General features: G+C 37.5%; 7 protein-coding genes and 3 long non-coding RNA genes across 13 annotated transcripts; 6 read left to right on the top strand and 4 right to left on the bottom strand.

Moving 5' to 3' along the window:
• Nucleotides 1–3043: 3043 nt before the first annotated feature.
• LOC145973284 (uncharacterized) lies at nt 3044–4105 on the bottom strand. Its single transcript, XM_083102545.1, has one exon. The coding sequence runs from the start codon at nt 4103–4105 to the stop codon at nt 3044–3046; it is 1062 nt and encodes a 353-aa protein (XP_082958671.1).
• A 3014-nt stretch (nt 4106–7119) lies between these two features.
• Nucleotides 7120–10490, top strand: LOC145973283 (uncharacterized). Its single transcript, XM_083102544.1, has 3 exons — nt 7120–7549; nt 7636–7862; nt 10413–10490. Exons 1-3 carry the CDS (start codon nt 7120–7122, stop codon nt 10488–10490), a joined length of 735 nt encoding a protein of 244 aa, XP_082958670.1.
• Nucleotides 10491–16132: 5642 nt separating this feature from the next.
• LOC145972883 (uncharacterized) lies at nt 16133–16858 on the top strand. Its single transcript, XR_014439306.1, has 2 exons — nt 16133–16283; nt 16394–16858. It is a non-coding gene; the product is annotated as an uncharacterized LOC145972883 (long non-coding RNA).
• A 2722-nt stretch (nt 16859–19580) lies between these two features.
• Nucleotides 19581–21161, bottom strand: LOC145973586 (uncharacterized). The gene is made up of 3 exons (XR_014439507.1): nt 21019–21161; nt 20816–20937; nt 19581–19735 (listed from the first exon to the last, which is right to left on the bottom strand). It is a non-coding gene; the product is annotated as an uncharacterized LOC145973586 (long non-coding RNA).
• A 2842-nt stretch (nt 21162–24003) lies between these two features.
• Ova (ovaries absent) lies at nt 24004–32420 on the top strand. Of its 4 annotated transcripts, none has more exons than XM_083101702.1 (8): nt 24004–24609; nt 24793–24907; nt 25339–25609; nt 25779–25919; nt 26038–26235; nt 26389–26565; nt 26666–27167; nt 30355–32420. In XM_083101702.1, the coding sequence occupies exons 3-8, from the start codon at nt 25364–25366 to the stop codon at nt 30972–30974; spliced, it is 1884 nt and encodes a 627-aa protein (XP_082957828.1). In that variant the 5' UTR covers nt 24004–24609; nt 24793–24907; nt 25339–25363; the 3' UTR covers nt 30975–32420. The 4 variants fall into 4 exon arrangements, with proteins under 4 accessions (XP_082957828.1, XP_082957827.1, XP_082957825.1 ...); XM_083101701.1 differs by having other exon boundaries at nt 25152–25609; XM_083101699.1 differs by having other exon boundaries at nt 24743–24907; nt 25152–25609.
• Pig-t (phosphatidylinositol glycan anchor biosynthesis class T) lies at nt 31621–40736 on the bottom strand. Its single transcript, XM_083101703.1, has 8 exons — nt 40405–40736; nt 40165–40342; nt 39639–39873; nt 39395–39562; nt 39026–39323; nt 32533–32685; nt 32067–32313; nt 31621–31952 (listed from the first exon to the last, which is right to left on the bottom strand). Exons 1-8 carry the CDS (start codon nt 40568–40570, stop codon nt 31697–31699), a joined length of 1701 nt encoding a protein of 566 aa, XP_082957829.1. The 5' UTR covers nt 40571–40736; the 3' UTR covers nt 31621–31696.
• Nucleotides 40737–41028: 292 nt separating this feature from the next.
• On the top strand, nt 41029–42727 carry LOC145972941 (uncharacterized). The gene is made up of 2 exons (XR_014439320.1): nt 41029–41801; nt 42295–42727. It is a non-coding gene; the product is annotated as an uncharacterized LOC145972941 (long non-coding RNA).
• Nucleotides 42728–48158: 5431 nt separating this feature from the next.
• LOC145973282 (uncharacterized) lies at nt 48159–49818 on the top strand. Its single transcript, XM_083102542.1, has 2 exons — nt 48159–48225; nt 48902–49818. The coding sequence occupies exons 1-2, from the start codon at nt 48159–48161 to the stop codon at nt 49816–49818; spliced, it is 984 nt and encodes a 327-aa protein (XP_082958668.1).
• Nucleotides 49819–52369: 2551 nt separating this feature from the next.
• On the top strand, nt 52370–52987 carry LOC145973281 (uncharacterized). Its single transcript, XM_083102541.1, has one exon. The coding sequence runs from the start codon at nt 52370–52372 to the stop codon at nt 52985–52987; it is 618 nt and encodes a 205-aa protein (XP_082958667.1).
• Nucleotides 52988–68323: 15336 nt separating this feature from the next.
• Nucleotides 68324–69117, bottom strand: LOC145973280 (uncharacterized). Its single transcript, XM_083102540.1, has 2 exons — nt 68884–69117; nt 68324–68701 (listed from the first exon to the last, which is right to left on the bottom strand). The coding sequence occupies exons 1-2, from the start codon at nt 69115–69117 to the stop codon at nt 68324–68326; spliced, it is 612 nt and encodes a 203-aa protein (XP_082958666.1).
• Between the last annotated feature and the right edge of the window lie 2678 nt (nt 69118–71795).

Below are 71795 nucleotides of genomic sequence, written 5' to 3'. Positions count from 1 at the left end.
ACGATGTTGCTTTTGCCCTCTATGTGTTGGATGTCAGTCGTGAATTGGCTAATGTATTGCAAGTTTCTGGCTTGTCGTGGTGAGCTGTGTAGTGGATCCTGCCTGAATGCATATATGAGTGGCTTGTGATCCGTATATACGGTAAATGTGCGTCCTTCCAACATATGTCTGTAATGTCGGATTGCCATGTAAACTGCCAGAAGTTCTCAATCGTAGGGGCTGTATTTCGTTTGTGCGTTATTTAATTTCTTGCTCAAGAAAGCTAACGGTTGCCAGCTTTCCTTTGTGTACTGTTGTATGACCGCTCCTATCGCTGTTGATGATGCGTCGGTGGTTACAGCTAACTTCGATGCTGGATCAGGATGTGCCAGAAGTGTTGCTCGTGCTAATCCTTCCTTGCTTTTTTCGAAGACTGTGTCCATTTCTGCAGTCCATTGGATGGGTGTTTTCCCTTTTGTCTTGGGACCTTTTAAGGCTCCGTTGAGAGCTGCTTGGTCCTTTGCTGTTTCCGGTATAAATCTTCTATAAAAATTGATTGTTCCCAGAAACTGCCTCAGCTGCTTAGCGTTCGTTGGCTTTGGGAAGTTTTTTATGGCTTCTATTTTTTCTGGAAGTGGTCGCGTTCCTTCCGCTGACACTAGGTAGCCTAGGAATTGTACTTCCTTTTGTCCTAGGACACACTTTGCTGGGTTGATTTTCACGCCATATTCGCTCAGTCTAGCGAATAGCTGCCGCAGATGTGTTCGGTGTTGCTCCTCTGAGGTTGATGCAACGAGTATGTCGTCTATGTAAGCGTAGCAGAAATCCAGCTCGTGGATTATTTCGTTTATGAAGCGCTGGAATGTTTGGGCTGCATTTCGTAGGCCGAATGGCATGTAGCAAAATTCGAAGAGTCCGAATGGTGTTGTAATCGCCGTCTTCGGAATATCTTCTTTCTTCACCGGTATCTGATTATATGCTCGCACCAGATCGATCGTAGAGAAGATGTTCTTCTGGTGGAGCGTCTGCGAGAAGTCCTCATGCGGGATCGGATAGCGGTCAGGTATTGTCCGTGCATTGAGTCTCCTGTAATCACCGCATGGTCGCCATGCTTTATCTCCTTTCGGGATGTGCAGAGGCGATAACCATAGGCTCTTTGATGGGCGGATGATGCCGTCCTGTAGAAGTAGATCAAATTCTGCACGTGCTGCTTTAAGCCTATCTGGTGCCAATCTGCGAGGCTTACTGGCCTCCGGTTGTCCAGGCGTTGTTTGAATATGATGCTGCGTTGTGTGTTTTGCCTCTTCTGCCGTTTTTCCAGGTTGAATTACATCTGGGAATTCCATGATTATTTTATAGAATCCCGTAGCTTCCAATATTGACTTGACTGAGGTTGCTTGACGATAGCATCTGCTACCGGTTGCTAAGAGTCCAGTTTGGACATCTCTCAGCTTTGCTCTTTTCATGTCAGGCATCAGATCATTACGCCGCGGTGGTCCAGTCGATAGCCCTCTATGGAGCTCCCGTGTGGGCCGAGGACGTTCTGGCTACCCGCCGCTTGAAAGACCTGCTTCGCAGACTCCAGCGGCGGGTGGCCATTAGGGTGGTCAGGGGCTACCGAACTGTGAGCCACGCGGCAGCGACGGTGCTTGCGGGGATGCCCCCCTTCGAGCTCGCGGCTCGCGCCAAATGTACCAATCTATGTACAGGAGGATCCGCGAGCTTTGTAATGGGGGGGTGGTTGTGACCGGCAAGCACCGTCGCATAGCGAAGGACCAGGCTCGACGGTCGATGGTCCTCAAGTGGCAGCGGTCACTTGAGGACACCAACGTTGCGGGTAAACGGACCGTCGAGGCCATAAGACCTACCCGAATGGATAGACAGGGTCAAGAAGGAAGGGATCACCTACCGGATGACACAGGTGCTCTCCGGACATGGTTGTTTCGGAGAGTTCCTGTGCAGGATAGGAAAGGAGCGTACCGCGGAGTGCCACCACTGCGACCATCCGCACGACTCGGCGCAGCACACGCTGGAGGTTTGTCCGGCGTGGACGGCCGAGCGTGCGGGCTTAGTGGCCGCAGTGGGGGCAGACCTCTCGCTCCCGGCCATCGCAAAGGCGATGGTCGGGAGCGCAGGGGCTTGGAAGGCTGTGTCCTCCTTCTGCGGCAGAGTTATGCTGCAGAAGGAGGACGCGGAGAGGGAGAGGGAGAGGCGAGGCGAAGGCCGTCGCCGCGCGACTCCCTTCCCGCCGGGAGACGGGGGCCAGATGCCTCCGCCCATCGGACCACCACCGAGAAGGCGGAGGTATCATAGCCTCCAACGTCCACCCCCTCGAGTCATTAGAGGGGAGGATGACCTCGACAGGGGGCGGGGACCCGGTAAGCCGGTTTCCCCTCCCCCGGCCGAGGAGAATGGGGGGGTGCTGCTTCGGGGAGCAAACGCTCCCCGCAGCAGCACTCCGAGGAAGGAGAAGGAGCCCTCCCGGGGCGTGGCCGGATCTCGATCCTACGGGGAAGAGTGGAGGCCCGCCCCTGGAGGGACATTGAAGAAAGAGCCCCGGGGTGCTACCCGAATCCCAACCCCTCTCGGGAAGGGAAGGAGGCCCACCCTGGGGCTCGGGGGGCCGGGGCTCGAGCGGGAGACTCGGGCCCCGACCCCGTCCCCCGGAAACCCCGAGGAGGGCGTGGCGTGGAGGCGGTGCCCCTCTGCGCCACAACTAGAGCAGGAGCCGTCGCGTAATAGCGGCGGCGCGGGCGGCCCCCGGCCCGGTATGTAAACATGCTGAACGGGGTCCGCCCGAGGTTAGGTCGGATGGGTGGGGGGAGGACGTCCGGAAGTATGCCAATGGCGATGCCCCCCCCAAACACCCGAGTAGGCACCCGGAGGGGTTTTAGTGGGTATGCCGTTAAATAGGCGAGTCCCACATAACCCTCACTCCCCCCGTGGGGAGTGAGGGTATCCATAAAGGATTTCCCCTCCGATATCAAAAAAAAAGGCATCAGATCGTAGTGCGCTAGGAAGTCCGCACCGATGATGGTTGTCCTACATTAGCCACCACGAATCGCTAGGGAAATGCTCGTCTTAGCCCTAGATCCGGTTGCAGCGTGACGAAGCCATACGTTGTAATTCTGGAGCCATTGGCTGCATACAACTCGTATGGTTCGGGTCTCTGCCTGCTCCGCATCATCGTGTGTGGAAAGACGCTGACGTCAGAGCCAGTATCCACTAGGTATTTGATCCTGGAGCGACGGTCGGTTACGTAAAGACGGCATGGTCCTGGGCTGTTATCACTGGCCGTCCTCAATGATCGCCCGTCTCGTTTCCCTTGAAAGCACATGGCTGTGTGCATTTTCGAGCTTCTGCACCGAATCGTCGGTGATAGAAGCATATGCCTTCTTTTGTAGGTGTTTTGCTCCTTGTTCTGCCTCTTGACCCCCCGACTCCTTACTCGCTCTCGACCTCGTTGGAATCCCTTGGCCATCTTTGACATCTGCTGTGTGAGGGTGGCCACTTGCTTGGTTAATGCCTCCATTTGCGCTGCCCAAGTGTTTTGTGGTCCTGCATCTGCTGCTGTTTGCTCCGTGGCCAACACCAGGGCTCGGCTATTCACCTCATGTATGCGATCAGCCTGTTTAGCCACATCTTGTAGCTTGTCATCCTTTCGCGTTGCCAGGATAGCCTGCATAGTTGGTGGTAGTCGTCCCAACCAGAGTGTCTTTAACAGCTCGGGTGTTACTGCTGTTCCGGCCAGAGTGCTTAGGTGCCGTAAAAACTGCGAAGGTTTTCTGTCTCCAAGCTCCTCTCTTTCGAATAGTTGTCGGATCCGCTGCTCTTGAGTGTCTGTCAGACGCTGGATGAGCGCGCTCTTTATAGTGGCATATTTGTTTGTGGAGGGGGGGCGTGTGATGGCGTCCTTTACTTCTCTTGCTTGCTTTGGCTCTAGCTTGGATATCACGTACCTGTATTTGGTGTCGTCATCGCTGATTCCTCCGAGAGTGAATTGCCCTTCTATCTGTGCGAACCATAGTTCTGGGTCTTCAGGCCAGAAGGCGGGAATTCGTACGGCGACTCTGCCGACACTCGTCTCCTCCTCGTCGAGCATAATCGTGCTATCCTTTTTCGGCATTGTCGGTTGGTCACCACTCTAGGTATTTCCGCTCTAGGGGAATTATGTCCTAGTTTTCGCTCTCGCTCGCTGTTTCCGCGTGTTCTCTGTTTTTCGCTCGCTGAGGATCAGGCTGAGTATAGGTTGTGATGCTGACTCTCTTGATATAATATAATGATAGTTTATTATTACTACTATGTACAAGTATTATACAAGTGGTCCTGAAAAGGACCGATTAGTGAGGTAGCCGTTCCCGGTATGTGATTGGCGGGAACGTCTTAGTTATTTTCAGTGACCCTAGGCAGTTGTTGTTCAGGTCCGCCGGTGGAGTCTCCGTTTGTGTCGCGATAGACGTGGAGTTAGTCTCCCAGTCGCTGTCAGACTGGACCGCATGCTCCTGGATAGCTGGCTGCGCCTGTATGCCTCGGTGGACCAGCGTGCATACTGTCTGCACGCCTATCTCTCTCTGCTGCCGAGGTGATGGAGGCAGAGGTGAGAGCAACGCTGGATAGCTCCCGGTGACTGTTGGCGATGTGTAGCGGCGTAATCGAATATCCCACTGGTGGAGTAGGCACCTTGGTGGCCTGGTGAGGTTTGGAGGGTCCAGCTCCAGTGGGATGAGCTTCCACGGTAGCAGCTGCCAGGTGACCCGCTTCTTCGGAGGCTCGTACTCCTCACACGGCTACTTCGCTGGCCCGGGTGATCGGGGCGAGATTAGCGGCCGTGGAATGTAGCTGCGCCTCGGCGGATTCCTTCCAGGAGCGTGGAGGCTCCTGCCAGAAAAAGCTTGCCGAAATACGGCTTCGCTTTGAGCGTTACTGAGCGCTGAGGCTCTACAAAAGGTAGAATCTACGACGTGTATAAAGCGTTCTCACTTAGTACTGAGTCGTGACTCGATTTTCCTTTGCGTCGCCCGGCCTTATATACCCAGTCTGCCGGGCTTCACTTATGCGAAAAGGTTCGCCTTCGTTGCCATCTGTCGGCCGGCCGGTGATCCAGCTCGGGGGAATCCCCTTAACGTTCGCGCTACCGTGCGCGTATCGTGCGCGCGGGCTGCCGTGCGGTAGGCGCCCAGTGCGTTCGGCCGTAACGCTTTTGTGGCGTATGGCAAAACGCCACATTAGTAATTCGCAATCAATTAATGATTCGCTGTTAAAGACATCACTATCGCGTATCGTTTTTACAGCATCGCATACAGTAGTAATATTGTTACGTTGTAATGCAGTTTCAAATTGTTTAAATTTTTCATTCACGAGATAGGTATTCTCGCATAACCAATTGTGCATATGATCGATACAATTTTCAAAATTAAATAAATGTAATAATGTTTGTGGTTTCATATACAAAGAATTTTCGCATAATGCGAGTTTTACCATTTTCGATTGATGCAATTTTCGATCGTTAAATCCCCAATCCTTAATGGGGGAGCAGTCGATTGTAGAAAACAGTCAATGTCTGCTTGCTTCTGCATCAACAAATTCCACGTTGAAAAAGGCAACACTATTTGATTGCCTCGATTATCGCCGAGAATCAGCTCCACGTACGATACAGCTCCAACGCTTATTCCAATGTCCAAATACTTATACGACGTCAGGGTTAGAGCGTATCTTCTACCAAGTATGCGAGCCGCACGACGCGGCTGAATGCTATATAAATATATATAAATTAGACCAATATTTAAGAAAATTTTAATAAATAACTGAATTTTTAAATCTTTCTTACGTGTCGCATTTTTGCTTCTTACACGGTGGAGTTTCACCGTTTCGAATCGGAACGTAAAAAATCATGTTGATTTCTTCAGCAGTGAACCTTTCACACGCGCGATTGATGCAATACTGATCGTATTAGAATTATTATTAATTCGAATAGTATCACAAATTGCGATGTAGAGGGGATTATTGCTGACGCAACATTTTAATTTTCTCTAAAATTTTGTCGCACCGATGTACGGCTGCGGTGACATCATCATCCTCAGAACAAAGATTTAGCTGAATATAACAAAAATTTTCAAGCGCCGATGTATGGCTGCTCCTGATGCAATCACGTTAGATTTTTCAAATGTACATGACAAAACGTGAAAAAAAAATAACCGCCAAGGTTAAAATGCGCATAACCACTAGACCAAGATTTAGCTGAATGCGCTAAAATCGAGCGCCGATGTACGGCTGCTCCTGATGCAATCACGTTAGATTTTTCAAATGTATGTGACAAAACGCGAAATTATCAAGGTTAAATTGCACACGCTATTCTGGGGAATTTTTTTAAGATGAAATCATTCTAGAATGTTCGATGATAAAACAATGCAAGAGAATATAAATCATGATAAAGATGCACACCCCGCCAATATTTTCGCTAAAGTACATCCGGAACTATCATTGGGAAGCGCATTTCGCAAGTCTGATACAATATGGAGGAACAAAGTTTGCGAGAGCAATCCACTTTGGTGAATTCGCTGGAAGATTACATTGTGTGGGAGCAACGATGCGACGAGTATATCGAGTCGCTGGAAGAGCAAAGTCGGATCAAACTACCGCGATTATCGATCGGGAATCGACAATCGCTGATTGCTCAGATCGCGCGTCTCGAAGATTTGAAAAATTCTTTACGCGGACGTTTCGTACACGCGGGTGCCGGATGTAGCGCGCGTCAAATTGGACTTGTGTGGCGCGAAATTGATACGGCGTTCGAGAGTCGCGTATTGACTGGTGCGATGATAAACTATAATCACATCGAACCTCGCCAATTTCTTGAGGACGCCAAAGACATTGTGTTAAAACATGTGAAGAACATTATGAAGAAACATTATAATGTGAAAGTGAACACTATATTCAACGGTGAATTCGTGACCGGTGATAAACGCGCAAATAAAAGTATCAATACGAGAAACTATGAATTCTTTCGCACATCCGATTTACGCGAGTAGGCGCGTTATCGAGCCCACCCTAGCGTCGCTGGAAGAGTTTCAGGAACGCGACAGCGGGTTGGCATTGTCGCGAATATTAAATTTAACTGTAAATATAAATAAGTATAATCCTATGCGCGCGGGATGTCACATTAAATTACCGCGGGAGATTATGATGAAAAGAGCGGTGATTAACGTGCAATCAAAAGACAATGCGTGTTTCACGTGGACAGTGGTCGCCGCTCTATATCCCGCTGAAAGAAAGGCGGAACGGGAATCCTCGTATCCGCATTACGCGACGGTGCTGAATCTCCGGGACATTGAGTTTCCAGTGACTGTGAATCAGATTAAGAAATTTGTTAACGACGTTTCGATCAATGTATACAGCATTGAAAACGAAGGTATTGTTCCGATACGTCTTACGGAGCAAAAGCGGGATAAGCATGTGAATCTGCTATACGTGGAAGACGGCAACAACGTCGGACATTTCGCGTGGATCAAGAATTTATCCCGGCTTGTGAGCTCGCAACTGAGCAAACACAAGAATCAAAAATATATCTGCGACCGTTAAGTTTAATTTATATAATTTAAATAATTATAAGTTATATAACAAATTGTTCAAATCTTAATTAAAAAATGTTTTTCTTTTACAGATGCCTGCATTATTTTAGTTCGGATGACAAGTTGCAGTCACATACGGTCGACTGCGGAAAGATGAATGACTGCGCTATCCGGTTACCGAGCGATAAGGACAAGTGGCTCGAGTTCAACAACTTTAATCGGAAGAAGCGGCTTCCATTCATCGTATACGCCGACTTGGAATGCGTTCTGGCCAAGACGGATGAAGAACAACAAAATTTGTGCCAGCATCACCAAGTATTTAGTATAGCCTATTATGTACATTGTTCGTTCGACGAATCATTATCATTCGCGTCGCAGTGCCGATTGTATAGCATGGTTCGTTGAAGATCTTAAAAATTTTAGCAATTCGCGTTAAGAATATTTTATCGACTATTGTCTCCATGGTAGATTTGACGTCCGAAGAATGGGAAAAATTCCATAGCGCCACTCAATGTCATATATGCGAAGAACTATTCGCGCAAGACGATACACGCGTACGCGATCATTGCCATCTGACCGGACAGTACAGAGGTCCCGCGCATTTAAATTATAAAGAATCTTTTTGCATTCCGATAGTGTTTCATAATTTATCCGGTTACGATTCACACTTTATTATCGAGGAAATAGCCACAGCGTTCGAAGGGAAAGTCGAGTTACTTCCGATAACAAAAGAGAAATATATTTCGTTTACCAAAAATGTTGATGTTAAGGAAGAAAAATTAAAAAATCATGTAAAATTATGTTTTATCGATTCATTCAAATTTCTCACATCGAGTCTCGACAAATTGGCATCATTTTTAGATAAAAATAAACTCAAAATTTTAAAATCGGAATTTCAAAATTTATCAACAGAAAATTTCAATTTATTAACACGGAAAGGCGTCTTTCCGTACGAATACATCGATTCCGTTGACAAGTTGCAAGATATGTATTTAGCACCGCGTGAATCATTTTACAGTTCCTTGACCGGTGAAACTGTATCCGAGACCGATTACGTGCACAACGAGAACATCTGGACGCGATTCTCCATTCGGACGCTAGGCGAATATAGCGACTTGTACCTCAAAATCGATGTCTTGTTATTAGCTGATATTTTTGAAAACTTTCGTGATAAATGTATCAAAAGTTACGGACTCGACCCCGCATATTACTATACTCTCCCCGGATACACATGGGACGCCATGTTGAAACATATCAAGATCATGTTCGAGTTGCTTACTGACATCGACATGGTTATGTTTATCGAAGATGGTATACGTGGTGGTCTGAGTCAATGTTCCAACAGATACGCTCATGCTAATAACAAGTACATGAAGTCGTACGATCCATCGAAATACCATCGTCATACTTGATGTATTTCGATGTCAGTAACTTGTACGGATGGGCAATGTGTCAGCCGTTGCCCTATGCCAATTTTCGATGGGTCGACGACGTGTCCAATTTTGACGTATCATCGATCGCGCTAGATTCGCCTACAGGCTATATCCTCGAAGTCGATCTCGAGTATCCGCAACATCTTCACGATGCGCACACTGACCTACCGTTTTGCCCGACAAGCGACAAACCATCTGGCAAGCGAGAGTTTAAGCTGCTCGCAACGTTATACGATAAGAAGCGTTACGTGATACACTACCGCAACCTGCAGCAGTGTACGCGTCACGGTCTTCGTATAACAAAAATACATCGAATTTTACAGTTTTCGCAATCTCTCTGGCTTCGAAATTACATAGAACTAAATACACATTTTAGAACATTGGCTAAAAATGATTTCGAAAAAAATTTATACAAATTAATGAACAATGCGGTATTTGGCAAAACGATGGAAGATGTGCGGAATCGTGTAGATGTTAGGCTCATAACGCACTGGGACGGGCGGTACGGCGCAGAGGCAATGATCACAAAGCCAAATTTCCACAGCAGAAACGTCTTTTCTGAAAATTTAATAGCTGTGGAATTGCGTAAACTCGAAGTGAAATTCTATAAACCAATTTACGTGGGTATGTGCATACTCGACATATCCAAGACGTGTTTGTACGAGTTTCATCACGAGTATATGGCGCCAATGTATCGCGACAAAGGTAAAGTCATGTACACCGACACCGACAGTCTCATATATCACGTTGAGTGCGAAGACGTATATGAGAATATGAAGCGCGACGTCAACAGATTCGACACGAGCGATTATGCGGTGGACAATGCGTACGATATACCGCTTGTAAATAAAAAGGAACCGGGTCTAATGAAGGACGAAAACAACGGTGCGATAATGACCGAATTTATCGGGCTCAGAGCAAAGATGTACGCGTTGCGAGTGAACGGGAAAAAGGATACGAAGAATGTTAAAGGCGTCAAGAGCAACGTTGTCGCGAGAACGATAACGTTTGACGATTATACGCGGTGTTTGCACGAAGAAATTGAAATGACGCGTCAGCAGTCGTGCATACGATCTAAACTACGCCAAGTATACACGATCCGCGAGACGAAAATTGCTCTGAGTCCGTACGATGATAAGTATATCGTACTCGAAACCACCGATACGTTACCGTGAGGACATTATAGGATACCATTGTAAATAAATGTATATTTTGTTTATTATTAATTGTATATATATATTTTGTACATAACCATGTATATATTTTTATATTTTTATATTTTACATATTTTATATTTTATATCTTATATATTTATAATTTATATTTTATACGTATTTTATATATTTTATATTTTAATAAATGTTTACAATACATTATTTTTATGTATCCAAGAATTGTATGATTTATCCATTCCAAACCATTTCACATACAGGGTGTCCCTGAATGTGAAATCTGTACAAACTTTGTGAATAAGTTCCAGGAACCTAAACAAGCAGAAAATGTCCCATAAACATGGGGTCGGAAACGCTTGCTTCTGGAGGAACGACGGTTCGAAGTTTTCCTGCAATAGCTGCAGAAATTATCACGTCAAATCGCATAAGTGTTACAAAACTGTGTTTAAAAACATGAATGAATCAAATTATTCATTTGATGAACTGGCGGATATCCATCTGGTATATGGCCGTGCCGATGGAAATGGACGGTTCGCCAGACAATGCGGCGACGTGCGCAGGCTTCCTTGGAATCTAACGGAGGCCATTTCGAGCATTTGCTATAGCAAGTGTACTGTCCTGTTATGTCCGTGGCAAATCCGAGGAAATAAATAAACACAGTTTTGTAACACCTATGCGATTTTACGTGATAATTTCTCCAGCTATTGCAGGAAAACTTCGAACCGTCGTACCTCCAGAAGCAAGCGTTTCCGACCCCATGTTTATGGGACATTTTCTGCTTGTTTAGGTCTCTGGAACTTATTCACAAAGTTTGTACAGACCATTCAGGGACACCCTGTATAGCATTCAGCCGTGTCGTGCGGCTTGCATACTTGGTTGAAAATACGCTCTAACCCTGACGTCGTATAAGTATTTGGACATTGGAATAAGCGTTGGAGCTGTATCGTAAGTAGAGCTGATTCTCGGCGATAATCGAGTCAATCAAATAGTGTTGCCTTTTTCAACGTGGAATTTGTTGATGCAGAAGCAAGCAGACATTGACTGTTTTCTACAATTGACTGCTCCCCCATTAAGGATTGCGGATTTAACGATCGAAATGCATCAATCGAAAATTGTAAAACTCGCATTATGCGAAAATTCTTTGTATATGAAACCACAAACATTATTACATTTATTTAATTTTGAAAATTGTATCGATCATATGCACAATTGGTTATGCGAGAATACCTATCTCGTGAATGAAAAATTTAAACAATTTGAAACTGCATTACAACGTAACAATATTACTACTGTATGTGATGCTGTAAAAACGATACGCGAGAGTGATGTCTTTAACAGCGAATCATTAATTGATTGCGAATTACTAACATGTGCTGTAAATGATATTCTTTACGATGTTCTTTACGCGTGTAATAAATAATTATTTTTATTTCATCTGTGATTTTAATTCTTTCCTTCCATACGAATAATATCATAGTTGATAATTTTCTCAACACGCTCCGCCAAAGATGTAAAAAAATGCTGAGGTAAATGAGACGTGATGCTCTAATTAGAATGAGACAAGAGATATTAAAAGATATATAATGAAGAGGAGTCTGCGACATTAGAATATTATTTCTTTCGTTCTTCTGTGTTTCGTTGGTCTTGTGTTTCGTTGGTCGTATATTGGCTGAAGAAGACGTTATTATCATCGATGATGATACGGATGATGATGATGATTATTGGATGGAGAGAGAGAGAGAGGAGCGAGAAATGGGGGAGGAATCATCCGATGAGAAACTTGATTTCCGTTTTCGGATTAGTCAAGATGAAGAATTACTTCGAATAGAGCGGGAACAACTTTCAAAGAAGAATCTGGAAACTTCAATCGTTCAGTTTATAAGACATCAAGAGCTCGGCTTGAAAAAATCCCGCACAAATTCGTTGAGGACATTTCTCCTAGCTCGAGAAATATGTGCGCGAGAATTTGTAAAATATCATGGATGTAAATGTTTCAATATAGAACCTAATCATTCTAAAGTAAAATGTATTGGAAACAAACTGCGTGAAAATCTCGAATTAATAAAAGATTTTTTTTTGAAAAACTGAGAGAAGATAAGCATGAGAATATACTACGGCGGAACTTGGAAACGTTGAAGGTAAAATATTTTTGTTGATGTGTAATAAATTTAAAACACTTAAAATTATTATGTTTGATTTTAGAGTTTACGAAAGGATAAACAGATATATGAATCCTGTATCAAAATATAAATTGAGCGTATTGTATAAAGATGAACCATGAAAAATATTGTAAGTAACTTTCAATTTATAATACATCAAAAGTCCTAAAATAAATTATTAAAAACTATTCAAATGTATGTCTTTTTCTGTTCCAGGAGCGGCCCCCCTCAGCCCGGCGCATCGCCCCCTTAGCCTTCCAGGAACGGCGCATCACCCCCCCCCATATATATATATATATATATATATATATATATAGATATTTTACAATAAATTTTATATTATTTTTGTAATATTATTATTGTTATTATTATTAGACACACACACACACACACACACACACACAAATGTATTATTACACAGCACATTTTAATAAATTTTATATATTTTAATTGAAAAAAAAAATTGCAATTATTTATACGCCTTTCCTTGCGCTCCCATCCTTTGGCATCTCTCTCTCGCGCGCTAGTTGTAAGTCTCGCGATATCTTCGTTGCGCTATCTCTCTCTCGCGCTAATTGTAAGTCTCGCGATATTATCGTTCTCTCTCGTACAGGTTGTTCTCGCGATATTATCGTTCTCTCTTTCGTACGCGTTGTTCTCGCGATATTATCATTCTCTCTCGCACGCGTTGTTCGCGATATTATCGTTCTCTCTCGCACACGCTATTATCATTCTCTCTCTCTCTCTTTCATATGCTCGTCGCTATCACTCACTCACTCACTCACTTACCTTTGCGTCGTCCTTCTTCCACCTATGCGTCATCTTACAATGCGTCGTCCTTGTTTCACGTTGACGCCATCCTTGTCGCACGTGGATGCCATCCTTGTCGCACTGTCCTCTTCACACACTTAGCGCTATCCTTTTCCCACACGTAGCGCTATCCTTCTCAGACTTTAGCACCGTCTTCGTTCCGCTGATCCCCCTTCTCCTCGCGGACCCCCTCGTCCATCGGTCGCGCCGTGGATCCCCCTTCCTCGCGCGTGACGTCACTCACTGCGCGCTGCAGTTCTCTCTTCCCCGCACGTGACGTCACTCCCCCCGCGCCGCGGTTCCCCTCGCGCCTCACCCCCCCTGAGAGGACCATAGTTAGAACCCGCCTTGTATACCTACTAAGAAATATTAAATATAGAAAGAGAGAAAGAGAAGGGAAAAGTTTCTTTCTCTTTTTATATTTAATATTTAATATTTTTCCTATTGTGCGCAAGGCCTAACTTATTTATATATAATAATATTGGGCGAATTTTTTAATTGATCGATTTATCAATCATATGATGTACAAATGCAGCAAATACAGTACTTTGTGTTTTTAGAATCAGATGCAAAACATAGATGGGAAACTTTACGAAATTTGTACGGAAGGGCTAGACGACAGTTTTTAAATATTGATAAAGAAAATTGTTTATCTGGTTCAGGCCAAACTAATATTGTGATAGAAAATATGCTAACTCCCCAAAGCAAAGCTATTCATAGATTTTTAGGAAAACTTTATGTTCCTCGAAAGTAAGTCATTACATCTTTGACGTATATCTATCTTAATCACTTTGTGTACTTTTAATACTATTTATTACTAAATACTATTTTGCATGATAAGGACTACGTCAAACTACAAAAGATCAAGATTGCCATTAACATCTGTATCAAATGCAGAATTCTCTATAACATTACATGGATTTAGTGCAATGCCATCTCCTTCATTTGCTTTTTCTGCTGCTTCTATGTCTACAGCAACTAATGCTAAAATGAAATGTAATGAATTGATCACACAAAGAGTTTCCACAGAAAATATGAAACAAAAAACACAGATTTCTAAAGTGATATCTGCGAATTCGTTACAGGAAATACCAGTTTTATTTTCTCAATCAACTGTCTCATCTTTATGCAATCAAAATTTTGATAACATCATAAATTAAAGTGAGTATCATTTTTAACATTTAGGGCCTATTCAAACAAACTTGCATAGGTGCATATGCATAGCATAAGTTTATTTGGATCAATGAGCAAGTCACATGCTCGATGCTCAATGGTTCAGATGGTCTTATGCTGTATATGCACCTATGCAAGTTTGTTTGAATAGGCCCTTATTTTCTATAACATGGTAGAAAAAATTCAATTATAAAATTTAATAACTGTTAACAAATTATTTCCTATTGGTAATTATATCACTATTTTCAAGGTACAACAAGTACAAGTGAAACTGATGATTTAACTGGTACTAAAGCTAAACGGCCTTTCACTGTCCCTAAAGCAGATATACGTAAAAGAAAAAGAATGTACGATGATACTGAAATAGCTTCACTTGAATCATCTAAAGCAATAAATACTATATGCTCAGAATTACCAAAGTTATTACAGAGCACTACCACAGAAGTTACACAGGATACAGAAGAAGATAAAGCCATGGTGACTGTGCTTTTACAATCCATAAAACGAGTACCTAAAAACCAAAAAAACCGTTGTATGATGAGAATATTTGAAGTCATACAATCATTTGAGGAAGATTATGCTTAATTTTATTTTCATTTTTAAAAATTTATTTTTATTAATAATTGGATAAGTAAATGTTCTTTTTGTTTTAGTTAATATTTCTGTTGTTTAATATTGGCTGTTCAGTAAAAAAAAATTGTTGTATAACTATTGTAAAAATCGTAAATCAGATTGGCATATGCTTTAATCAATCTTGACTAAATCTAACAATAAGAGCATATATTAATCAGATTCACGATTTTTACAACAACTTCTTGTGCTAAATGCAATTATTGTAAGATTTGTTTACAATTAGGTTTTTTTTAAGTGCAACACGCGTGAGAATTATTTTATGAGAAATGTAAGTGAGAATAATTTTTTTGCAATTATTTATGTTAAATAATTTTTTATTTCACTCAATGTTAATGTAAAAATATAAACAAGTACTTATTGTTAGTACACACATACACACACACATATTGTTTTCATAATTATTGTACAAGAGCAATAATATAAAAAGATTTTATTTAGTTATATATTTTATTAAAATTCTTATTAAAATTATATCATTATTAAAAATTAAAAATTTAACATTTTATTTATATTATTTTCCTACTATATCCTATAGCCTTAACAATCTTATTTATTGTGTTTAACAGAAAAGTATATTAATTTATATTATAATAAATTACAGCATATCTTTGGCACATCTTATATCTACTAATACACAAATTTATAATCAATAAAAAATTAGTTAAAAGGCTACAAGGACCAACGCAATGGTGGAAATATGCAAAAAATAATAAAACGGTTATTACAATAAAATAACCATATGAAAATGTTTATTTAATTTGAACATGACAAACGCCGCGTTTCAATCCAATTCGGATCCTTTTCAATGTCGACTAACAAAGAGAATAATAAACATTAAGATAAAATTAAAATTAACGGTCATAGGAGAAATGTAAATAAGTTTCGGAACAACGCAAAGTCAAAAAATCGGAAGCAAATATATGTACAATAACGGAAAATTTAAACCGTCAATCACAAAAAAGGAAAGAACGCATCGCATTAACGTATCGCCACAGAAAACCCGAAAGCTCGTACCGCATACCACCAGTATACCGTTAAAAACGAGATGATCCTCTCCAAAAAAACCGGAAGGAAAACCCACATACAGGTCCATGACCATTTCCAAAAGAAAAAACAGTCAAAGATGCATAAATCGATGACCAGTTGGAAACTTGATGGTCCAAATATGTGCGAGTAAAAGCTTAAAAATCTGACACTCTCCCCCCCCCCTCTTTTTGATGTTTCGCGTTCTGTGCTATATGTGATCCCCATGTGCCTCAGTTCGGCTCTGTTGATTGGAACGTTAAGTTGTGCTTAACTTGCTCTCCCTTTGTGTTCGATTTTTTGATTTGAGATCACTTTCAAATTTAGAGACCGGTATGTGATTTTATTATATTAACTTTACTCTTGCTTTATATGAAGGTTTCTCTTAAGTAGTTTCCGGATTGTTTGTTAAATTATTGCTCTGTCTTGTTTTTCTTTTTTAGAGTGTCAGATTTTTAAGCTTTTACTCGCACATATTTGGACCATCAAGTTTCCAACTGGTCATCGATTTATGCATCTTTGACTGTTTTTTCTTTTGGAAATGGTCATGGACCTGTATGTGGGTTTTCCTTCCGGTTTTTTTGGAGAGGATCATCTCGTTTTTAACGGTATACTGGTGGTATGCGGTACGAGCTTTCGGGTTTTCTGTGGCGATACGTTAATGCGATGCGTTCTTTCCTTTTTTGTGATTGACGGTTTAAATTTTCCGTTATTGTACATATATTTGCTTCCGATTTTTTGACTTTGCGTTGTTCCGAAACTTATTTACATTTCTCCTATGACCGTTAATTTTAATTTTATCTTAATGTTTATTATTCTCTTTGTTAGTCGACATTGAAAAGGATCCGAATTGGATTGAAACGCGGCGTTTGTCATGTTCAAATTAAATAAACATTTTCATATGGTTATTTTATTGTAATAACCGTTTTATTATTTTTTGCATATTTCCACCATTGCGTTGGTCCTTGTAGCCTTTTAACTAATTTTTTATTGATTTTATCTAACGGACCTTTATTTCATTATAATACAAATTTATAAATAACAAATCATTCTGAATAACACATTTCGGTAATTGACTTGAGGAAAATATTGATTTAATTTATAAATATGAAAAAAGAAAAGTCACTTGTAATTTATTTTTAGGAAGAAATAGAAATATAGAAACAGATTATAAAATTGTAATTACGAAATATGAAATAAACTTAATGATATTTGAAGTTTTTGTTTATATAATTATCTAGTGAACTTATGGATTATTGATATTATATCCTCTCAAAGCATATTCATTTTGCCACTGAATTGATCCTATATCACTCATAAAATAATCCCGAAGTGTGTTACGCTGAACATTAACTGTAAGAGCAGCGTGATTAGATCCAACTTGACGTAAATTTGATACTGCACCTTGAACGCGATCATAGCGCCATTCTCCTAGCTCAATAGTTCCATCATCTCTCTCATGATCAATGAAATTTTTAGGACAATATTTAGTAGAATTATTTGACATAACAAAATTGTGGAGTACAAGCAATGCAAGAATTATTTTATGCGCTGTCTCTTCTTTACATTGTATTGACTTACGTAAAATTCTCCAACGAGACACGAGAATTCCAAAAGAATTTTCTATGGTTCTTCTTGCTCTTGATGAGCGATAATTAAAAATCCTTTTTAAATCTGTTTTTAATGATTTACGTGCATAAGGTCTCATTAGATAATGTTTCAAGGGAAATGCTTCATCTGCTACTAAGGTGGTGCTACATGGTAGTGCATGAAGTGTTCCAGGGAGGGTTCTTGGAGGTGATAAATCAGTAGTTCCAGACTCCATACTTCTGCCAAGTTCACTATTTGCCCATACTCCACCATCACTGTTTGATCCTTCAAGTATGTGAATGCTTTTTTAAAATCCTTTATAATATATAAATCTTACTAGAATACTATAACTATATAATACTAACCGTAATCACCAACATCAACCCATATTAATTTGTAATTAGCATCACTAATGGCCATCAATATAAAACTATACATCTTTTTATAATTGTAATGCATGGAGTTACTATTTTGAATTGAGATATGCTTGCCATCTAGTGCCCCGATGCAGTTTGGGAAATTCCATTTATTCCAAAATTCATCTGTTATCTCTATCCATCTCTGTTTTGTTGGCTGTGGTAGATATTCTTCTTGAAGAGCTTTACAAATTGCATCACACGTTTCTCCTATTATTTTATGAGTTGTTGATCTGCCAATACGATATTCCCATGATTTTGATCTCACACTGTCACCATGAGCTAAAAACCTGCATATAAAAAAACATTATGGTAATTACATCAGGATAATTAATCACAAGTGATAATGGTATACTTACTGTAAGGTTAATGCCACTCATTCTTGCACAGATATTGGTGTTCGATAACTTCTTTTCGTAAGATATATGCTTACTCTGTTACATAATTCATCAAATTGTTCTGGAAGCATTCTTGTCATACTATAAAATTCCTCGTGATCTGTTACATATGCTTCACGAAATAATATATTAAAAAATCCCAATTCTGTTCTGGTCCGGTTTATGGGCCGCACCCACCATCTACGTTTTGCATGCTTGTTTTTTATATACAAATACACTAATTGCAGATGAATACGAAAAGTATTTAAACAAAATAATGAACAAATTAAAGCTGGGACATTCATAGTTGCAGTATATAATCAATATCTTTTAATCAATAATCTTCTAGGTTATGTCGCACAACAGGTAATGAAAATACACAGGTTATGTTTATTCCACGGACTTAGGATATAGGGACGGAGTCACGGTCTTACATACAGGTCTGGTAACTCCGGTGGTGGGGGAGGTCTCACTTAGTGTGTCCGTTTTTCGGGAGTTCACAGCTTGCCTGCTAGGTTCGCTGCGATCTAGAAGTTGCATTTAGACGTATGTTAGAGAGAGAACGACTACTGCCGTCTATCTCTGTCTCTCTCGCTCGTATTGCGACTTCTAGTCGAAAAACGGACACACTAAAGCCTACGGCACACGGTACAATTTTTCGTACTGGATTTGATAAGATTTAGTAAAATATTAGAAATGCTGCATTCTGATTGGTGCATTTTTAGTATTTTACTAAATCTTATCAAATCCAGTACGAAAAATCGTACCGTGTGCCGTTGGCTTAAGTGAGACCTCCCCCACCACTAAAAAAGGCCTGAGTTTCCAGACCTGTATGTAAGACCGTGGACGGAGTATAAGCTAGAGGGGATAGGCACATTCGCGGCGGGGGGGCCGCCATATTTGTTTCCAGTTTCGCACACATAGAACTCGTAGAACTTATATGTGTGAAAGGTTCAGGTCTGGCTAACGCACCGACGTCGCGTAACTTATTAAGTAACTTACAATTTTTTTTAAAGAAGATTTAGAATAAAAAAGTTTAAAATTGTAGATTTTTTACATGTATTTTTTTAGCGTTACAGCTTTTTTATGAATTATATATTATAATAATTTATATAACGTAACTTATAACGTAACAAAACGTAAAAAACATATGCAATACATTTTGCAACATAAATTTTAAACATATATTTTATACTAAACGTACAATAAACTAAAGTAGAATATTATACTTCATACACAAGGCACAGCATTTTCACGTAAATAAATTTTGCTTAATGTCCGGTTTATATCTTGTTCTTTAAAATGTAAAGAACAAATTGATGCATTTTTTTTTAGATTGATGTTTGCATTTAATCCAACATTGTTAAGCCACAATTTTCTTTTATTTACATCTTTTGGTAATCTGTTGGCAATAATAAGAAATATATATATATATATATATATATATATATATATATACAGGGTGACCCATTTTAACTTAGGCAGCCAAATAACTCGAAAAATAAGCAAGATAGAGAAAAATGTTTTAGACAAAAGTTGTATGGTTTCGAGGGGGCCATAAGATGGTATCATTGGTTTGACCTTGAAGAGTCATTTGAAGGTCACGTGAAGGTCACTTCAATTTTTTTAAATGGAACATTCTATATATTTTTATACATTCTTGTAGCTCATCTCGAGAGCTTTCCAAAACACTATAATTAAGTACATTTTCGTTAAGTACTTTTTGAGTTATGAGGCTTGAAATAATTTCTTAATTTTACATAAACCGTAAAATATCTTGTAAAATATTCATTTTTCGATTACCTTACCTTAATAGTTTTATGTACACATAATGAGAGGAATCAATTGGTGTAAAGAAAACACATAGTTGTTTCGAAGAAAAAATATGTAATTTGCAATTAACAATTCCATATTTTTTCTTAAAAACAACTATGTGTTTTCTTTACACCAATTGATTCCTCTCATTATTTTGTACATAAAAGTATTAAGGTAAGATAATCGAAAAATGAATATTTTACAAGATATTTTACGGTTTATGTAAAATTAAGAAATTATTTCAAGCATCATAACTCAAAAAGTACTTAACGGAAAGGTACTTAATTATAGTGTTTTGGAAAGCTCTCGAAATAAGCTACAAGAATGTACAAAAATATATAGGGTATTCCATTTAAAAAAATTGAAGTGACCTTCACGTGACCTTCAAATGACTCTTCAAGGTCAAACCAATGATACCATCTTATGGCCCCCTCGAAACCATACAACTTTTGTCTAAAACATTTTTCTCTATCTTGCTTATTTTTCGAGTTATTTGGCTGCCTAAGTTAAAATGGGTCACCCTGTATATATTTTACATACATACATATTATTTTAATCTAATTTTCCTTACTGTTTCGAATCAAGAAATATCGATGTAAAAACAGTATATTTCCATGTTAATAAAAATAAAATATTATATATTAATAAGATTAATATAACTTTTTACCTATGTAAACTTATTTTTATATTTTGTTCTAATGTTTTTTGTATTATATTTTTATGTTCCTCTGCTGCAGAATTAGTAATTGGACATCCTGGCACAATGCACTTCCCCATTTTCTTGATATACTAAAATAAATAAATAATTTTAATAAGATTTAGGAATAATCAAACGTGCATATTCACTCTAACCTATTTCACTGCACTCACATAGTAGTGTGTAAGATACACGGACAAGAATCCATGTATCTATGTGTAAGATAGTGGAAAAGAATATGGCGGACAGCGGTTCCCCCCGCACGCCTTAAATAATACCCCCCTTGTCTAAACTGGCACTTCAGGCTCCGTCCCTATATCCTAAGTCCGTGGTTTATTCTAAAGATTTTCAGTGTTGACAACATCGAAACATATCTTTTTAGAAAAGCTCTTGCTTTTTGATTGGTAATAAGTCAATCTCCTTATGACTTTGTAGACAGTATTTATATTGCGACTGCGCCTCCGTCTAAACGATTTTAAAACTGCGACCGTATCTACGACTTTACAATTACTATTGTAGACGAGCCTTTAACGGTCAAAAAAGCTAGAAGACCAAAGATGATCTCTTACAATAATATGGCCGGTATTCATAGTCCGTTCTTATATTTAAGATCGTCTTAAGAACCCATTCAACCAATCAATGACCGCATTGCAGCTATTTGATTGGTTGAATGAGTTCTTAAGACGATCTTAAATATAAGAACGGACTATGAATACCGGCCTATGTATAGTTATTGAAATAAAGTTTGTATTTTTATTAATCGTTGAATCAATTAACTCGCCTACACGCCTACGCCACACGCCTGCGAAAGCGACTGCAGCGCAGTTTGTCGTTCGTTTACGCAGGAATGTATCCTATCTGCGCAGCTATTTCGGAGGTCCTGTTCTGGATGCTCTGCTCGCAGTACTGCGTAAATGATCGTAAACTGCGCAAAAATCTGCTTAGTCTCCACGTTGAATCGTTGTGCTGGTGCCTGAAGAATTCAATATGAACTATTTTATTAAAGTTAGAAACGAAAAAGAACAAATCCTCCAAATCGATCTCTCCTGCAATCACTATCTCCCCATGAATCGGAATCTGATGAGCTACTATTTGCGAGATCCATAGCACTATGGATAACGTTTGGAAAAATTAAATCTATTGTGGTTTCTGAAAATTGAATTTTTTAAATAAAAAAAATGCTTAAAAATATAATTAAAAAACAATTAATACTTAATCTTTAAACAAACTATAAAGCGATTAAATATCTTCAAAATATGTATTGTTTCTATCAATAATGAATTCTTAAAATAATACTAATATATCAAAATATCTTTTTCCTATTTAAAAATTTTATTATATTGTTCGAATATTAATTCATGCTTATTTGAAATATTATATTTTCTTTACTTACACGAGAGAGAGAAAGATAAGCGTTAAGAAGTTTCATGATCTCGATTCAGTTTTCCCATTGGAAAATACAATCCGAGCAGCCATTCACGCAGGTGCCCGTTCGGCGAATTACGTCACGTGACTAGCAGATGAAAGACGCAGTGGATGCGCTAACCGCGAGTGACACCCAATTGCCCACGTCGCTAATTGACCAATTCAAAATAGGACTCTCTGATTAGTCAATCGTTGCTGGTTACCCTAGGCACAAGTCGATATAATTGGCTGTGGTCAATCGCAACGTGGTCAAACGAGGTACTCTCGCTAACCGCTGCATTCGTTAATGCAGCCATTGGTCCATATTCTGAATCCTCTTTTATCGATAAAAGAGGATTCAAAATATGGACCATTATGTAGCATAAAGAAGGAACTGCCAATCGACAAACTCTTATGGTTGAGTTTCCACTGAGCGCGTCACGCGTCGCGTCATCCAGCGCGAGCCAATCAAAACATCCCATTGTAATAACACGGAAAACATGTTATTACAATGGGATGTTTTGATTGGCTCACGCTGGTTGACGCGACGCGTGACGCGCTCAGTGGAAACTCAGCCTTATGGCTTCTACACACAGGACGCGGCAACGCGTTACACGTGGCGGAAGGCGACGCGATAGCCTATCAGCAGATACATAACATCATAGACATAGTAAGTATAGACCGAGCATCCATTGTATAAGCGTAATGCATACGAAAAGAAAGACAAAAGATGTAAGATGAGTTTCTTTCTCTTTTCAATGCCGGAGAAGTGGGAAGCACTTCTCATCTCCTCGCGCCGGTTCGTCGTTTCCTCTATTGAGATGAGGAGAAGTGCTCCCCACTTCTCCGGCATTGAAAAGAGAAAGAAACTCATCTTACATCTTTTGTCTTTCTTTTCGTATGCATCACGCTTATACAATGGATGCTCGGTCTATACTTACTATAGGTGCTTTCCATTTACATCAAAACTCAGATAAATCTCACTTCTGTCTTTCTTCAACATTCATGTTAAAGAAAGACAGAAGTGAGATTTATCTGAGTTTTGATGTAAATGGAAAGCATCTTATGTCTATGCCTAACATCCACCGCGCGTCAAAGTTGAACTCAATCCAACTTTTGTATTGGCTTACCGCGTCATCTTCCGCCGCGCGTAAAGCCCGTGTCACACTACGTATTACGGACGCAGATTGGATTGATATTGCGGATCGCGGATCAGAATTCAACCAATCAAGACGAAGTAGTCTCGTCTGATCATGGACCTAAGAAGATATGGATGGAGTCTAGAGCCGGGGCGGTGTGAAATTTGCGGTAAGGGGGGTGTATAGCTCTGTCTCTTTCCAAAAGCAACCTTCGGGTGTTTCCGTCGCATATCCGATAATGCCCGAAAGGTTATATATCCCATATTAGCTAACTTTCAAAAATACATGATTTTTATTCGAAGCACATGTCATTTTTACTCTGTATACTTTACATATGTATATTTTATACATGTACATATGTATAAAAAAGCTGGAACAATATATACCATATATATGTATGAGCGGATCGCATAGCGATCCGCTCAAATAATGAATTCAGCGGATCATCAGCGTATCAAAAACGGCAGATCGTCTGTCATTGGTCGGAGCTTGATACGCCCGATACGCACGTATCGCAATACACGCCATGATATAGGGAGTCAGGTTATTAAAGACATGTCTTTACGTTACGATTTCTTCTGTGCGTTAACTGAAGTTTAATTTTACGTACGGAGTTAAATTTACGATCTATACTTAACGTAACGTAATGCGATACGGAACACCTTGTGCGGAGGCCCTAACGCGTTGCCGCGTCCTGTGTGCAGGAGCCCTTACAACTACATTTGCTTGGACCTTGTGATTCACAAATTGTTAAATGAACCAATTTCGGGAATAATTCTACTCGTAATCGCGATCGGTTCTTATAAAACGCAGATCTCGTGTATAAGGAATCAGCGTTGGCCAATTAATTTAAAAGGTTTCGCGTACGTAGTACCTCAATTGTCATCGATCCCTATTATAGAGAAAAATTCTCGCGCGTTGCTTAGTTGGGTGGTAACCATTGTATTAGGCGTTGCGCCGATGCATTGTGTGTAACAGTGTGTAATATACATTGAAGTGTCACGAAAGGGTGATTATCACATTGAGTGAAAACTATCCATTTCGAAAATAGGATATGTGACGCGAAGCTTTCAAGGAGAATAATCTAGTGAAGAAAAGTTGTTTGTAATAGAGAAGACAACATATATAACTCTTAAGTTCATATTCTGATGGCAGAGATACACAAAAATAATTCTTATGTTCGTTCATGATAGATGACGATAGATATACAACAATTATCATGTAAAGTCCTTTTCGTACATATTTATAAAGTTGCGAATTTAATTTAATTATTATGTTTTGGAAGTTCTGATAGCTTTCTTGGAGTTTTTTGATTTAAAAAAGAAACGTAATGAAAAAATTTTAAAATAAATAGAAGGCTAAAAAGGAAGAAAGAAACAAATATTTTACACTTTATTATCACAGCTACATAAAAAATGTAAGTGAGGATGTCAAATGCTTAGGCTATGTATTACCACGTTCTTGAACAACATTGAGCTTCGTATAACTTGTGAATAAAGTCGTAAAACAAAGAAAAAAGGTATACAGATAAAGTATTGAGCTTATTTACAATTTTATTTTATCATGGATATTATTACACTTTATATTTATTACCATTATTACATATGCTATATGATATATCACATATATTTAGTATTAAATATATCCTTTCACATTAGTGAAATATAGATTATATGATAAAATATCACTTATGATATCACTTAAATGCTTATTTGTAAGATTGTCTAGAGAAGATAATTTAAATTATGTTATGTCTTTTATAGGAAGTGAGAGAGGCGAGTTTTTACAAAATATTTAACATTAATGAAATAGTTTATCACTTAAAAATATTATTTGTTATATATATTTTTATATGAGTGAGAAAATTATATAAAATATATCAAATTATTTATAAATTTAATAAATTCTTAACAGATAAAGAATAACCTGTGCAAATCATATACATCATAGGACTTTTTATGCAAATATATCTTAAATGGGAAATAAAATTGATGATTTTGGAAATATGAAGCTCTCAACTATGCAAGAGAGCGATAGAAATAGTGCAAGAAAACTGCCTCAAAACCGAATCTCTAATGATGAGATCACAATGAATGATACTATTAATGATAAATGTCTAGAAGATAACAGAACTTTAGCAAGGGAAGAGGGTCCTATGGTATCAAATCTTCCTCTTTTATTTGCCAATGGATATCCTACATCTTTGGAGAAAATTACAATGGTATATAAAATTTAATCTAATATTTCCTCTATATTATTTTGATATGCTCTACATTGAATTATTTTATATTTTGTAATTAAATAATTTAAAGTAAATAAAACTACACGATAACTTAAATTCTATTTATGAATATTCATAAACATGTATTAATGAATACTATATTCTGCAGGTACAATTGGAACGCTTTATATTGTTTATGGTTCATTGTTCGTTAGGCCATGATACTACTAAGGTTATTAACAGACCCAAGTGGTGGCCTCAAGATGTTAAATTTTCAAATCCACTAACAAGACCTAAAAAGATAAATGATGTAACCAATCTTTTATTATTTAATAACAATATCTTAAGCCTCTCTTATAGACTATGAAGTATTATAAAATCACATCAACTGTTTTTTCAAAAGCATTGATCCAAGAATGTTATTTTAGAATTGGATGGCAAACCTAAAAAAATTGGTTTTTCGATGTTACACATACCATAGAAGTGAATATTTGTTACGTTTTTGCTCTTATTTAGCAGAATACCCTCATGAAGAATTAGAATATGTTAATAATTGGGATTCAACAACTAGTTTATATCATAAAAGTACAGGAAAGCTATTAGTGACCTTTCGCAATGAAAACATGGTGTGTATAATATGTTTTGAATCCTAAAATATAAATAGAATTATATTATTCTGAAATATAGAATTATATTAGAATTTAAAAAAAATATATATATATAGAGTTTAATGTATCTCACTCTTTTGGATTTAATGAGGAAGTTTCTTATGTTTACAGTATTATGACAAAAAAAATGACAGTCCCCGAAGAACATTGTTATCTCATAATGCATCTTCATCAGGTTATGGAAGTAAGACTAAACAACAAGCCTCCATGATGGTTCAATCACCATGTGATGATATTTATTTGTGTGATAATTGTGATGCTGAATTCATAGGTCTTGCCAAAATGAAGGTATTTTATCATCAGATTTATCATATAACTCATTTCTTGTTATAAATTAAATTTATTATATGATAAAATGCTTAACATTATTTATTTATTTATTGTTTAGCAACACGAAAAAATGTGTTGCGGGCAAGACCATGGTAATGGCTCACGCTCGCCTACCCCAGATCTACCTATAGTCGAGCCTGAATTACAACAGGATCAATTTCTGGAATATTTCCAATTATCTTCAAATAAGACTGAAACTAAGTCCATTTGTGCGAATAACGCGAGTGTTCCTGATAACAGTATTGTTAGACGAACTTCTCGGCGTGTTAGGAGTTCTTTTAGTTTCGCGCGGTACGCCACTATTCCATTCTCATCGCCCGCCGGTATAATGCTTACCAAAAAATCGAAAGCGATGACCGAAGACACGCAACAAGAACGATTAGATAGAATCGAAAGGCATGTCATCGCGCCTGTATTGAACGATTCATACAGACCAAAATGGCTAGACACAGAAGTAGATTGTGATAGATGGATAGTGACATACAAACAAAACCGGGATAAACTGACAAATGATTATGTGCATCAATATAAATTTGTGAACTCTTTTAAAAGCAAACCAAGTATGTACCTTATTATATTAAATATTATACATTTTAATATCATTAGGCATTATATATTTTACTTTGCTATTATCAAAGTGATACAAATTAATTGAAATACAATCAATCTTTCGTATTATCTATTCTACTTTTGTAGTCTTTACTTTCTTTTCTGCACTGTTTTTCTGTTATTGTATATTTGCATGACTATATGGCTATACATAAAATCAAAAAGAAAGTGAAACAGATATATTATACATCTATATAACTTTATTTTCCAATATAGATAATTTCCTTTATCAGTTTTTTTATATATATAATGTACAAAATATTGTATACTAATCGATTGATCTTATGAAATAAATCATCTAAATATTTTTAATATTATAGTGATGATATACAAGATACATTGATTTTTACTTAATCAAATATCAATATTAAAATAAATATGAATATGAAAACTAAAATATTGAGTAAATAAGCTACATAATTGTAAAACAATTATAAATTATAAAATTTAAATATAGAGAGAAAGAAAAAAAAATCAAAATGACCATTAAATTGTTTCATTAATCTTTAAAAATCATATATTGATCATTTTGATCTTATTGATATTTTAACAATAGAATGTTCCAGACTTTAATTAATAAAAAAACGTTAAAAATTTGTTTTAATTTTTGTTGATGTGATTATTTTCTACAGATATCAAAAAATACATATAATTTTTTATAATTTTTTCAAGCATTTTAAGACAACTGAAATTGCTATTGTAATCCATATGTGACTCAGGAACAGAGTAGAAAAATCTAACTTGCAAGAGTTAAAGATGAATTGCATATGTATGTATGTGTGTGTGTGTGTGTGTGTGTGTGCGCGCGCGCGCGCGCACGTGTGCGTGCATATTGTTTATTTATTAAATTAATTGATATACTATATACACAAAATGAGAAAAGAAATAGTATAATCTTATATTTACGAATAAAATCATGAATATATATAGTCATATAGTTATGTAAATTAAATAATAGAAAAACAGCATAAAAAGAAAAATATGATTAAGAATGAAAGTAAAATATATATAAATATATATATATATATATATATACAGAGTGTCCCATTTTAACTTTCGGGTCAAAATATCTTAATTTCACGAGATTATAGAAAAAAATTTTCAAACAAAAGTTGTATGGTTTCAAGGCATAAAGATAGTGATAATTATTTGGCCTTGGACAGTCGTTTGAAGGTCGCATGAAGATCACCTTCAAATTCTTAAATGGAAATCCCCATTTTTCATTACATATTATTATAGTTTACTTCGAGAGCTTTTCAAAACACTATAATAAAGTATTTTTTTTATTTTTTCATTGAGTACTTTTCGAGTTATGAGACTTGAAATAATTTCTTAATTTTACAGAAACCATAAAATATATAGTAAAATGTTCATTTTTCGATTATCTTACCTTAATACTTTTATGTACAAAATAATGAAAGGAATCAATTGGTGTAAAGAAAACACATAATTGTTTAGAAAAAAAATGTAATTGCAAATTACATATTTTTTCTCTTCTTTAAAAATATTTTTACATACAAAGATACATTTTAGAATAGAATTTTTTTATTAGTCATTTATTATAATAAATGTTCAAAATGTTATCCATTGTTTTTTGAACAAAAATATAAACGATTCTCAAATTCTGAACGAACATTTTGAAAAGTTTCTACAGGAATAGCTGTGCATTCTTGTACAATTCTTCAATGCAAATCGTTTACATTTTCCACTAGTATTTCATAAACAACGGATTTTAAGTGCCCCCACAGAAAAGTCTTTCAAAAAATTTTCGAAGAAGTAGCTACGCTGATAGAGGATGAAAAAATTTCGTTGCATTTAATGTACTTAAATGTATTCCCCTCGAAAACAAAATTGACGTCTTTTGGCATTTTTCGCAAAAAATAGTCAATCGTGAAATAAATGGATGGAAAGTTTTAAAATGAACATTCTGCATATATATTTATTTATTTATCTGTGCTTTTATACAGGGTGATTCTGAACAAACGTTTGTCTTTAAAATATCAAATTCTTGAATGAATTCTAAGACGATTTTTCCTCTTGTAAAATTTTACTCTGAGCTTAGTTTTTAAACTATAAAGGAAAATAGTTAACTACTTACGGAACGAGTACAAGAGGTAGGCAGGGACGGCGCGATATAGGCGCGATTACGTGAAGCGCTCGCCGCGATCAGCTGATTGCTATACGCGATGACTGTAACAATCAGTGTGTGTGTGCGTACACATTCTCACACACACACTGATTGTTACAGTCATCGCGTATAGCAATCAGCTGATCGCGGCGAGTGCCCCACGTAATCGCTTATATCGCGCCGTCCTTGCCTACCTCTTGTACTCGTCCCGTAAGTAGTTAACTATTTTCCTTTATAGTTTAAAAACTAAGCTCCGGGCAAAATTTTGCAAGAGGAAAAATCGTTTTAGAATTCATTCAAGAATTTGATATTTTAAAGACAAACGTTTGTTCAGAATCACCCTGTATAAAGAGAAGTAGAGATAGTGTAGATAATATTATATCAAAAAATTATCATAATTGGTAAATATAAAATATATACAGGGTGATTCTGAACAAACGTTTGTCTTTAAAATATCAAATTCTTGAATGAATTCTAAGGTGACTTTTCCTCTTGCAAAATTTTGCCCGCAGCTTAATTTTTAAACTATAAAGGAAAATGGTTAACTAATTACGGAACGAGTATGAGAGGTAGGCAGGGACGGCGCGATATAGGCGATTACGTGGGGCGCTCGCCGCGATCAGCTGATTGCTATACGCGATGAGTGTAGCAATCTGTGTGTGTGTGTGTGTGCGCGCGCGCGCGCGCGCGCGCACACACACACACACACACACACAGATTGCTACACTCATCGCGTATAGCAATCAGCTGATCGCGGCGAGCGCCCCACGTAATCGCCTATATCGGACGGTGAATCGCGCCGTCCCTGCCTACCTCTCATATTCGTTCCGTAATTAGTTAACTATTTTCCTTTATAGTTTAAAAACTAAGCTCCGGGCAAAATTTTGCAAGAGGAAAAATCGTCTTAGAATTCATTCAAGAATTTGATATTTTAAAGACAAACGTTTGTTCAGAATCACTCTGTATATCAGAATTTTTTAAAAAGTACATACAATTTATGTTCTCTTTAGTGCTGAATATACGATCACAATTGCTATACGCCACATGTCGACCAATTTATGTTATTCTTACTCGCCTGAGTGAAAAACAAATTGATGAATTAAAGAAGGATTCCTCAAAATATCAATGTCCTCAGAAAAATATTAATGTACGGAAAGTTTTATTAATGAGAAGAGTGGGTCCGGCTTGCAAAACAAAACTGAAAAAGGCAACTTTTGAAAATGCGTCGTTTGTATCTTCGAAACGTAAAGCACCATCGGGAAATGAATTAGATCCGATTATTATTGAAGATGAAGATATTAGTACAACAGCTAAAGAAACTTTAATTACATTTACTGCTATAAAATCATCTGTGGATAATATGGAGACTGTAAAACCAATCAAAGAAAGAAAATGTCCATCGAGTACAATAATGTTAATTGATCTCTGTTCATCTGACGAAGAAGAAAATGATCAGAATAATCGAACAACTTGCGACGAGAATAGAGATCCTATGATTACCATGGATTCTCCAATTGCAAAATCTCTCCTGCGAAAATTGACGCCGAAACAAACTTTACGCGAAACTTTGCATTTACCACGTACACTTATTGACAGATTAGTTATCGAACAACATGTGGAACGAAGATAAGAACAAGAATAAATTTTATCCGTTAAACGGACATGTATGTTTTTTTTTCTGATCATGGTACTTTATATAAGTTATTATTGAGATAATAACTTATTCAGTTTTTATGTTATATTTCTTATCCTATTTACATATTTATTATCCTATTGATTGATTAATTGATAATAATTGAATAATTCATACTAAATTATCACGTGATTATTATAATTTCACGATATTTGAGGAATACAAATGAAGTTATGAATGGAATAGATCAATTGATCAAAAATTAGAATTATAGAATATGTAGAAATTTATTGTCACACATACAAAATATGATGAAATATGATTATAATATATATAAGCATATTATTATAATTTTCAATATAAAATAAATTTCAATTTTTAAAATAGATATGGATATCAAACTATGTACATATAAGGTTTTGAATAGAATATATGCACTTTTTAATATTTTTCACAGTAAATATTGAGAAATTTTATAATATTGCAAGCATTGTTTGAAAATTAAAAGCATTTTTCGGTTACTTATAGCGTACAAATATTTCTCGTTAAACAAGAAGTTGAAAAATCATTTTTAATTTTTGGAATTGCATAACAGAAATTCTTACACCTGTATTAATAAAATTTATTTAATATATAAAGAAAATATGTGAATATATGATTTATTTAAATGAGAACATACATTGTACATACATTTATAATACATATATTCATTTATAGTTTTATTCTTGTTTTCTCTTTATTCTAAAAGTTTTTTCTACGAAGAAGGAAAATAATTTACTTTTCCAATCCTTTTCAATACGCTTCAAGACTAATCTTTTCGTGGAAATATTGTGAAGAGGACCGAATGCTAATGCGACGGCCGTACATGCAAGGCATATGACATTGTAAGGCATACTGAAATCGGGAGTCGGAAGACTGATAAGTAAGGACTCTGTCCGTAATTGTACTAAATAGTCATCCCTCGAAGCGTTAAAACTGCAAGTTTAGTTATTGTCGATATGAGCTATTTATAGTTTATTTTGCTTATGACAAAAAAATTTTCCGTTTTTGTATTAGTTATTGATAAGGGGAATTGCCAAGTAAACGAACCTTGAAGTGATTGTACTTCCGTCAAACGGCAGAGCGGTATAATTTCTAGCTATAGGTAATAAAGCCGTAACTATGGCTGGTCCCATGTAAAAACCATGATTAGCGTCTGGTGGATACTCCTGCCATTTAAGAAATAAGTAATCTATATCGATAGTGATTTTCATTACTGAATATGGAGGTAGGCGCAGAATTAATTCTAAGTAATACGGGCTTTTTCTTTCCTTTCCAGGTAGATAACGCTGTATCACTGTAATATACACAATATTAAAAATAATATTACAAAATATATGTATCAATATTTAATGATGTACATTGTAAAGTTTTCATATAATAAAACTTCTTTTGTAAATTTTACCGGTTGCTTATATTATATATACGTTATAGATTGTGAATAGATAATAGTCAATCCTAGAGATCTTTAGATTTAATCCTTTAGATTATTGTTTTGCATTTTATGTTTACTTACATGGATGAATTTGTTGTCCATTCTGAGTTATTGTAATAGAATGTAAGTAAACCAATAAGTACCATGGAATATTTTCCAATAAGATCACGTCTAATGTCTGCCAATGATTGTTATATAATTTAGTTACTAAACTGCCTCTTTCTTGTCCATATCCTGAAAAATTATATATTAATATATATGTATGTGTGTAAATTTATTTTGAGCTTTTTAAAATGGAAAAATTTATTTATTATATTATAGATAATATCATTGTAAATTCAACAAATACTGTGAAAATATCACAATAGAACAAAGAATGATGCAACTTATATGTATCGATTATTTATCAAACACTGATTAATAATATTCAAAATTTTCAAAAAGAAAAATAGAGTTTGTGCAACTAGAGTTCTAAATAGTAGTTCTTCTTTTAATAAATTATTAATAGTTATTAAACTACTATAATAATTTATAATAATTTATTAAAGAAAGACTTTTTTGTATTCCATATAAAAGGAAACATACAAAATTTGAACACTGTTTATACAAATTGCATATTTTTGTTCTTATGAATGAAAATGATATTTCCAGTATAGTAGTCATTTCTTATTATTTTATATTTCTATTATTAAAAAGAAAAAACAGTTGAGATTTTTTAAGAAAAAATATTTTCGACTTTTTATTATAAATTACAGTTTGTATGGAACAGATAAATTTGTTTTTCTTCTTACAATTAGATTATTAGAAGATTAAACACAAAGAATTTAAAAATCCTGTGAATAAACATCCTATATAAATAATGCATAAACACATACACATAAATATTCAAGATGAATTATACAATTTACATAGAGTTTATATAATTATGATTCGTCAATTTATGATAAAGAAATAAGTAGCATAATAATAATTATTTTTTGTGATTTCTTTTTTTTTTTAATAGCAATGATGTACTCGAAAAGTGCAACTACATCCTTTTTTAATAAAATTAATCTTATTTTATATATAAATAGAAATTTCTATTATTTTATATATAAATCGATTGTTCAAAATACTCAACATAAGAAATTATAAGAGTAGAATAGCCAAAAATTGCATAATTTACAAAATATTTTACTTTAGTCGAACTTCAAATATGAATATTTTATACTATTTAACTTCAAATATGAATACATATTTTATAAAATATTCATTTTTTTCAACATTTTACAACACATTTCATAAAATATCTTATATACATTTAATTTTTAGCGACATTGTGTAACTTTTTTACGCTGAATATTCGAGGAATCAATTTATGTAAAAAAAATTTTAAAGTTTCATTATAAAAGAATTAATGATTCTTTTCTGATATATTGTTGCATAAAAAAATAAGATTATAGAAAGATAATAATACACCATTCAATTATTTCCTCTGTCACTCTTTTATTATATTCAATAAAAAATAACTTAAAAAGATTAATTACTTCTGCAGTTTTTTTGATGACTGAATGATTTCTAAATTATTCTATCACGTTATAATTTTTAAAAAATGTTATTAAAATATAAGAAATGGCTATATTAATGTATTTTGTTATATTGTAGTTAATATGTAACGTGTTTGAAAAGTTTTATTGCAAAATTAAAAGTAAATATTATATTAAGTTAAATATTATATATTTTAGAAAAAATTGGTTATATTGATTATTATTAATAAGATATTAATGGTTAAATATAAGATTTGTTGCGAATTAGATTATTGAAGATCTGTACCAAATAGTTTTCCATTATATTTATTAAACTTAAGAATTTTTAAGGTTGTTTAATATGTAGTGAAATGATATTGACATTAAAATTATACAAAAAATTTTTGCAAAAAATATTTTTTAACTTTATAACTATATTATATATATAAATATATACAGGGTGGGGGCATCTAAAACAGGCCACCTGAATAACTCGGCTGCTTTCGGTGATAGAAAAAAAAGCTTCAGACTACATTTGCTTGGTTTTACAAGAATTATAACCTGAGATCAATTTGCAATTAACAATTACATATTTTTTCTTAAAAATAACTATGTGTTTTCTTTACACCAATTGATTCCTCTCATTATTTTGTACATAAAAGTATTAAGGTAAGATAATCGAAAAGTGAATATTTTACAAGATATTTTACGGTTTATGTAAAATTAAGAAATGATTTCAAGCCTCATAACTCGGAAAGTACTTAATGAAAACTAACTTAATTATAGTGTTTTGGAAAGCTCTCGAGATGAGCTACAAGAATATGCAAAAGCATATAGGGTGTCCCATTTAAAAAGTTGGAGGTGACCTTCACGTGACTTTCAGGTGACTCTTCAAGGTCAAACTAATGGCACCATCTTATGTCCCCCGCGAAACCATACAACTTTTGTCTGAAACATTTTTGTCTTAAACTTATGGATTTTGAGATATTCAGTGCGTAGATTAAAATGGCCTACCCTGTATATATACAGGGTGGGGCATCTAAAACAGGCCACCTGAATAACTCGGCTGCTTTCGGTGATAGAAAAAAATGCTTCAGACCACATTTGCTTGGTTTTACGAGAACTATAACCTGAGATCAATGGTTTTTTTGTAGATGAAAGGGTAGAGGAGCTACGAAGGTCAACTTTGATTTTTTAAATGGAACCGCCTACTTTTTATTGCATATTCTTGCAGCTCATCTAACATGCGCTAAAGAAGTTAAATTACAATCAAATTAATTATATTATTACATATTTTATTACAATTATATTAACTATATAATCAAATTATCTATTTATAAAACTTACAGTTTTTTGGAAAAGGAATTTATTTGTGCATCAATTATGGCTAATAAAATATTTATAAAATATTTAATCTATCATTGAGAATCTATTAAATAGCTTTTATATATTTATATTTTTATTTAAATTTAAAGATATATATATACATATATATATACATATATATATATATATATATATATATATATATATATATATATATATATATATATACAGGGTGAGCCATTTTAATTAACGCACGCAATTATTTCGGAAACAAAGCATTTTAGAGAAAAATGTTTCAGACAAAAGTTTTATGGTTTCGAGGGGGCCATAAGATGGTATCATTGGTTTGACCTTGAAGAGTTATTTGAAGGTCACATGAAGGTCACCTTCAATTTCTTAAATGGAACCTACTATTTGTCATTGCATATTCTTGTAGCTTATCTCGAGAGCTTTCCAAAACACTATAATTAAGTACCTTTTCGTTAAGTACTTTTTGAGTTATGAGGCTTGAAATAATTTCTTAATTTTACATAAACCGTAAAATATCTTGTAAAATATTCATTTTTCGATTATCTTATCTTAATACTTTTATGTACAAAATAATGAGAGGAATCAATTGGTGTAAAGAAAACACATAGTTGTTTTTAAGAAAAAATATGGAATTGTTAATTGCAAATTATATATTTTTTCTTCAAAACAACTATGTGTTTTCTTTACACCAGTTGATTCCTCTCATTATTTTGTACGTAAAAGTATTAAGGTAAGATAATCGAAAAATGAATATTTTACAAGATATTTTACGGTATATGTAAAATTAAGAAATTATTTCAAGCCTCATAATTCAAAAAGTACTTAACGAAAAGGTACTTAATTATATTATTTATATTAATTATAGTGTTTTGGAAAGCTCTCGAGATAAGCTACAAGAATATGCAATGACAAATAGTAGGTTCCATTTAAGAACTTGAAGGTGACCTTCATGTGACCTTCAAATAACTCTTCAAGGTCAAACCAATGATACCATCTTATGGCCCCCTCGAAACCATAAAACTTTTGTCTGAAACATTTTTCTCTAAAATGCTTTGTTTCCGAAATAATTGCGTGCGTTAATTAAAATGGCTCACCCTGTATATATATATATATACAGGGTGTCCCATTTTAAAAGTTCCATCCTCATAACTTTTTAGGATCAACGTTTGAAGGAAAACGACTCCGATAAGAGTTGTAGGGAACAAAGGGGGCTATCTAATAGTGACTTTGGATTCGACATTAAAGGTCATTTTCAAGGTCATTTGAAGGTCAACTTCCGTTTTTTAAATGGGAACCCCTATTTTTTATTACTTATTCTTGTAGCTTATCTCGACAGCTTTCCAAAACACTATAATAAAGTATTTCTTCATTCATTACTTTTCGAGTTATGAGGCTTGAAATAATTTCTTAATTTTATATAAACCATAAAATATCTAGTAAAATATTCATTACCTTAATACTTTTATGTACAAAATAATGAGAGGAATCAATTGGTGTAAAGAAAAAACATAGTTGTTTTTAAGAAAAAATATGTAATTGTTAATTGCAAATTACATATTTTTTCTTAAAAACAACTATGTGTTTTCTTTACTCCAGTTGATTCCTCTCATTATTTTGTACGTAAAAGTATTAAGGTAAGATAATCGAAAAATGAATATTTTACTAGATATTTTATGGTTTATATAAAATTAAGAAATTATTTCAAGCCTCATAACTCGAAAACTGAATGAATATATATATATATATATATATATATATATATATATATATAAATAATTGCGCCATTTTAAATTTGTCAATTGTAATATTAATTGATTTCATATTCACTGATCTTAAAACAATCTTTAAATTTAAATAAAAATATAAATATATAAAAGCTATTTAATAGATTCTCAATGATAGATTAAATATTTTATAAATATTTTATTAGCCATAATTGATGCACAAATAAATTCCTTTTCCAAAAAACTGTAAGTTTTATAAATAGATAATTTATAAATAAATAGATGATTATATAGTTAATATAATTGTAATAAAATATGTAATAATATAATTAATTTGGTTGTAATTAAACTTCTTTAGCGCATGTTACATACTAAAGTTATAATATAACAAAGTATATTAAAATATTATCATTTATTAAAAATATTATCATTTCTTATATTTTAACTACAAATTTCTCAAAATCGTGATAGAAGAATTTGAAAACTGGAATTGTATTATTGCATCAGAAAAACTATGGAAAATGACATTTTATTTTTTATTGGATTGTATATTAACAATTATATAATTCACACCATGCACATACACACACAAATTGCATAACATATACAGGGTGAGTCAAAAGTATGTTTTAAAAATTTGTGAGCGTGTTCCTGGATAAAAAGGAAGAACAAATGTTCATATGAACATATGGTCGCAAATGCTTTGTTGTCGAGATAATGGACATAAATCAGCAGTATCAAATAATGCTTTATTTGAACGTTTACAATTTTGTTATTGATGTTACGTTCAAATAAAGCATTATTTGATACTGCTGATTTATGTCCATTATCTCGATAACAAAGCATTTGCGACCATATGTTCATATGAACATTTGTTCTTCCTTTTTATCCAGGAACACGCTCACAAATTTTTAAAACATACTTTTGACTCACCCTGTATAACTCATTTTATAATTTTTTTGTAAATGTGTGAAATAATAATGATAAAAAAATAAATTATGATCAAGATACAAATATAACAAAATTTATATAAAAATAATGGAAATAATCTTATTTAGGTCCAACTTAGGTTCAAATTCTGTTTTATATTTCAACAAATATTTTTCCATTTTTAAAGAATATTAAAAATGATCCTCAAAAAAATAATTATTTTCTCAATATAGTTTTGAACATCTTATAGATTATTTGATATAAGAAATCCAGATAAATATCGGATTTGTATTAACAATAATACAAATAGATAATAAATAAATGCATGAGAAATTCTAAACTACTGAAATTTTTATACTTTTGATTTGAATTTACTTACTTTAATTAAAATCGTTTATGCAATACCTATTGATTTAAGATATTTTGTTTTCATATTGAACAAAGAAATACCAGATTATATTTGAGTACCATATTTTTAAATATATCAAGATTGGTATATTCATAGTTCATTCTTACATTTAAGATTATTTTAAGTACAGTTTCAAGCCTCTTTTTAAGATTCCATTCAGCCAATGAAATGATATAACATTTTAAAACCTTAAGATGATCTTAAATATAAGAACAGACTATGAGCAGATCCAAACAATTTGTAATGAGATGTTCAAATTAGAAATGAAATGTTCCAAACTAATTATTTTAAGCAATTATTTTAACAGTAGACAACTTGTTGAAATATAAAACTATTATTAATTAAATTATTATTATTGAAGTATAAAATAAGATATAATTCTGAAATAAACTTATATATTTTATAAATACTTTCATTACTTTTGTTTCTTATATTTACCATTATAATATTTCATATAGTAAATAATCTGTTATTCAATATTCATGAATGGACTAAATACTAATCACTTACACAATAACATTAATAAATCTGATTTTCTAAAATTATAATTTTCCAAAATTATGCATAATAAATATAAATATAAAATATGTAGTTGCAAACAATATAGATTTAATTATAAAAATGTTTTTCAAAGCAAAATGCATACATACCAATAATATATCTATTTGCATAGAGGATTGAAGGATAGTTTATATTAGTATTAGCTGGCAAATTGTATGTAGCAGCAATATTAAATATTCCTCTACTAGAATGAGTTTTGATATCATATACTGCTATTTCATTCTGTTGTCCTCCACGTAAGCTAATAATTTTTGCACTTGGTGGTGGTGTTAATTCATATATATGATTCGTATTATTGCTTGATATATCGACATACACATTACTTAATGTTGCAAGCGGGCATGCACCTTGAAGTCCCATTCCAAAAAATTTTCGTATTGACCAATCCTATGCAAATTAAGAACATTAATAATTTAACAACAGCACGTAATTTATGATTTTATTACATCTGTTTTTACCTGATTCATGTCTATCATTATATCATATATTAAGGAGACAGTTTGTCGCAATTCTAAAGAAATTCTTGTGCAAGTTATATCGCGACATATTGATCGGAAATGTATTCCAATAGAGTGATAATTTGTATTATGAATATGTGCAGAATTTAGTAGTGTTGCTAGACCTCTCTAGAAAAAAAGTTGATTAAATGTTACAATGAATCAATGTAAATAGTAACATACATAGCTTACAATTTGTGAATACCTTGGAATCGCATGGCAATAATTTCTTAAATGGTGTTAGATTTTCAGTACAAACTATCTCCTTTGGTAATGATGAATAACGTAAGTGACTAGCATTTATTAGTCCATCCATAACTAGTCCAGTAGGACGAAAGGTAAACTCTGGTGACATACTATTAGACGTATCAATAAAATTCAGAGATGCACAAAGTAATCCAGCTAAAGCATTTGTCAGACCTTTCCATTCTTTATCTATGCTATAAAAATATTTATTATACTTTTAAAAAATCTTTCTATATAATTGAAATAAATTTCTATATAATTAAGCAATAAAAAATTTCTCTTAGTAAAATTATATTATTCTGTATACGTAATATATCAGAAATTAAAGTCACAATTGAAAAAATTTGTTTCTTGGTCTCATAAATTCAAATATCAATGAAGCATATAATATGAATGTTTTATTATATTATTTTTGATACTATATATAATTATTTCAGATTATTATTAATATGAAAATTTATTATAAAATAAATACTATTTCTTACTTTGTTACATTCTTATTAAACCAGGCAGTGATTTCAGCACCAGGTCCAGCATCGTGAAATGGATATCCCCATTTTTGATAATTCCATAAGCCTTCTGTTAAAGTAACATGTAACTCATCGATATTATGACGACCAATGATTTCACCCAATCCTCTTGGAAAGAGATGCAAATGTTGAACTAAAATTATATTTTTTTTTACACTTATGTGAATAATTACTACTTAAATATTATTTACTTACGCGCTTCTATATGTTTTGCCGTTTTCCATATTGTGGTAAATTGAAAATAAGCATAAATATGATTACTTGATAAAGGTTTTAACATTAATTCCTCGTCGAAGAAATCATTGTATGCATTATTACATGTTATCAAGCCAGAAAACAATAATATATACAAGGTTACCATATTATTTTAAGTTGCACTAATTAAATAATTTCGTTTTAAGTTAATCACTATAACTATTTTCGTGAGATAAATATTTTTTTACATTTAGTAATGCATTGAATAATATATGTGTATATCATATGATCGTGTTGCTATTGCTTAATTCCAATCACAGACTTCTATAATACACTAGACTGCTAACATCTGTATAAAAAGACTCGAAAAAGTGATGCAAATGGTGGTGGGGATGGCAGCCATATTTCGTGTGGGCAAATTATACTGGGTGTTCAGTTCGTATTGTCGATGTTGTCATAGGTTCATATTCTGAATCCTCTTTTATTGATAAAAGTGCCTTTAAAAGTGGCTTATAAGCCTTCTGATTGGCTGTAAGCCACTTTTAGAGGCACTTTTATCGATAAAAGAGGATTCAGAATATGGACCATAGTACAATCCTCTTACAATCATAAAATAACATTTTGGACACCCTATATAATATGCCCACACGAAATATGGCGTCACGTGCACACCTGTGCATCATGTCCGCCTGTATCTGTTAGCAGTCTAGTGTATTATAGGGTGCTTTCCATCTACATACGTTTGTGATAGCTTGTGTCAACTTATGGGCGTTTTCCAGCAACGAGACACAAATAGACACAGTGTCAGACACTGGAGAGTTGTGTAAAGCTGCTTGTTGGAATATTATTTAATTCTCAGTACAGCCGATAATTCGCGCTTTAATAATAGTGATGTTTCTTGTAAAATTTTATTCTTACATCTCTTTATAAATAACCTAACCTAACCTATCAATTTCTAAATATTATATAGAAATTAAAAATTGTGTATTAACGGCATAGTAAATGTAATTTATACAAATACATTTTGTGCTTAATATTAATTTTATAAGAAATTTCCCTATGTTTGTCAAATAATTGGCAGCCATGAATTGAACACAAATCTCTCAACTCACCTTTTTAACTGTGTATACTTGTGTCGAGTTGTGTCGTTGTAGGAAAACATTGTGTCGAACACTGTGTGACTTTGTGTCGCCTGTGGCCCTTGCTGGAAAACAACCTATGTTAGCTGGAGTTAATAACCTTAAATACAATAAATGGAAAGCATTTTATGCGCAAAAGTTGATGCGCACAATTATGTACATCGAGCATAAGAGAGTATAAGAGAAAAAATTAATTTCACGTACATATAAAATATTTTGTACATAAAAATTATAATTTTGTAATATAAATATATAAAGGTATGTAAATTTATAATCATATTTATATATTCTACATGTGTATATATATATATATATATATTATATATTAATTATCTTCATTCATCTGTTGAAAAATATTATTTATTATTAAATTATATTCAAATAGAGATTTTCATTTTACAAAAATAAATATTTTAATTACATATATATATATATATAAATATATATATATATATATATATGTAATTAAAATATTTATTTTTGTAAAATGAAAATCTCTATTTGAATATAATTTAATAATAAATAATATTTTTCAACAGATGAATGAAGATAATTGAGATAAATAATAATTGTATTACTTTACATTTGACAATTAATTTTTTCTACTTAACATAAACAAAATTGATATAAAAAACTTAAATAATGACAAAAATACATAATAATAATTAAATATTTTATACCTTTAGTTCCATCTTGCAACAATTTTTTTTTTCATACACATCAGGTTTAACCACATTTCTTCTTCTTCTAGTTTTGTTGGCACGGATTCAAACTTTCTCATGCGGCCATAGACTTTAACCACACTTGACTCACCTCTTAAGCAGAGTCAATGGAAGTTGACTTGTGTCATCGACTAAAAGCGACACAAATGTAATGGAAAGCAGAAATGGTACTTGAAGTCACCTCGTGTCGACTTGTGTTACTAAATGGAAAACACCCATAGAAGTCTGTGATTCCAACCTTGGTACCCCGGTGTGCATATACCTGGGCCCATTGAATAAAGAATACCAGGAGGAGCATGTGCCAATACGGATGAAGCCGGAATGATTTAGTTTTATGACGTATTCATGACGTATTTATGACGTCATCGGAAGCGAAAGGACAGCAGTAAATTTCAAATGTTTATATTTAATTTGCAAATGTCTTATTAACATAAATATATTTACATATGAGGCGTTTCGGTACGTCCTTCAGTTTTTGAATATCCATATAAATAACAATTTATAAATAACATCTTTCTATCAATTCACTCATTATAAATCATAAAATTGTTTTAATTTTTTTATCGACACACTCGATCATATCAACGAAATTGAGGTGTGTTACAAACTTAGCTTGTATCCCACCAGTAGCGGGATTCTGTAACTCTTTACCGACTACAATCGATATCGTTAGCAACCGACAATTGTCGCTTGCGCGACCGACGATCGTAATGGCAGAGAGAAGAATGACAGGTGTCACGGCCCGCTTTTAGGTGATCCCTAAGCGATACGCCCTCTGTGGACCTTGAAAACGTGCACCTAAACTACGAAGCCAAGGTGCACGAATGTTCTCAGAGGGTAACATATAAGGTGCACAATTTCTGGTTCTGTTCCGTGCTATGTGCACAAAATGTCGGTAGCACCAGTGCTGTATAGCAAGGTGCTCACGTATATCAAATAAATTTAAATATAAATGAGAAATGACGAATTTGCGATCCTCTCTCTCTCTCTCTCTCTCTCTCTCTCTATATATATATATATATATATATATATATATATATATAGAGAGAGAGAGAGAGAGAGAGGATCGCAAATTCGTCATTTCTCATTTATATTTAAATTTATTTGATATACGTGAGCACCTTGCTATACAGCACTGGTGCTACCGACATTTTGTGCACATAGCATGGAACAGAACCAGAAATTGTGCACCTTATATGTTACCCTCTGAGAACATTCGTGCACCTTGTATATATATATATGTATGTATATGTATGTATATGTATGTATATGTATATGTATATGTATGTATATATATATATATATTTTTTTTTTCTTTTTTCATTATATGAATGCAATGAGCAGCGACATATTGTTTAAGAACAATCATGTTTTCTTTACATTAACAGATTCCTCTTATTATTCTGTGCATAAAATTATTAAAGTAAAATAATTGAAAAATGAACATTTTATCAGATATTTTATAATTTATATAAAATTATGTCACTTAAAGAATCAAATATCTCGTTAACTATTCAATGTGTGTGTGTGTGTGTGTGTGTGTGTGTGTGTGTGTGTGTGTAGCGTACACGGGAGTTATGCGAGCAAGCGAGAAGGTAATAAGAGAGAGCAAAATGGCAATAAGAGTGAGCGAGATAGCAATAGCACGAGCAACGAAGACTCGGAAATCGAGTGTTTCTTGCAGCCTGGCATACTATTTCTCTCTCGCTCGCTTCTATTACTATCTCGCTCGCTTCTGTTATTGTTTCACTCGCTCTTACGTACTCATGTATTGTCATGCTCATCTCGTTATCAAATCTGCCGCTGGCAAGCGGCCGATGACAAATTATGACAAATAAATAAGTTAATTATTTTAAGATATATTTATAAGGGTAAGGGAGTAATTTTAATGGAATAATGAAAATTTTGCGATTAAAATAACATCAAACACGGTATCAATCGGATAAACGTAGTTAAATATATAATCAAAATTTTTATTATCAGACCAATTAAAAATTATCCGATTTACGTCGTGTTTGATATCATTTTAATCGCAAAAATCTCAATAATTCATTAAAATTACTTTCAAATGAATAAAATAAAAAATAGGAGTTTCAGTTTTTATTTTATAAGATGTTTACATTCGCGAGGAAGCCGAGTCCGCTTATCTTTACGACCTGTCAAGTGCGAGAGCGACAGCGAAACCGCGAGTCGAGAGCGAGCGAGATGACCTATCATCAAAGAATTCCGAAGTCTCTTACAATCGGCTTCTTCACTTCCTCTATCCATTCGCAATTTACGAGATTATAAAGTAAAAACTGAAACTTTTATTTTTTATTTTATCGATATGAAAGTATCAATCACTAAATTATTAACTGAAAGTTTTTCTTCTTTCATGAACTGTATTCTTTTATAAACTTTAACGTAATCACATTTATTTACTCACTCGATGAGACGAGAAATTTACTAATGACTCTATCACTAATCACTATTAATCACTGTCGAATAATAACTGTTGGCGATTAAAAGTCACTCGATGAAAGAAACACGCGCGGACACGTTACTACACGACACGACGACGCGACAATGCGACGATAATTACTCGGCGACTGCAAGCAGTTTTTTGTCATGGTAGGTTGCGGTAGGTTAAGGTACTACTGGCGCTATCGAACGCGATTATGTGTTCGATTGAAGAATGCGGTAAACATAATAAACATTTAACATATTAATTTTATTATTATCATGAATGTGTGTGATATCCATACATCGTATGATATCTATTTAAAAATTAATTAGATTAAATAAGTGTTTTTAAAATATTTATTACTTTTACTATTATCTTAAATAAATATTTAATATTAATATTTTATATGATAATAGTAAAAGTAGTAAATATTTTAAAAACACTTATTTAATCTAATTAATTTTTAAATAGATATCATACGATGTATGAATATCACACACATTGATGATAATAATAATATGTTAAATGTTTATTATGTTTACCGCATTCTTCAATCGAACACATGATCGCGTTCGATAGCGCCAGTAGTACCTTAACCTACCGCAACCTACCATGACAAAAAACTGCTTGCAGTCGCCGAATAATTATCGTCGCATTGTCGCGTCGTCGCGTCGTGTAGTAACGTGTCCGCGCGTGTTTCTTTCATCGAGTGATTTTTAATCGCCAACAGTTATTTTTCGACAGTGATTAATAATGATTAGTGATAGAGTCATTAGTAAATTTCTCGTCTCATCGAGTGAGTAAATAAATGTGATTACGTTAAAGTTTATAAAAGAATACAGTTCATGAAAGAAGAAAAACTTTCAGTTAATAATTTAGTGTGGATTTCTTGTCTTTTGCAACGTGATATCTACGTTAAATTTGAGAACGTACGATCTATCGGAAAATTCATTTCTCCTTCAAGCAATTACAGCAATACATCAAAAGTCATCGAACAAGGTAATAATAACTATTTTTTGACGTTATGTGAAAACAGATCTCGGAAAGTCAGAGGGACAGTGTGTCAAAGGAAATTCATGAAAAGAGAGGGGTTTTTAGTGGGTAGGGAGTACCGAGTTGGTAATTCGACTTGGTACTCGAGTCCCACATAACTCACTGGATCGACCGGTAGGTATGCATAAAATGCATTTTCCCCTCTCTCGTAAAAAAAAAAAAAATTACAGGTGAGTGAGCGAATGAGAGAGAGAGAGAGAGAGAGAGAGAGAGAGAGAGAGAGAGAGAGAGAGAAGACATACAGACAGACAGACAGACAGAGAACTTCTCCGCGGTGTGCCACCTTGTCGTGGAGAAGCTCCCCTCTTCATTTGAGGAGGGGTCTAAGAGCACACCATTGCACTTCCTCGTCGCTCGTTGGCGCTGGCCGGCGGGAGTCGGGAAGGGGGGTTGCGCTCCCTCCGGGCACTCTGGCCTGATGCGCATAGGGGTTGGCGGCCCTGACTTCAATCGCCCGGTGGCAAGGCATCGTAGGGGGAGGATTGCTCCCTGCCCCTGACATACGGGTGATCCCGTGGGAGGAGGGTGCCGAGCGGTAGGTGCTCCTACCGTGAGGCGTCCCTCAAGGGAAAGTGGGTGCCGGCCCGGACCCCCGCCCGAAGGACTGGTTGGGTGACTTAGACACCCGACCGGGCCAGGGGCGGGATTATCTTGGCCTGTGACACCCATGGGGTGTGCGTGAGTGTGTGGATGAATGAGTGGGTGTGCGGATGAGGCACGGCCGGCCCCGGTGGATATTCTCGCCAGACTAACCAAGGGGGGAGTAGTAGCCCCCCGACCGCGGTGGAGAGGTGACGTCGGTACCTGACCTCTGCCCTGGAAGATGCGGGAACGTAAGTCATGGACTTGTCCAGGCAAAGTCCGCCTGAAGGGACAAGTTTAACGTGGAAAGACCGCTCCCTCTCGCCGTCGGAGTCTATGCCGGGGTTGAAGTCGGGTAACCGGGCGTGTGTATGGAGGAGTACATGGCCGGTATTTCCTCATACCCGATGCCGGGTAGGGTAAATCCCGGCACCGTCTAACCCGAGGTTTGGGTTACTCGTGGTTCGGATTCACGGGGCTCACTCGATAGGGGTGACGTAAAACCTTTAGCACCATACGGTGGACCCGGCCCTCTCCGGGATCCTTTTATTATAGAGCCAGTGTGGACGACTAGAGTTGGCCACCCGAAAGCCGCCTCTCGGTGGTTGTCCACTTTCACTAGGACTATTAATCCGGCAGGGAAGTAGCTCTACTGCGGTAGGGCTCCCATGATGGGCGAACTGTCGTTACCTTTTTGCAGATGTAATATGGACGACCTTTTTACAATTTTCGGCGTGGGAGGAGAGGAGCGGGTGCGCTCACCCCCGGTGAAGGGAGTTTCCGGACGTATCCGCGACTCGAGGGCATCCACGTACCTGGACACCCTAGGCATGAGGAAGGCCAAGGCCACTAAGGACATTCCTCAAGCGGTGGTCAACGAGGTCGTCGAGGTCGTCCGGGGGAAGGAGGAAGAGGCCATCTTCCGGAGGAGCAGCCTGACAGCGCGCTCCCCGACTAACATTGGAGTCAGGGCCACCACCCAAGAAGTAGCTATGCCCCTCGACACCACCAAAACGGGCAGCCCTCCGAATGGCGGGAGTCTGCTGCCCATGGTGCAGGTCGAGAGGCTCGACACGGCGACGGTGGACAGGAGTGTGGGTGGATGTGCGTCTACCCCCCCTGGAGGCCACTGGTTTAGAGGAGAACTTCGTCGTGGGGGTGGAGACGCACACCCCGATCGGCGAAGAGGGGCTGGAGGAGGCTTCATCGTCCGTCCTGGCCCCCTCCAAAGCGGTCAAGAGGGGGAGATGTCTACTGTCTCCCGGATCGGAGCGCTCGACCTCCTTGACGGAGGATGAAGGTTCCACCACAAGCGCAGGCTCCAAGCAGAGAAGGAAAAGAGGAAGACCACGTACGACGAATATCGTCGACGAGATCAGGGCAAGGGAGAGAGAGAGGGAGGAAGAGAAGAAGAGAGAGAGAGAAGAGTGGGAGGAAAGGAGGATGGCGGACCCGAACTTGGTCATCCCGCCGTCCGCCAAGCTGCCCAGCTTGGAAGTCGTGATGGGGGAGTTGGAAAATCAGCCGACCCCCGACGTCACGTCCGAGCTGATGCAGGTTGTGCGGACAATTGAGAAGGTCGCCACCACTGCAAAGAACTTAAGTGGGCAGTACGTGAGAAGGTTGAGATCTGCGGCCCTAATGGTCCATGCGGGTCTCAGCATTCTCGCATACAGGACGCAGGTGGAGCGAGGTGGAGATGGGGAAGAAATCGCCAGCCTTAGGAAAAAGGTCAGCGGACTACTGATGGAGAAGGTTAGGATGGAGAGGGAGATGGAGCAAGCTGCCTAACATAGAAAGGAGGCGGACAAGACAATGAGGGAGAACGAGGAGCTGAGGCGGAGGGTAGGAAGATTGGAGGAAGAGCTTAGGGAGATGAAAGGTAGGCTCGTCGACGAGATGGATGGGGGGGGGCCGGCGGGTCGGGGGAGGTGATAAGACACCCCCCCGGCGCGCCCGTCTCCTCCCCAGTTGCGGCTGTCTCCTCCCTCAGTGGATGGGGGGGGTGCGGGCGTCCCCCGGGAGAAGGGGGAGTCTGCCCGCGCCTCCCCTCCTCCCGGGGGGGGCGGCGGCGCTTGGTCCCAGCCTTACCCTCCTCCAGCAGATCGAGGGGATGCTGAGCAAGATGGCGGAGCAAATGGTGGAGAGGCTCAGCATCCGGGGGCCGTGGGGATCCTTGGTTGTTCTACAGGCCCCCGTCGCTGACCCCTCTTTGGTGGAGTTCGGCCACCTCCATGGGGATGGGGGGGGGCGCCGGCGGAGAAGAAAAAGAAGAAGAAGAAAAAGAAGAAGAAAGGATTCAGCGCTCTTGCCCTGGAATATTTCGGGCGACCGGAGGGCGGGCAGGAGCAGCACCAGGAGAGGGCGAGGGAAGCGGAGGAGGCGAGGCCCGAGGGACTGTCGTGGGCCACGGTGGTTGGGAGGAGAAGTGATCCGAGTGGGACCCGGACCCGCTCTCCCCGACCACCGGGAGGCCCGGCCGGGGAGCCTGTGACGGGATGTGGCGGTGGTGGGGTGGGGCCCTCCCCCCATCTAGGGGGGAAAAATCCCCTCCACAGCCGCGGTCACCATCACGGCCCCCGACGGCACGTACGCCGAGGTACTGCGCAAAGCGAGGTACGGAGTCGGCGCCGAGAAGCTGAAGAGCCTGGGAATTGAGGACATGCGGGCCCGTCGTGGAATGACGGGCTCGTATGTCCTCGAGATCCCGGGCCCCACGAAGGAGGACAGGGAGTCCAAGGCGGAGGCCCTGGCCGCGGAAATGCAGAGGGTCTTCGCCGAGGACTCCTCTGTCCGTATAGACAGGCCCACAGCGGCGGTGCGGATTCGAGGCCTGGACGAGGCGGTGACAGTGGAGGAGGTGGTTGCTACCATCGCGGACAGGGGGGTGGCCAAGCCCGAAGAAATAAGGGTCTCCATCAACAGGCCCACTTACGGGATGGGGGTGGCTTGGGTCCGCTGCCCTGTCAGAGCGGCGGACGACCTGGCCAAAGCCGCCCGCATAAGAATAGGGTGGACGACCGCCAGGGTGGAACTGGCAGCGGCGCGTCCCACCCACTGTTTTAGGTGCTGGGGAGAGGGACACGTGGCCTCCAGGTGCAGGGGCGCCGAGGACAGGTCTCGCACCTGTTACAGGTGCGGGACGGTGGGCCACACGGTTGCATCCTGCCAGGCGGCCCCTTACTGCCTGTCGTGCGCGGAGGCGGGGAGGAAGGCGGATCACCGTAGGGGAGGAGTGAGCTGTGGACCTCCATCGGGACGGGCCCCGCCGACCTCCGCTACGCCCTCACGTGGAGGGACAAGACGGGGGGGAGCGGGCGCTGAGGCGCCCCAACAACGGCAGCAGCAACAGCAGCAGCAGCCACAAGGAAAGCCGCGGCCCTTGAGGAGCGGGACAGGAGGGAAGGAGAAGGAAGGGGAGAAGGAGGTGGCGGAGGAGAGGATGGAGATAGAGAACACTGATGGCCAAAGGTAAGCCAGCGCCCCTATCTATCCTACAGGCCAACCTCAACCACGCCCGCCGTGCGCAGGATCTTTTCCTGCACACAATGGCGGAGCGCGGTTGTGGGTTGGGCGTAGCGTCGGAGCCGTACGCGGCCCCCCCCGACCACCCGTCCTGGTTTCCGGGAGGGTGCTTGGGGGGGCTGCCTCCCTGGTGGCCATCGTGCGGGGGGCGACGGAGGGTCGCCCCCCTGCAGGATGGGGACCAGGGGTCGACACTTCGCGATGGTGTGGTGGGGGACCACCTGCGTTGGAGGCGTATACCTCCCTCCCTCGCTGAGCCTGGCCCAGTATGAGGCCGAGCTCGGCGAGATAGAAGAGGCGGTGAGGAGCGGTCTCCCCGGGCCGGTCCTCGTGATGGGCGACTTCAACTCCAAATCTCGGAGCTGGGGCTGCCCGTCCGAGGATCGGCGCGGGGAGACGCTGCGGGATTGGGCGGGATCACTCGGGCTGACCCTGCTCAATGTCGGGTCCGTCGCCACTTGCGTGAGGCCGCAGGGGGAATCCATCGTCGATTTGAAGTGGGCCTCCCCTGCGGCTTTGAGTATGGTGGAGGGATGGAGGGTGGCCGCTGAGCTTGAGACCCTGTCGGATCACAGGTACATCGAGCTCAGCTTGATCGCCCGACATCCGCCCACCGGGCCGGATTCACAGGAGGTGCGTAGGTGGTCCCTCACCAGGCTGAACCCGGACTTCTTGATGGCCTCGATGCAGGCTTCGCTATGGGTCTGGGGGGAAGACCCTCTGGCGTGGGAGGTAAAGGGAGTGGAGGAGTTGGCATCGAGGCTTCGCAGTGCTCTCTGGGGAGCCTGCGACGCCTCGATGCCAAGGGTAAGGAGAGAATGCGGGAGGAGGTCGGCATACTGGTGGACCGAGGAGATCGCGAATCTCCGCGATGCCTCGGTCCGAGCCAGACGCCGACTTCAAAGATGTATGCGAAGGAGGGACCGTAGCGAGACCTGTATTGAGCGGGCGCGGGGGGAGTGTCGGGATGCCCGACACTCCCTCGGCGTCGCCATCGGGAGGTCCAAGACCAGGGCCTGGGAGGAGCTGCTCGCCTCCCTGTACGAGGACCCGTGGGGGCGCCCGTACAGAATGGTCCTCAAGAAATTGAGGCTGCGGGCGCCTCCGATTACGGAGTCTCTGGCCCCCGGTTTCCTTGGGAAGGTGGTGGAGACTCTCTTCCCCGGGGGAGCGGGGGGCGTAGTGCCCTTCCCCCTCTCGAACCGTATGCCCGAGTGGAGGGAAGGCTGGGAGGTGACAGCGGAGGAGATGCGGGATGCTGTCCGGAGGATGAAGCCGAATAAGGCTCCCGGTCCGGACGGCATTCCGGGTAAGATTTGGGCCCTGGTCATGGGGGAAGCTGGCGGGTCCCTGAGGTACCTCTTTACGAGGTGCCTCAGGGAGGGGGTCTTCCCCTCTCTTTGGAAGGAGGCGAGATTAGTCCTCCTTCCGAAGGGAGGGAAGGACTCCGACGATCCGTCGGCTTACCGACCTCTCTGTCTTTTGGATGAGGTCGGTAAGCTAATGGAGAGGATATTGGGGCGGCTCAATGAGCACCTGCAACAGGTTGCGGGGCTCAACGAGTCCCAGTTCGGGTTCCGACGCGATCGATGGTCTGCGGGCCCGCTCGGAACAGATAGTCCAGCACGGGGGAGTGGCGTTGGCTGTGTCCCTGGACATAGCCAACGCGTTTAATACTCTCCCGTGGGACATGATAGGGGCGGGACTACGAGCGCACGGAGTCCCGGATTACCTGCCCAGGGTAATCCAAGACTATTTCATGGGAAGGAGTATCTCCTGTCGCGATGCCGAGGGGGTGCGTAGGCGGTGGCCCGTCGTGCGCGGTGTTCCGCAGGGGTCCGTTCTGGGCCCGTTGCTGTGGAACATGGCGTACGATGAGGTATTGGGGAAGGTCCTTCCCCCCGGCTGCCATGTCATCTGTTACGCGGATGACACGCTGGTGGTAGCTGGGGGGAAGGACTGGAGGGATGCGACCGCGTTGGGGAACATCGCGGTGGCCGGGGTGGTCCGCGGTATAAAGGCGTTGGGCCTGAGAGTGGCCTCCCGGAAGACGGAGGCCGTCTTTTTCCATGACGGCTCCCGGGGGGCCCCCCCAGGCTCACATTTAAGGTGGACGGACACGACGTCCAGGTGGGAACTCGGAAGAAGTATCTGGGTCTCCACCTGGACGGAAGGTGGACCTTCCAGGAGCACTTTGCCCAGCTGGCCCCCAGGGTGGGGGGGTAGCGGCCTCGCTGGCGGGGCTGCTGCCCAACCTGGGGGGGCCGGACGGCCATGTCCGTAAGCTTTATGTGGACGCGGTCGGATCGGTGGCCCTCTACGGGGCACCGATCTGGGCAGGTGCTGCCTCGGGGTCCAACAAGATCAGGGGAGTACTACGGGGGGCGCACCGCCCCATAATTTTAAGGGCCGCGCGTGCATACCGCACGGTCGCATATGCGGCGGTGGCGGTGCTGGCGGAGTCGCCTCCCCTGGAGCTCCTGACCCAGGCCCGGGCCGAGATGTACTGGGGGATTAGGGGGCTCCGAGGGAGGGGAATTGTGGTGGGGCCGGGGGCCAAGAGGGCCATCAGGCTGAAGGCGGCAGACTCGGTCCTCGTGGATTGGCAGCGGCAATTGGCCGGGCCAGCCCGCGAGAACCAAAGAGTTGTGAGAGCCGTCCTCCCGGTCTTCGGGAGGTGGATGAGGAGGGCCTGGGGACGGATCACCTTCCGGGTGGCGCAGGTGGCGACCGGGCACGGGTGTTTCGGTCACTACCTGTGCCGCATCGGGAGGGAACCAACCCCCAGGTGCCACCACTGTGAGGAGGACCGGGACACGGCGCAGCACACTCTCGAAGCCTGCTCAGCTTGGGAGGTGCAGCGCCGTGCCCTGGTCGCAGTGGTAGGAGCTGACCTCTCCCTCAACGCCGTCATTAAGGCGATGCTGAGGGGGGAGGAGGAGTGGCGGGCAGTGACCTCCTTTTGCGAGGAGGTCATGCGGAACAAGGAGGAGGCGGAGAGGGATCGGCGGATGATGCCCGCCCCAATGGCAGCACGAGGAAGAGCAGCGGCCAGGAGGACCCGGCGGGGGAGGAGAAGGCTGATTGGGCCTCCGGCCCCACCGCTGGACAGGGACTGAATGGGGGAAGGGACCTTGTTGAGACCCACTCCCCCCTTCACTGCAGGCTTGGCGGATAGGTGGGAGTGAGAGGGCCTCCTTATGGCCCTCCTCGGTGGCCCCCTCCCTTCCCCCTACCACGGCATAAGCCCCGTGAAGAGGCCCCGTTCAGGGGCCGCGGCGAAGGGGACCCCGGTGTGGAGCGGGGAGATCTCCCACCGGGACAGAACCCCATTGGACGGAGCCGGGAGGCGGACGGGTGTCCTCCCTACCGGCTACAACGAGGGATTGCGGTGGGGGAGTCGCGGAAGAATGCCTGTGGCGTACCCGTGGCTCCCCCGTGACACCGCGGTGGAGGACACCCGCAGGGGTTTTAGCCGGTAGGAGTCCGGCATAACCCTCTCTCTCTCCCCGGGGAGGGGGGGTATCCATGAGGATTTCCCCTGCGTATAAAAAAAAAAGACAGAGAGAATGTATGTGTTCGCATGTGTGTCTGTATGTGTATAGCGACCAGCTGATCGCAGCAGGCGCCTTGCGTAAGCACCCGCGTCTGACGGTGAATCGCGCCACCCTTGCCTGCCTCTTGTATTCGATCCGTCATACGTTAACTACTTTCTTTAATAATTCAAAAACTAAGCTTCGGACGAAATTTTGGTAAAGGAAAAATTGTCTTAGAATGGTGTCAGGAATACGTCATTTTACAGACAGAAGGTTTTTCGGGATCGCCCTGTATACATTCAACATCATCATTTATTTTATATACAGGATGGCCCATTTTAATCCATCCAGTCGAATATCTCGAAAACCAAGCCCGGGAGAGAAAAATGTTTCACACAAAAGTTGTTTGGTTTCGAGAGGACCATAAGATGGTACCATTCGTTTGACCTTGAAGAGTCATTTGAAGGTCACGTGAAGGTCACTTCAATTTTTTTTAATGGAACACCCTATATATTTTTGCACATTCTTGTAGCTCATCTCGAGAGCTTTCCAAAACACTATACTTAAGTTAGTTTTCATTGAGTACTTTCCGAGTTATGAGGCTTGAAATAATTTCTTAATTTTACATAAACCGTAAAATATCTTGTAAAATATTCATTTTTCGATTATCTTACCTTAATACTGTTATGTACAAAATAATGAGAGGAATCAATTGGTGTAAAGAAAACACATAATTGTTTCGAAAGAAAAAATGTAATTTGCAATTAACAATTACATTTTTTTTTTCGAAACAATTATGTGTTTTCTTTACACCAATTGATTCCTTTCATTATTTTGTACATAAAAGTATTAAGGTAAGATAATCGAAAAATGAATATTTTACAAGATATTTTACGGTTTATGTAAAATTAAGAAATTATTTCAAGCCTCATAACTCGGAAAGTACTCAATGAAAACTAACTTAAGTATAGTGTTTTGGAAAGCTCTCGAGATGAGCTACAAGAATGTGCAAAAATATATAGGGTGTTCCATTAAAAAAAATTGAAGTGACCTTCACGTGACCTTCAAATGACTCTTCAAGGTCAAACGAATGGTACCATCTTATGGTCCTCTCGAAACCAAACAACTTTTGTGTGAAACATTTTTCTCTCCCGGGCTTGGTTTTCGAGATATTCGACTGGATGGATTAAAATGGGCCACCCTGTATATGCACTTCTTGTGTATCAATGACAATTATGTTGACAATTCATTTCTATAAGAAGTAAATCCTTCTCCAAAATAAATATACATTTCGTTTAAATATTACTGATTATTGATAATTATAATATTTATTTATAAAGGTATATAACGAACAATTATGAAAACACACAGACCACAGAAACTATCAAGAACATAGGATGTATTAATTGTTGTCCTTGCATAGGTATATATATATAAAGAGTATAATGAAATTATTACACACACACACACACTTCATATATTAAAATATTTTAGTAATATAAATATTCGCACGCATTTTTAAAGAAGATAGTAGGATGAGTTTTAGCAATTTTTTTAGGTAAGATGAATAGAAAATTGGATATGATCTTACACGTCTTGCAATTAAAAAATATAAATGAAAAAAATAATGCAAGACAAAAAAATATTGAATTTCTACAATTACAAACAAAAGAAGAATCAAGAGACACAGTAGTGTCTCGCGCCAAGTTCATGCGAAGCATTAGCGCGGCACTCCGTGTATCTAGACGCGAGTCGGACAGTTGAGAGTAACTCAGATTACCGGATTTCAATAACGGCTGAACGGATCGAATTCTTACTAGACTCAATCGATAGAGCGAGTTTGAATTAAAGAAAGTATCTTTATTTTTGTGCTGCATGATCTATAAACGGAAATATAACGCAAAATCGAAATATGAAAATTTTCAATTAAGAAACATCTTTATCATCACCGTCATCAACACACATGCACACAACACATAGAAAGAGAAAACGTACGTTTCCTATTCTCGACAGAAGATTACGCTAGCAATGCTTTGCGATATTAATGACATGTGTCATTAAGGGGATCCCTCATTGAACTCTTACACGATTACAGCGCCCTCATCTAATCCTCATTCCGTATCTCTCTCTATCACGTTATATATAAAGAAGATGCACTGCTTTTTCTCTACTTTACCAACATTTTAGGTACATACGGATCGAAATTTTTGGGCATGTGCCATTTATTAATTAGATTACTAAACTCAATTTTTAAAGGTTACTAAACTCAATTTCCTCAAGTTCTTAATGTGCAGTCCGCTATTGGGTATGCTATTGTTTTATGCATAAAAGTTACAAAACATTTATATAAGGCTAATGTCTTTATGAGGTGATAGCTTTAGACGCCATGTTGATCTAAGAAGTCGATAAATAAATATATAATTTTATACATTTTTTTCTTTCTCAGTATATAATCGGCTTCTCCGTGTCCGTTTGGGCTGAACTTCCGAAAACGACCCACGCTCGATTGCAATGAATTTTTGTAGAAACATTGTAAATGATGTCAAATGAATGTCCTTAAACGGATTTTTACCGATTTTTGCTAAAAACATTTAAATAAGGGGGGCGGAATCCATTGTGTCCATGCATACACTTTTCCACGCGAAGTGAGGTTCCACATGGGTTTGCAACTTTCCACGCGAAGCAAAGTGCAATCCGAACCTATGTGTCTAGTTTTGCGATAGTGGACCCCCCCGCAGGGGGGCGGAACTCACTGTGACCACGTATATACTTTTCCACACGAAGCGAGTCTCACATATGTTATCAAGATCATCATTCTGAGTAATGTTGTGAAGGTTTTAGTCGGCGGTCATTGTTTATTAAAAAGATATAAACAAAAGAAGTTTCATAAGTTCATTAATACATTTATCGAAAGAAAAGTCAATTGTTGCATAATTTCACATAGATTTGTAACTTTCTATGCAAAGTGAAGTGTATCCCGCATCACAAATACGGGTTGGGTTAGGTTATATCTTCTGAAAGTGGGGCCCCCCGCAGGGGGGCGGAACATACTGTACCTACGCATGTACTTCCTAAGATGAAGCAAAATTTACTCTTAATGGAGGTCAAGATTAAGTGAACTTTGCTTCATCTTGGAAAGTACATGCGTGGACAGTGTGTTCCGCCAGTGTTGTTAGACGGGCCGGGTTTTTTCGCGCATGCGCGGCGAACGTAGTATCAATGAAATATCTCTATACATAAAAAGGTGTACCATAGTACCACGTTGGTCATCCGTATATAATTTTGCAAAAGTTTTTATAATTTAAGGGAAAATATTATTTTTTAAATTATTTTATGGATATATTAGGATATATATATATATATATATATATATATATCCTAATATATCCATAAAATAATTTAAAAAATAATATTTTCCCTTAAATTATAAAAACTTTTGCAAAATTATATACGGATGACCAACGTGGTACTATGGTATATATGGTATATATATATATATATATATATATATATATATATATATATATATATAATTATGTGTATATATGTCTGTATATATTTTATACTACGTAAATGTCAATTTATTTTTTCTGAAATTACAAAAAGTGTGTGTGTGTGTGCGTGCGTGCGTGTGTGTATGTATGTGTTATAAAAGATGAAAGGATGTTAAAATAACTTTAAACAAAATATATAACAAAATAAAAAATTTTATTTGGCAGAAAAATGGAATACCAACATTTGTTGCAAGGGTAAGGAAAACTGCCAAAAACCTTACCAGTATTCATAAAACAAAAGTACATTTAATACAAAATTAAATTAAATTTTATAAATATTAAAATCTTTATATTAATATTAAAATTAAAAAAAATAAATATTACACACGTAGATAATAGATAATAAAATAAAATATATTTTTAATCATTTTAAAACTAAAAATTTAATAAAATTAATAAATACCAACGTTTATTTAAAATTAAAAATGCCAACGTTTCATTATATTATTTAATTATTTTATAATTAAAACATCTTAAGTTTATTAAATAATAAAACTCCTTAATTTTAAAAATAAAAATATTGCACATCTTTCGAAAGAAATAAATAAAATCTAGAAAATAAATAAAATTAATACACATATAATATCACATTTATATCACATTTATATAGCATACATTAGTAAATATTGGCTAGAGATGTGTGAAAATGTGATTAAAAGTTATGCAAAAAAATATAAATAAAAAAGCAAAATTATAAATAAAAAAGCAAAAATATTAAGCACCATCAGATTTGTCTTTTTGTCCATATAAATTTTGTGCATTATGCAGTTCTAGATGGTTTGAATCAACTTCAAAATTTATACAATTAATATTTTTTGCTTGAAAACTGGACCGAACTACACATTGAAGAGACTAAATCATTAGCTAATAGATTTCTTTTTTTATTTTTGACATCTGTTACAATAGAAAATATTCGTTCGGCCTCGGCATTTGAATGGGGAAAAGAAAGAACTACGTTAACTATTGATTCCAAATTTGGAAACATCTTTTCCCCATCGAAATTTGTAGATCTTAAAATATTTTGCCACATTTCATCTATTTCTAAACAAGCTAATTCTTTTTTCCGTTCTTCATTAAAAGTCGATGGCAAAATTCTCCATTCAAAAGCTAAATCAGTTATGTCAATATGTTTCAATACTCGTTTCGCGATAAAAGTTAAATCTTTAATTTTTAATCTACCTTCATCATACAAAGCAATTTTGGGATCCAAAAAAGTTAATTGTTGAAAAAGTGTATCTCTAAAAGGCAAACGTTTAAGCATTTCTCGAACTGCAGTAATGTAAAAATCCAAACATTTCAATCTAATCTGTCGTGAACATTCTAAAGACAATGTATCCAAAACACTCTCACATTCTGGTCCTACATATACATTTTCTTGTATATTATTTTTATTATCAATATCTAAATTACTAATATCTTTTAAAATATCAATTTTTACAAAATTTTGAGCTATTTTTAAAATCAATTCCCGACTACTGTCGTATAATTTGTGTATTAATATATCACGCGATTGAAATAATGCATTGAAATTATTGAAAAAATGTAATGAATATTTTAAAAATAGTAAATATGCTTTAACGGAATCATCGTTTAAATACTCTAAAATAATTTCGGCAGATTTTAATTTATCCTCTACTGTTGCTAAAATAAAATAACTTTTCAAAACTTCCCAATTATTGAGAAGTCTGACAACGCATTTGTGCAAACAAAGCCACCTCGTTTCCGATAATTTTAATATTTTACTTCTTTCAATTTCAAAAAAATCTTGAAACTCGTTCAAAACTGCACATCTCTTCGCACTACCCGAAATATAAGTGGCAATTCCTCCAATTAAACTTTCGCAAGAATTCGGTACTTTTCACAAGCTTTGCTGGCTATAATCGCAGATGAATGGCAAATGCAATTTAACGTTACTAATTCCGGTACTTCTATTTTAAGACGAGATATAAAAGAATTATTGCATCCAATCATAACGGATGCATTATCGCACGCCATTCCAACAATATTTTTAATCGGAATTTCTTTTTCTTCTAAAAAGTTTTTAAATATTTCAAAAATTTTACTCGCGGAACAATCAGTAGCGTCCAAAGATAACAATTCTAATAATTGAGTTGTAAGTTTTTTATTTAAAGGCGAAACATATTTTACAAGTAAACACATTACTTTAGTGTCCAATATATCCGTACTCTCATCGATTAAAATAGAGAATTTACATGTTTGTAAACATTGAATAATTGTGTCGACTTCACGTTTTGCAATAATATTTTGAACAATATTTGCACACTTATTTCGACCAAGTGAAAGATCTTGCACAACTTTAGGATCTATACAAATATTTTATAATATTTATTATAAATCTTGTATACATCCTAAGAATCTATACAAGAGATCATAAGAATCTATACAAATATTTTATAATAAATATTATAATTATTACAATATTAATAATATGGATAATTGTCCAATATAAGAAAAAGAAATCTAAACGACCGACTGTCACAATAATAGACGAAACTGACAAACCATACGGAATGCCTAGACCAATATTAAAAAGAAGTAAAAGCACACGATTTTAAAATAAATTTTTGTTAGATAAAAAACGATTGTAATAAATATTGTAAACGGGAAACGTATTGTATTTAAAATAGGGGTAGATATATGTATATTTAGGAGATAGAAAAACTCCGTTTAGAATCTCCATTTTTCTTTTCCAACGGGGGAGGGGTGTTATAGTCCGAAAGACTATAACTTTATTTTACCGTTAATATAAATTTTATAATTTGAACGCGATAGAATGTTCGCGAACCGCGTAAAACCGTCACCTCAGCGAACCACGCGCGAGTTCGCCGGAAACGCAAAAATGCCAACGAAAGGTTCCGACTTTGAACCTCCTTCGCTTGCACTTAGACTTGACTGCCACGAAAAATCTTCCATGACTGTATATGGTCATGTCGCTAGGCGATCCCCTCCAAAATACCCCCCCAAAAACGAGGTGTTAAAAACCGTCCACCGCGAGTCCGCGGCGGACAGTTGTTAATAAAAAATCAATGTATGAAGAGTGCGAATCCGGGGCTAACCGCTATTTTACGCATTAAACGCTAAAGAAGTTTATGAACATTCGAAATCTAACGGAATTAAGCACGAGGTGATTTAACGATATTAAGGAAAGAAGGCTTAAATGAAAGCAAGCAGATTAATATATGTGTTTATATTTAAAAAGGGCAATAATACTGATAAAAATTCTAAAACGAATCGGCGCTCTCGAGGCCTTGGTTTCTTTGGTTGGTTATTCCGGCAACATCCCACATCCCGTGCCGCTCCCGGTACAATACATTGAAGTAACAAATTATTAGTAATTATTAATTATCAATTTTGGAAAATATGTTACGTATATACGCACAAAATTGACAAAAATAGTATATATATAATCAAATATTTAAACTGTATAATATGAATGTTATAATTTTTATACGACTTACTCAGAATAAATTTTGAAATAAGTAAATCTTTAAATCGGATAGTATTTTTTTGTCCACTCCAAGAATATTGTATAGCTAAATTATCTGTCATTAACCTCTTCATAACTCGTCTTATATGGTCCACAGCATCTTTTCCGCCTTCGTGCTTTATAACGATTTTCTATATAATTAAAAAAATTATTCAGGCTTTTCCAAATAAATAATTAAATAAAAAAACATAAAATATACATTTTTTAATAACATACAATAATGTTAATTACTGATTAACAATTTAATTGGACATTACTGATGATATTATATACAGGATGGCCCATTTTAATACATCCAGTCGAATATCTCGAAAATCAAGCCCGGGAGAGAAAAATGTTTCAGACAAAAGTTGTTTGGTTTCGAGGGGGCCATAAGATGGTACCATTGGTTTGACCTTGAAGAGTTATTTGAAGGTCACATGAAGGTCACCTTCAATTTCTTAAATGGAACCTACTATTTGTCATTGCATATTCTTGTAGCTTATCTCGAGAGCTTTCCAAAACACTATAATTAAGTACCTTTTCGTTAAGTACTCTTTGAGTTATGAGGCTTGAAATAATTTCTTAATTTTACATAAACCGTAAAATATCTTGTAAAATATTCATTTTTCGATTATCCTACCTTAATACTTTTACGTACAAAATAATGAGAGGAATCAATTGGTGTAAAGAAAACATAGTTGTTTCGAAGAAAAATATGTAATTTGCAATTAACAATTACATATTTTTTCTTAAAAATAACTATGTATTTTCTTTACACCAATTGATTCCTCTCATTATTTTGTACATAAAAGTATTAAGGTAAGATAATCGAAAAATGAATATTTTACAAAATATTTTACGGTTTATGTAAAATTAAGAAATGATTTCAAGCCTCATAACTCGGAAAGTACTTAACAAAAACTAACTTAATTATAGTGTTTTGGAAAGCTCTCGAGATGAGCTACAAGAATATGTAAAAGCATATAGGGTGTCCCATTTAAAAAGTTGAAGGTGACCTTCACGTGACCTTCAAATAATTCTTCAAGGTCAAACCAATGATACCATATTATGTCCCCCTCGAAGCCATACAACTTTTGTCTGAAACACTTTCTAGTAAAACTTTTCCTTATCGAGATATTCGACCGTGTCCAGACTTTTTAAACACCCAGTATAAGCAAATTATATAAAAATATATAAAGAATAAGTATATATACATATATATGTATATATATATATATATATTATATGTATATTTTTATTATATTATGTATATTTATATTTAGTTTGTAAAATAAATATTTATTATTTACCTTGCGCTCCAATTATCTTACCCTACTGGTTCTTATTTGCCAATTTTTAATAAATATTTTAATAATAATTTATTATTTAACTTGCACTTCATTATTTGTCATGACTCAAAATGCGGTTAAGGGGATCCCTCAATCTATCTTTTTTATCGACAGAACACTGTAATTTTTGGGCATGTGCCATTTTTTATTATCTACATAGAATTAAAAATCCTTTTCTACGGTTGAAGTATAGATGCAAACGGAGAATAAACTTCCGAAAACGACCCATGCTCGATTATCACGAATTTTTGTAGAAACACTGTAAATGATGTCAAATGAATGTCCTTAAGCGGATTTTTACCGATACAAACATTTAATGCTAAAAATATTTGGTAATTATTTACTTATACGGACCACCTCCCGATTTCAATAATTCTCACATATGTTATCAAGATCATCACTCTGAATAATGTTGTGAAGGTTTTAGTCGGCGGTCATTGTTTATTAAAAAGTTATAAACAAAAAATGTCTAATGAATAATATGTAATTTTATGACACCGTGTACAAACTATGTTGTCGTTTGACGTTGTTTATCTTTCTTATTTCGAAATCCGATAGTGGAACAATGACAGGCTTCTATATTTTTGATATTTCTTATGACTTTGAAAATATTTAAGAAAAGGTAAGTTAGTACAAGATAAATTGTTGTACAGTTAACATGAAGTTCTACGAGTTTCTCACTTTAACAACAAAATATGATAAGTTATTAAACTATTTATGCGTGAAAAATGTTACAGATTTGTAACTTTCTATGCAAAGTGAAGTGTATCCCGCATCACAATTACGGGTTGGGTTAGATTATATCTTCTGAAAGTGGAGCCCCCGCAGGGGGGCGGAACACAGTGTTGTGAGACGGGCCGGGTTTTCTCGCGCATGCGCGGCTATGTTGACTGTTAGGTTAGTAGTTACAGGTACGTATCTAGTATCTGCAGAAGGTTAGTATAACGTGAATGCTGAAAGTTTTGGCGGGCTTAACGTGCAATAGAGAAAAAGAGAGATTGGCTAGTTGTTGGTAAGTAAATATTAAAATGGATGATAATAATAATAGTAGTAATAGTAGAAGTAGTAGTATTGGAAAAGGAGTTGTTAAAAAACGTAGAATTAGAAATTTTCAACATTCTTGGCTAGATGAAAATATTTTTAAAGGATGGTTAACTCCTCATCCTGTACAGAATAAAGCGCTTTGTACTGCATGCAATAAGGCCATCAGATGTTGCAAAACAGATTAAGTTAAACACTCACAGACGGCCAAACATATTAAAAATGTCAACTCATCCAATTTTATAGCTACCGTTAGTGTTAATAGTAATTTATCGCATAAAGATAGAGTTAAACGTGCCGAAATTAAATTATCTGCTTTTTTTGCGGAACACAACGTAGCTTTTTATGTAGCCGATCATTTAACTCCCTTATTAAAAAATATTTGTATAGATCCTAAAGTTGTAAAGTTGTATAGATTCCAAATATAATGGTTATTCCACTGGAAGCCATTGGATAAATGAATTCCTTTTGTTTAAAGAAATTATTTTCGTTATTATGTAAATCTTTATTTATTTCTTCTAATTTGTTACTTAATTTTTTTAATTCTAGAGGATTATTTATTACGTCTTTGAATTTTTGTTCGTCATTCGGTTCGTCAATGTTTCGAGAAATTGTTATATTGAATTCTGGTAAAAATATTTCTATATTTGTTCTACATGTAATTGTTTCTGGTAGTATTGTCATGTCTGCAGTTATCAGTTTACAATTGTCGTGTAAGATAATCCGACCTGATTTTGTAAGTGTCTTTTTATACTCAGGATGGTTATCGCAGTTTATCGCAATTTGCTGCTCGGATGCAGTCGAATATAGCCAAGAGTGTGGCTGGTGTGATGTAATCCATATAGTGCAGTTCGTTATCATATAGTCTACGTTACAATGTTCGCGGTAATCTTGTGCTCGTATATACATTTTAATTTCGCACGGTGTATTTATGCTTACATATTGGTTGACTTTTTTCGAATAAATATTGATTATTATTATTTATACAATCATTTAGATTTCGTTTTGTTAGGATTACATATATACGCATATCTTTATTTATTGCAATTAAACTATTATCTACTTCCGTATATGCAAATTTATTTACATAATTATACGTTGGTAACGATATTACATTCAAAATATCATATATTGGTTGCGCAACTATTGGGAATTTTAATATTGTATATATATTTGTTTTGTCGCAGTACACGCTTACTTTCATGTAATTTTCTATTGTTAACCATTCGTCATATTTTATTTCGAACGGAAAATATGAACCTCGTGGTAATTGTAAGACGGCTTCTTTTAAGTGAGAAATTATTTCGTTTATTGGTGTTAACAGTGGATGCATTGTACCTTTACGTATATATGTGAGATATTCTAAAATGTCCTTCGCATTTCTGATTAGATCCGTTATCATTGCTATAATTACAGTAAAATGTTCGCCTATTTCTTGTCACGTCGTATATTCTCTAATATAGTGATTTATTAATTTACCATTGTGATCTAATATGTTTTCTAATTTATTTAAATGAATTATGGTAATGTATGTTTAAGACTTTGATTTGATTTTGTGAGGTATGTTCTAGTGTTTGTTGATTATTTTGTAATAGTTGGATTTGTTCGTTTATTAGTTTTCTGTCATTCGCGTCCATAATTCCAAATAACGTTTTAGTTATTGAGCCTATTCCATCTATCAGACCTCTACGTCTGTCTGATGGTGCTTTATATACAGAGTATTTATTAATTTTATTATTTTAGCTAATGTATTAGAATCATTGTTAATAATGTTTTTTAAATTTTCGCATGTTCATTTAATGTTATTTTCGGATCTTATATTTTTACACATTTGGTTCGTTTGTTGCACATATTTATTTATTTGCCAGGTTCTATCATTTAGCTCAGTTATATCTAATTTGATGACTAATTTCCAGGTCTTCTTGATTTGATATAGATATCCGATTTTTTCGTAGTAAATTCCTGGGTTGTGCTTGAATTCTTCGATTTCAAACGGAAGACGGGTCTCGTCTTGCTTGGTGAGAACGGGGTTAATCCCTAGTGTTAGTGGTCTGTAATAATATATATTAAGTATTATATTATGCACCCTGCGGATGTCATTTATTCGTTTCTTGTTAATTTTATCAGTGTGGGATTGGTTTAATTTTCTCGACTAGGTTCGCTATACTTTATATCCTTTGTGAGCGTCAGTCTCTCGCTGCCTCCTTGACGAGAAACATTCGTTTATTTTTCTTAATATTGTGAAGGTGTCCGATTCGAATTATCCCTCCTCATCGGAGGAATCCGTTACAGAATCCATTAGTGAGGATTTATGTGGCCCGCGACCGTTTCGCGCAGGCATGCATACGCATATTTCTAAGTGACGTTTGGTCCTTACGTGTTTTTGTTAATGTGCAAACCGGCGAACGCACTGTGCGAGAGGTGGTTCCTGTACCTGTGACTGGTTTGCACTGGTTGTGAGTCTTCCTGGAGGTGATTCGAGACCAGGAGGCTTGAGATTTCTTTGACTTATAAGGGCATCGTCGCTTCCAGCAACTTTTGGAGTTTGGCGTGGGTGTCCCTCGACGGCCTCTTCCTAGATTGCGGGAAAGGACGAACTAGGTTCGTCAGAGTTCGGGCGACTTCGGTTCCCCTCGCGACATTATTCATTAGGCGCGTAAAGAGAAAGATGAGAGCACGAATACAATTTACTCAACACTCTCGCTGTATGAGTACTCGGTAAGCTTTAGCAGACCTAGAATATCACATAGAAAGTTAAATCGTTCTTTGGATAAAGCCTTAGTGAAAATATCAGCTTTTTGTTGCTTTGTAGATATATACTTGACAGCTATTTTCTGAACTTTTTCGCGAATATAGTGATATCTTATTTCAATACGTTTCGATCTTTTGTGAAATTCGAGATTTTTAGTGAGTTTGATAGTACTTTGATTATCAATATAAAGCACTGTTGTTTCGTCTTCTCCCGACCTCAAATCACAGATCAATTTTCTCAACCATATTATCTCTCTGGCGGCCGCTGCCGCTGCTACATACTCAGACTTGGTAGTACTGAGCGTGACTATTTTCTGACGCTGGCTTGACCACGTAACTAGACCGTTTGCATAGGTGAACGCGTACCCAGTAGTTGACCGACGAGTTTCAATATCGCCCGCATAATCTGAGTCACAATAACCTACAAGTTCTGAGTTTTTTCCACCGCTTCTATATGTAATACCTAAGTTTTTCTTTCCGATAAGATACGCGAAAATTCGTTTAACTGCTTTCCAGTGTGCTAGGTTGTGTTTGTTAAGAAATTTAGCTACAGTATTGACCGCGAAGGCTAAATCTGGCCGAGACACGACAGTCAAAAACATCAACGATCTCACGGCTTCTCGATACGGTGACAGATTGTCTATTTTGCCCTCGGTTTCTACTGGACTCAAAACGGCATGAGGATCTGCAGGAATACTCACTGCCTTTGCGTCTACCATTTTGAATTTTTCAAGAATTTGTTCTACGTATTCGCTCTGATGTATGAACATCGTTTTGTCATGTCTATTCCGAACAATTTGTAAACCTACTCGCGTCTCCTATCGTTATCTCGAACGTTCCTTTTAAATACTCGATTATTTTGTCTAACACTCTCGATGATTTACATGCTGCAAGTCCATCGTCGACGAACATCGCTAAATAGACTGTTTCTTTTTCGATTTCACCTATATATATGCACTGATCAGCCTCAGACTGCACCATATTAAATTTCATAAGGAAATCATTGAATTTTTTGTTCCAACATCTTGGTGCTTGTTTCAAGCCGTATAATGATTTATTCAGTTGGCACACCAAGCGAGCACTATGATGATCTTCTTCTTCGATGTTCACGCCCTCGGGAATCTTCATGAAGACCTCTTCTTCCAGCTCGCCGTGCAGAAACGCCGCACAGACATCAAATTGCACCAACTCGAGATTTTCGCGTGTCACATGAGCCAGAAACATCCTGAGAGAATCGTATCGCACAACAAAAGGAGAGAACGTTTCGTTGTAGTCAAGTCCATACTGTTGAAGAAAACCTCTAGCGCACAACCTTGCTTTATATCTTTTTGTGTCGTCCGTTTTGCTTCCCACGATTTTGAACACTTTGTATCGATGAGTCTCATGTTGTCATGTTTCTTGACCAACGTCCACGTATTATTTTTTTTATGAGCCTGTAACTCCTCGCTGATCGCTTTCACCCATTTCGTACTGTCGGGTCCCTCAACTGCTTCACGAAACGTTTCAGGTGTCTTACACACAGCGAAGTTCACTTCGTTCTCGTATCTCTGTGGCGCTCTTAACCTTCCTCGGTCTCTGAGTTGGCGAAGTGTATTTACCTCTCGTTGTTTGTTTTCTTCTACCCTCGACTTGTCCTGGCTCGTTGGATTCTCCATCCTCGCTGTCTGATTCTTCTTCGTCCTCTCTAGCTTCAACTACTTCTTTTTCTCGTTCCGATTTTGGTAGTCGAAGTACCCTTATCTCTATCTGCTCTCGAGGTTTGATCGTCGTGAAATTCATCGAACACCACATCTCTGGACACGATTACACGTTTTGTTGCTGGATCGTAAAACCTGTAGTTTGACGAGTCCCCTTGGTATCCATAAGTACCTTGGACCATAAGTAGCTTCTTCGATTTATCGTCCAACTTTCTGGGAGATTGCTTCGGCACATGAGCATATGCTATCGACCCGAATATTCGAACATGTTCTAGGTTAGGCTTTTTGCCTGTCCACATTTCATACGGGGTCTTCATGCCTTTTCGACACGAGTGTGTCGTGCGATTTAGTACATACACGGCAGCGTTCACTGCCTCGGCCCACAGGTTCTTAGGAAGTTCTTTGGCGCGCAGAATCGTGCGTGCACACTCGAATATCGTCCTATTCGCCCTTTCGGCTCTGCCATTTTGTTGTGACGTGTATGGCGCTGTTTTCCATTATTATACCACGCTCTTCTAAATAGGTTCGCATTTTAGTATTCTTGTACTCTGTGCCACTGTCCAAGCGCACGTTTTTTATGTTTGTGCCAAACTTGTTCGCGACAATACTCTGAAATATTTTGAATTTTTCAAATACATCGTCTTTATGCTTGATAAAGTACACATAGCAGAAGTTAATAGCATCGTCAATAAACGTGACGTAGTAATTCGCGCCTCCCAACGACTCGACCTGAATTTTTCCACACACATCCATATGTATGAGCTCACCTGGTTTCGTGTTTCGATCTTCTTGTTCTTTCTTGAATAGAAGTCGGTGGGATTTACCTAACTGACACGGCTCGCAGAAAAACTTTTCAATTTTTTTAATCTTTACACCGTCCACCAGATCGCTTTTTACCATTTCTACGAGAGCTCTACCACCTACGTGCCCGAGACGTTCGTGCCAAACTTTCAGGTCAAATGCCGCGATATTTACTTCGACAGAGCGTTGAGGTAATATTACTCGAAAGAGCATGCGATATATCGCGTTCATCTGTCTCACTCCGATTGCGTGTACGGTGTTTTCCGTTTCACTTTCACAATTATCTCGTCAAATGCGACCAGGTAGCCTTTTCCTGTGCACGCTCCTACCGAGAAAAGATTTTTCTTAATTTTTGGCACGTACAACACTCCTTCAATACTTCCTTGCTTCCATTCGCCATCGACGTACTTTTCAATGTTTATTGTGCCTTCACCTGTCACTTCACATTCGCCATCGTCGCCTAACACCACCGTGCTGCCCTCGCTCGGCTTGAATTTCGCGAACCACTCGCGTCTGTGAGAGATATGTCGCGATGCGCCACTGTCGGTCAGCCAGGCATTCTTCTTATCGACCTCCAGGATTTTCCGCGTTTGCTCAGTCGAAGGATCGACAACCTGTTTTTGTGTTTTTTGTCCTTCTCGACCGTTCTCACTCGAAGCCACAAACGCAACGTCTCGCGATTCGCTCTCGTCTCTTTTTTTCAATTTTTCTGCCTCGTTGGACATTCGCGTGCGAAGTGTCCCTTTTCTTTGCATTTGAAGCACATGACCTCACTTTTCGATCGACGATTTTTCACTGTTCCCGTTGGCTGATTTTTACCTCTCGCACTTCCGACTTTCATGGCTGCCAACGCTTCCGTAACGTCCTCAGCCCCCCCGAGTCTTATCTCCTCGCGCAAGAGTCTCTCGGTTAGATTGTCAAGAGTCTGTCTCTCGGGCTCGACATTGTCCCACACGATCTGGAACGCACTGTATTTTGGTGCTAAGCTCGAGAGTATTTTAGCCATGACCGCCGTGTCCGACACTGCCATGCTCCATGTTTTTCACCTTAGCCACGTACTGTATTATTGTATCACCCGACGCCATCGAATAACTGCAGAATTTTTGCGTTAAAAATAACTTGTTAGAGGCCGATTTTTGTTCGTGCACTCTACACAACGCATCCCACATTTCTTTGGCCGTCTGACACGTGATTAAAGGTTCGGGCCTTTTCAATCGTCGTAGAGATCAAGAGAGCTGCTTTGGCGTTATCTTTCTCCCACACCTTTTTCACAACCGTCGCCGCGTCTTCCGCCAATGGTCTTGAACCATCAACTACATCACTGACTCCGGCAGCAACGAACGCTTGTTTCATTTGAAGCTCAAAATTTCCAGCTCAAAAAGTTAGTACCGTCTAGCTTTTCCACTTGTCTAACTAGAATATCGTCAGACATTTTGAATACACTCGCGATTCAACTGTCGTCAATGTTCGCTCTCACACATTTTTGATTTTTCTCGCTAATTTCTGCACAGCCGCGTACATGGGCTCATAACCTGTTGAGGTAGATACCTTTGAGATAGAAATTATAGGTGAGGAGCAAAATGATTGCGAGTATTACGACACTCTCGTATAGAAAATGCGATAGATTTTTTTCAAAAAAAACTTCGTTATAAAAGAAAAAGCGCCTTGACTTAGAGAGACCTCTTCACAACAGACAAAGGCGTCTACAACTGACTGACTTAGCATTTTCTCTTCTCTACAGACGAACTAGGTTCGTCAGAGTTCGGGCGACTTTGGTCCCCCTCGCGACATTATTCATTAGACACGTAAAGAGAAAGATGAGAACACGAATACAATTTACTCAACATTTTATAGTATAGTTAACATCGGAGTTTTTCTCTAAAATTGTATACGGTCCTGTCCATAGCGATTCTAGTTTCTTTGACCTTCCACGTAAGGTTTCGTCATATACTAACACTTTGTCTTCTAATTTAAATTGTGTATCTTTTGTATTCTTGTCGTATTGTTTTTTAGCTTTAGATTTTTCTTCTTTGATATGTTCTTTCGCGAGTTGATTTATTATTCTTAATCTTTCTTTCAATTCCTGTGTGTAATCGTCGTAATTATACGTCGGTTTAGGCGATTTTGTTAATGCTGTCGGGATTTCGGCTTAATGTCCGTACACCAATTCGAAGAGTGTATATCCTGTATGCGGCGTTGTGTTATATGTAAACATCGCGAACGGTATCTATTCGTCCCAGTCCGTTTAATCTTCATTTATATAATGTCGTAGATACTCAGCTAATGTACGATGTGATTTTTCTAATGCGCCGTTGCTTTCCGGGTGATACGTGGTTGTTTGAATTTTATTTATTTTTAATAATTTACAAGTATTTTTAAATATCTCGCTCATAAAATTAGTTCCTTGATCTGTTAGAATTTTTTCCGGTATTTCGTGTTCAAGTATTATTTTTGTAACAAATTCTTTACTCATTGTATTCGCTTCTTGATTCGGTATCGGTATTGCTTTGCTAAATTTAATCAGGGTGCTTTCCGTTTCACGCATTGAGCGCATAGTTCGCAATCAGTGTGATGCGCGCATTAATATCGTTCCGTTTCTATTAATGCGCAAATATAGTCTTGGAATGACTTTCGATGCGTTTAATGTGAAACAGTATGGCTGCTACAGGCTGCTATCGAAATAAATGACACACACATGTATCACATGTGTATATACACGAGGTTGTTAACTCTCTGCGCATGCTCGCATTAACTTCTTCGGGTCCAACCTGTAGTAGCTGATGCGTTGTTGATACGCTGGAAGTGGGGGGATCTAGGAAATTCTATGCGCTATCAATGCGCGCAATAAATGAAACGGAATAGTTTTCTCTGCAGCTTATGCGTTTTATGCGTGAAACGGAAGGCACCCTTAGATTATCTTGGAAAGTTAGTAAATATTTATTTCCATTATATACAGGGTGAGCCATTTTAATTAACGCACGCAATTATTTCGGAAACAAAGCATTTTAGAGAAAAATGTTTCAGACAAAAGTTTTATGGTTTCGAGGGGGCCATAAGATGGTATCATTGGTTTGACCTTGAAGAGTTATTTGAAGGTCACATGAAGGTCACCTTTAATTTCTTAAATGAAACCTACTATTTGTCATTGCACATTCTTGTAGCTTATCTCGAGAGCTTTCCAAAACACTATAATTAAGTACTTTTTTGTTAAGTACTTTTTGAGTTATGAGGCTTGAAATAATTTCTTAATTTTACATAAACCGTAAAATATCTTGTAAAATATTCATTTTTCGATGATCTTACCTTAATACTTTTATGTACAAAATAATGAGAGGAATCAATTGGTGTAAAGAAAACACATAGTTGTTTTTAAGAAAAAATATGTAATTTGCAATTAACAATTCCATAATTTTTCTTAAAAACAACTATGTGTTTTCTTTACACCAATTGATTCCTCTCATTATTTTGTACATAAAAGTATTAAGGTAAGATAATCGAAAAATGAATATTTTACAAGATATTTTACGGTTTATGTAAAATTAAGAAATTATTTCAAGCCTCATAACTCAAAAAGTACTTAACAAAAAAGTACTTAATTATAGTGTTTTGGAAAGCTCTCGAGATAAGCTACAAGAATATGCAATGACAAATAGTAGGTTCCATTTAAGAAATTAAAGGTGACCTTCATGTGACCTTCAAATAACTCTT

The sequence above is a fragment of the Camponotus vicinus genome, unplaced genomic scaffold, assembly GCF_025532165.1.
Source record: "Camponotus vicinus isolate PSW18456_S1 unplaced genomic scaffold, iyCamVici1.0 SCAF_6, whole genome shotgun sequence".
Lineage (NCBI taxonomy): Eukaryota > Metazoa > Arthropoda > Insecta > Hymenoptera > Formicidae > Camponotus > Camponotus vicinus.
This window is presented reverse-complemented; position numbering and strand designations above follow the sequence as displayed.

Coding starts and splice junctions, on each gene's coding strand:
- LOC145973282 (XM_083102542.1), top strand. CDS start 48,159: ATGAGGGAGAACGAGGAGCTGAGGCGGAGGGTAGGAAGATTGGAGGAA. Junction 48,226..48,901: donor AGAGCTTAGGGAGATGAAAG/GTAGGCTCGTCG, acceptor TCCCCTCCACAG/CCGCGGTCACCATCACGGCC.
- LOC145973283 (XM_083102544.1), top strand. CDS start 7,120: ATGCGCGCGGGATGTCACATTAAATTACCGCGGGAGATTATGATGAAA. Junction 7,550..7,635: donor GAATCAAAAATATATCTGCG/ACCGTTAAGTTT, acceptor TGTTTTTCTTTT/ACAGATGCCTGCATTATTTT. Junction 7,863..10,412: donor ATTTGTGCCAGCATCACCAA/GTATTTAGTATA, acceptor TTTCACATACAG/GGTGTCCCTGAATGTGAAAT.
- LOC145973281 (XM_083102541.1), top strand. CDS start 52,370: ATGTACTGGGGGATTAGGGGGCTCCGAGGGAGGGGAATTGTGGTGGGG.
- LOC145973280 (XM_083102540.1), bottom strand. CDS start 69,117: ATGGCAGTGTCGGACACGGCGGTCATGGCTAAAATACTCTCGAGCTTA. Junction 68,702..68,883: donor AAAATCAGCCAACGGGAACA/GTGAAAAATCGT, acceptor ACACAAAAACAG/GTTGTCGATCCTTCGACTGA.
- Pig-t (XM_083101703.1), bottom strand. CDS start 40,570: ATGGTAACCTTGTATATATTATTGTTTTCTGGCTTGATAACATGTAAT. Junction 39,324..39,394: donor TAATGATAGACATGAATCAG/GTAAAAACAGAT, acceptor TAATTTGCATAG/GATTGGTCAATACGAAAATT. Junction 32,314..32,532: donor TGGACAACAAATTCATCCAT/GTAAGTAAACAT, acceptor TGTATATTACAG/TGATACAGCGTTATCTACCT.
- Ova (XM_083101702.1), top strand. CDS start 25,364: ATGGGAAATAAAATTGATGATTTTGGAAATATGAAGCTCTCAACTATG. Junction 25,610..25,778: donor CTTTGGAGAAAATTACAATG/GTATATAAAATT, acceptor TATATTCTGCAG/GTACAATTGGAACGCTTTAT. Junction 26,566..26,665: donor TAGGTCTTGCCAAAATGAAG/GTATTTTATCAT, acceptor TTTATTGTTTAG/CAACACGAAAAAATGTGTTG.
- LOC145973284 (XM_083102545.1), bottom strand. CDS start 4,105: ATGCCGAAAAAGGATAGCACGATTATGCTCGACGAGGAGGAGACGAGT.